General features: G+C 45.4%; 4 protein-coding genes across 4 annotated transcripts; all 4 read left to right on the top strand.

Moving 5' to 3' along the window:
• The first annotated feature begins 4,829 nt into the window (after window positions 1-4,829).
• On the top strand, window positions 4,830-5,741 carry LOC140128755 (olfactory receptor 11L1-like). Its single transcript, XM_072150456.1, has one exon. The coding sequence runs from the start codon at window positions 4,830-4,832 to the stop codon at window positions 5,739-5,741; it is 912 nt and encodes a 303-aa protein (XP_072006557.1).
• Window positions 5,742-6,133: 392 nt separating this feature from the next.
• LOC140128756 (olfactory receptor 11L1-like) lies at window positions 6,134-14,189 on the top strand. Its single transcript, XM_072150457.1, has 3 exons — window positions 6,134-6,210; window positions 6,258-6,348; window positions 13,245-14,189. The coding sequence occupies exons 1-3, from the start codon at window positions 6,134-6,136 to the stop codon at window positions 14,187-14,189; spliced, it is 1,113 nt and encodes a 370-aa protein (XP_072006558.1).
• Window positions 14,190-32,746: 18,557 nt separating this feature from the next.
• On the top strand, window positions 32,747-34,254 carry LOC140128757 (olfactory receptor 11L1-like). Its single transcript, XM_072150458.1, has 2 exons — window positions 32,747-32,753; window positions 33,350-34,254. Exons 1-2 carry the CDS (start codon window positions 32,747-32,749, stop codon window positions 34,252-34,254), a joined length of 912 nt encoding a protein of 303 aa, XP_072006559.1.
• A 14,641-nt stretch (window positions 34,255-48,895) lies between these two features.
• Window positions 48,896-50,403, top strand: LOC140128758 (olfactory receptor 11L1-like). The gene is made up of 2 exons (XM_072150459.1): window positions 48,896-48,902; window positions 49,499-50,403. The coding sequence occupies exons 1-2, from the start codon at window positions 48,896-48,898 to the stop codon at window positions 50,401-50,403; spliced, it is 912 nt and encodes a 303-aa protein (XP_072006560.1).
• Window positions 50,404-72,089: the final 21,686 nt, after the last annotated feature.

Consider the following 72,089-nt stretch of genomic DNA (forward strand, 5'->3'; position numbering starts at 1 on the left):
TCCTCTCTCTCTAACAACCCCTATAGGCTCTTTGATAATCTTCACTATTTAACACCAAGGGTGCAACCACCAGCCACAGACCTTGGGGCTAAAGATCTGGCCCCCTACTTTAAAGATAAAATTGATTGCAATTGCCAGGAAATAATTTTACGAATTCACTCACTCCAGTTTTCTCCTTCCTTCCTGTAGTTCACTCTTTTCCTTTGAGCCATTTGCATAGAAAGAAGTATCCAGGCTCCTCTCCTCTGCTCACCCCATTACCTGTATCCGTGACCTCCATCCCGTCACATCTCATACAGTCTTTCTCCCCAGCAGTCACTTCTCAGCTCACTTAATATTTAACCTCTCTCTCTTCTGGTGTTGTTCCTTCTTCTTTCAAACCTGCTTTCCTTACCTAATTACTAAAGAAACTCTTCATGCAACCACCTAGTGCTACTAGCTACCCAGCAGTCCAGATTTTCCATCTCTAAACTCTTGGAACGCCTGGTATACTCTCAACTAACTCTCTATATCTCAGCTTACTCCCTCCTGACTGATTGAGTCCAGATCCGAAATTCATATCCTATGTACTTTTAAAGTTTTTACTTATATTTTAAGTGTCCACCAGGGCAGAGCATCTACTTTGTTGAATAGGCCCAATTTTATATGTATATGGAATAAAAATGGGACTTAGCCTCAATAAGGAGCACGTCAAGTGGATTTTTTTCTTGCATAAGGTCCTAAGAAACAAACGCCTTCAGTTTCTGTAGCCCAGGGGGTAATGCAACCTGGGACTCTACATGGATGCACTGGATTAGAAAATCCGAGGATATCTATGTGTGCATTATATGGTTGTGATTATCCTAACCCCCAAAAAGGTGAGTGTGAATTGCGCTTTATACCCCCTAGTCCCATTTTCTATACTACACTATAGTTTTCAGCTTGTCTTGTCTTTTTTCTCTTTGTTGGCATATACTTCCACTAAAACTGCTCTTTCTAAAGTCTCCAATGATCTCCTCACTGCTAAACCCACAGGTGACTATTCTCTCCTTATTTTTCAGTATCTCTTGGCAGTATTTGATACTGTGGACCAGCAGCTCCTCGTCAGGAGGCTTTGCACTGTTGGACTGAAGGACAATGCACTTTCTTGGTTTTATTCCTATCTCCCTGACCGCACTTTCAGTGTCTCCTTTTTTCATCTTCCTATCTCTGTCGGGATACTCTGGGCTCAGTCCTAGGTCCTCTTCTCCTTTCCCTCTATACAGCCCCGATTGGACAAACCATCATCATATTTGGTTTCCAGAATCATCTTTATGCTGATGATACCCAGTTTTATACTTCTGCACATAACATTACCCCTGACTTACCCCAGAACGTTGGAGGTCTCTATTTCAATAGTTCATCTTCCACTAAGCTCATCCCCCTATTCCAACTCCGCAAACTGCATAGGATGGAAAACAATCTATCTGGATCTTTTGTAGTGCCATGGAAAATGTCTCCAGTTGGCTGTGACGTCTGCTACCAATGAGGCTTTACATGTTACATTTAAACCCCGGATCACCTTCTATGCTTCTACAGCAGTTTCTATTTTCATCCATGAGGAGGAACAATTGGTCCTGTATTATCTGCTGGCTTCAATCACTAGAGTAGAGTTCTGCGTGTGATCAGTGAGTTGTGGAAGTGGGAGCCATTGTGATATTTCACGGCCCTGTTTTTAATGAGGAATCTGTTTATTATAGGGTTAGCCACTCTTCAAGCAAAATAAGAAGGAATAAGAAGGGGAACCAAGGAAAGTTGTGACTAGAGATGAGCGAGTATACTCGTCCGAGCTTGATGCTCGTTCAAGTATTAAGGTACCCGAAACGGCTCGTTGCTCGGACGAGTATTTCCCCTGCTCGAGATCGAGCATTTAATTAAAATAACACAGTGAAGAACAATGAAGAATAGAATAAAAACAGTGAACACAGTGAACACAGGATCATTTAAGTGAAAAACACAGTAAAGAACACAGTGAAGAATAGATTACAGATGTTCGGCACATCTGCTTACTTGTCGGAAGATATGCGCGAAACGGTGCGAACAAAATAGTATGTGAAGAACAATATATATGTGTGAAGAACACGGTGAGCAGGACAGAAACACCGGGGAGCAGGACAGAGACATCGGGGAACATGACAGAGACACCGGGGAACAGGACAGAGACATCGGGGAGCAGCACAGAGACATCGGGGAGCAGAACAGAGACATCGGGGAGCAGCACAGAGACATCGGGGAGCAGGACACAGACATCGGGGAGCAGCACAGAGACATCGGGAAACAGAACATAGACATCGGGGAGCAGCACAGAGACATAAGGGAGGACAGAGACATCGGGAAACAGAACATAGACATCGGGGAGGAAGACAGAGAAATCAGGGAACAGGACAGAGACATCGGGGAGGGCAGAGACATCGGGGAGTAGCACAGAGAGATCGGGGAACAGGACAGAGACATCGGGAAGGGCAGAGAGATCGGGGAGACTTCAGTGGAAGAAGAGGAGCGGATCCCGGGACAGCGTATCACCCCGACAAGTAAGCAGATGTGCCGAACATCTGCAATCTATTCTTCACTGCGTTTTTCACTTAAATGATCCTGTGTTCACTGTTTTTATTCTATTCTTCACTGTTCTTCACATCTGCTAACTTGTCGGGAGATAATATACACGCGGAACAGTGAAGAATAGATTGCAGATGTTTGCATACATCTGATCACTTATCAGAAGACATTCTTTTTCAATTAAATAACACATTTTATTCCCGAACCATGGTCCCTTTGAAAAATGCTCGAGTCTCCCATTGACTTCAATGGGGCTCGTTATTCGAGACGAGCACTCGAGCATCGGGAAAAGTTCGTCTCGAATAACGAGCACCCGAGCATTTTAGTGCTCGCTCATCTCTAGTTGTGACCCATCTAATAAATGCCAAGAAGGCATAGCACAATTTACCCCTCTCTAGCACAGTATTTAGACTAAACATCTTGTAGTGGTCCAATAAACAGATGCTACAATTTTTTTTTTAATATTTGGCTCATTATTTAACATGGTTTTTGTATTGATGATTTGATTGGATTCTCAATCATGTCACAAATATTGTTCTTCCAATTGTTAACTATTTGCAGACTGGAGGAGCTGAGCCGCAACCTAAATGTATTTTTCGTTGGCAAAAGGGTCTCCCTTGACAATTAATTTCAGCAACTTTTATTTATAGAATTTATTGCAGAGGGAGGTCAATATATATTCACCAGGATCATTACATCCATCTGAAATCTATTTTTATTTCTTTTTACAATGAAACTAAACATGAATATTTCTACAATGTTGTATGTACTAAACAGAAAGTTATTCTAGTGTGGGGGGGGGGGCTGCTGACTGCACGGATAATGGGGCAGATTTACTTACCCGGCCCATTCGCGATCCAGCGGCGCCTTCTCTTCCGGCGATTCACTAAGGCAGTTCCTCCGACGTCCACCAGATGTCGCTGCTGCGCTGAAGAGCATCGGAACGCACTGGAGTATACCGAGCCGGGCTGAGTGAAAGTAAGCGCGTGACGAGCGACATTTTTTTTTTTTTAAATGCGAATCCGTCGGGTTTTCGTTCGGCCACGCCCCCCCATTTTCCGTCGCGTGCATGCCGGCGCCGATGCGCCACAATCCGATCGCGTGCGCCAAAGACCCGGGGCAATTCAGGGGAAATCGGCACAAATCGGAAATATTCGGGTAACACGTCGGGAAAACGCGAATCGGGCCCGTAGTAAATGACCCCCAATAAGTGATTTACTGTACAGAGCAAAGTACATAGTTAATATTATAGAAGGAAAAATAGTCACTTTTCATTTCACATTTTAAATAATGAATAAATACTAATTGTTGCTGAAATAAAATTTTTAATTGTCATGTTTACAAATGGAAATATTATATGGTTAAAATGCTTTCTACCAGAGAACAATAATGAACAAAGTCCCCAAAGGTTGATGTCAGGAGACTCGGCGAGGCATAAATAGTCTTCTCAGGTCTATGTACTGAGCCTTACTCTAACGACGCGCAATCTCTGTATTACACAACGCTTCATCTTATCTCTTGTCCATCATGGATGAAATTTACCGAAAATGTTAAGATCAGTTCTACATCATTTCTGATGTTTATATTGTTAAAACTTTAATTTGTATCAATTATTATTATTATTTTTATTTTTTTTTTAAACTATAGTCCAGTTTAAACATTCATTTTTTTAATGTCTCCTACAGACACTTCCTCCGTCGTCTCACTGAATCCATATAAATATTAATTTTCATTGATTTATTTGTGTTATCACAACTTAAAGTATCTTTCCTGAGATCTATTATCTACGCACAATTTTAACAATCCAGTTTAGTATTTTTTCCGTCACGATGATAACATCGTTAGATGTACACGTCAGTCCTGCATCAACTTTTCTTGTTACTCAATATCTCTGAATGAGAAATGTTGTTTCGTAGAAAAAAAGATGGGGTCGTCTTTCTAAGATCTTGATTTTATGGCTGCAGAGGACGCCACGTGATCGTAATGATTCTAAACCTCAGTAAGGACCATGGATTTAGATGAGATGATGAGATGTGTGTCATATCCCAGTCTCTCGCCGAGCAGCACTGCAGACGGTCACCATTTGCTTGCAGAAACTCAAACAGATTTAAATGAACTTCATTAAGTCCAAGAAGCCCAGACTTTTATAAACTCTAAACATTTGTAGTTGTTTATATTATCTTTATCATGAATTTTTACTTTTTATGATAATTAATCTTCAAAAAGACATGTTATATGATGTTTTAGGTCAAAATATGACAATTGTCACACATGTCCATCTTACGGGATTCCCTGGTCTTCGGGACCTCAAGTATCTTCTCTTCTTCTTTCTGCTCCTCATGTTCTGCCTGATAATAGTTGGAAACCTTTTGATTATTGTTCTGATCTATCTGAGCAGAAACCTCCATTCTCCCATGTACTTCTTCCTCACACAGTTGTCCCTCTCTGACATCATACTGGCCACGGACATTAATCCCAATACACTTAGCGTGGTGCTTCATGAAGGGGCCACCATGTCCTTCACCGCCTGCTTTGTACAGTTTTATTTTTTTGCCATTTCAGAATGTACTGAGTGCCTTCTCCTGACCGTGATGTCCTATGACCGCTACATGGCCATCTGCCAACCCCTTCACTATAATATTAAAATCAATGAAACATTTTGCCTAAAATCCATTCTTTCCGTCTGGCTTATCAGCTTCTTCATGAGCGGGATGTATGAACTAGGCGTCAGTAGACTTTGGTTCTGTGAAGCCAATGTTATAGATCATTTCTTTTGTGATTACACCCCTATCGTGGAGCTTTCCTGCTCAGATACCTTCTTATTTCAGGTACAGACATTTTTATTAAGTTTTTTTGTAATTGCTAGTCCATTTCTGATCATAGTGGCCTCTTATGTACATATCATATTCACAATCCTAAAGATCCAATCCCAGAGTGGGAGACAGAAAGCCTTCCTCACCTGCAGCTCCCACCTGACTGTGGTCTCCATATTTTATGGAACATTAATATCGGCTTATGTGGTTCCAACAGGAGGACAATTAATTATTTTGGGTAAAATCAACTCCCTCCTCTACACGGTGGTGACTCCATTACTGAACCCAGTGATTTATAGCCTGAGAAACAGAGACTTTATGGAGGCCTTCAAAAACCTGAAAGCTGCAATTTGATCCAAAATGTAAATAAACCAAATAAGAAAAATTTAACCACGAAAGTTGTCACAACTATTGATACTAACTGTGTCACACCAGGATAATGCAGCCATCAGTAAGCAATCTTGCTGTGTCTATGTCAAGAGAAAGAAAGGAATTCACGCCCTGAACTCAAACACGACCCAAAGTTCCTACCGAATAGTGGTAGGAGACGAAAGAAAGAAACACAGGGGTATATGTAACACCTCTGTACCCGGCTCTCAACTCTGTAAAACTCTCTTGTTCCGCGTTTCACAGGGAGCGGAAATTGGTCTGGAGCCTGACCGCACTCAGAACCGCAACAAAAGAATATTGATCCAGCAAGTCATGATCCAACGTTAAAAAAGTAACTTATTTATTTATCCACACGAATGGAGGACAATACACTGAGAACAAAACAGCCAAGTGTCACAGACCAAACGTGCTGGATCAATATTCTTTTGTTGCGGTAATAGTGGTAAGGAACTACTAGTTGACAATTCCTGCTCTGAATAGGTGCTCCGAACAGAATGATAATGAACAGAAAGAGGTAGAAAGACAGATAAATGTACAGATGAAAGATAATCGGTACCGGCAGGGAATCAGGGTTCGTTTTTCAGACTAGATTTATGCTTAAGTATAGGTTTGGGTTCAGTTTGGGGTTCACGGTTCCAGATCAGACAGGACACACGTCAAGATAAAAGTTATGGGTTCCGGATCAGGTTGTGGTTCAGAGTTGCAGATTAGGCAGAATACAGGGGGTCATTTACTAAGGGCCCGATTCATGTTTTCCCGACGTGTTTCCCGAATATTTCCAATTTGCGCCGATTTTCCCTGAATTGCCCCAGGATTTTGGCGCACGCGATCGGATTGTGGCGCATCGGCGCTGGCATGCACACGACGGAAATCGGGGGGCGTGGACAAACGAAAACCCGACAGATTCGGAAAAACCGCCGCATTTAAAAAATAAAATGTGTCGCGAAAATTGCACTTACCTTCACTAGGAATAGGCCGGTGAACTTGAGTGCATTTTGGCGGACTTCAGCGCAGCAGCGCCACCTGATGGACGGCGGAGGAACTACCTTAGTGAATCCCGGCCTGACCCGAATTCACCGCAGAGAACGCGCCGCTGGATCGCAAATGGATCGGGTAAGTAAATCTGTCCCACAGTGTTCTGCATCAGATCAGGGGTTCAGGGTTGAGGACCAGATAGGATTCAGGCTCAAGTACAAGTTCAGTGTTTGGAAATGGATTGGGGTTACTCGCTCACAAGGTGTTTCATAGAAATGGTTTGGCAAGACACAAACAGACAGTAGTCCTACAGATCACAGGAAATTTATAACCAGAACTGATTGAACTGTGGAATGGATATTTAAGGTATTCCTGGACGCCACCCTCACAGCTGATAAGCTTAGCTGCCTATCGATCAATCTCTACCTGCAAAAATCCCGGCTCATAGAGAAGAGGAAACCACTAAGATTGCAACAAAACACACACCCAGCTTAGCCAAGCAAATCAACTCTAAAAGACAGCTGTCAATCAAAGCTCCTTCAGATAAGTCCTGAGAGCGGTTTACACGCCCAGATCTCTGCAGCCAGGGCATATTCAGAGGGTTCTGTCAGTCTTGGTAGAAGAATTTTATATAACTGTGAACTTAAATACATTGCAACTGGAGTGAATACAGATATGGTATAAGCCATAAAGATGGGCAAACCAGTTCACCTGTATGGAGACTCTTAGAAATCCAGACAATTTTTAAGGTTTTTGTGCATGTCTGGTCTATAAGCTATGAGTGTGTTGTACTCTACTATTTCTTTGATCACATTTTGGAGATAGAAGTAGCGAGCAGAAGGCCAATATGCCGAATAGAAACCTAAAAAATACAAAACCTTGGCCCCTCAGTGAGGTTCTTAAACTTCTGATATAAATTTATGTTGGTTTTCTGAAAAGTTGGAGAAACAGTAGAGAAAGGGTTGTTCATTGAACCGTGGTCACAAATAGATTGAGGAGTAGGAATCCAGGGGACAAGAATTGCCTTAGTTTCTCTGCTGGGCTTCATTTTATGTAAAGTTGGGTATTTTGGTATGTGACCTGCCATTCCTGTATCCTACATTGTAGAATTTCCAGGTTGGCCACTTTCACTTTATAAACTACCGTATATACTCAAGTATAAGCCGACCCAAGTATAAGCCGAGGCCCCTAATTTTACCACAAAAACCTGGTAAAACCTATATTTTTTTACTCGAGTATAAGCCGAGTTTGGGTTTTCAGCACATTTTTTTGTGCTGAAAAACTAGGCTTATACTCGAGCATATATGGTACATTTTTTTCACATTTTTTTTCAAAGATAAAGTAAAAATTTGAATAATGTAGGAATCAAAACTGACACTTTTTCCTATTTTAATTTGTAGAGCTTCTGCATAAATATTGTCCAATGTAATAAATATTTCCATAAATCTCTTGAGCTGCGAAAAAAATGCTTGTTGAGATTCTGGAGTGAAATTGGTTAAATTCGAATCCTCTTTAGTAAGATCCATCAACAGCTTAGCCACAACAGAAACATTTGTAATAAACGTGTGGTAATACAGAAACCCATTAAACGCTAAAGATCTTTAAGACTGGTAGGATGTTCCCAGTTCTCTATATCCATCCAAAAAACATTCAAGGGTGATGAGAGATTTTCTGGCCTCTGAACAGATATATAGACCTTTTAACAAACAATACATTTTTATATAGACTTTAACCTCTTACTGACCAGGACCTTTTTGGTTTTTGCATTTTTTTGCATTTTTCACTCCCCAACTTCAAGTAGGTTTTTTATTTTTATTTTTTTAATTACATTTTTTTACTATTTTTCAGACTTTCTACAGTCCTTAGATATTCTGATTGATCTGACCATATACTGCCATTCTGCAGTATAGCATTTATTGCGATTTTGCACGTCATCAATTGCAATCTTAATTGCACACTGTAATAGATAGCCAAAAACACGGTAGCCTTGGATCTTTGTGTTACCAGAGGCTGTCATAGCAATGGATTGCCGCTCCCCAATGAAGTCACGGGGAGTGACGATCCGGTGTCTTTCCGGCTGTGGTAGTGGGTTTACACCCGATATTGGTGCTAGCACTATGCATCAAACACTTGTCAGGATCAGTGGATCCTCTGGACCACCGCGGGAGATGGAACTAGCCAACACCTGGGACCGGAGCCCAAGCGGCACCTGGTTTTCACCAGAGCCCGCCGCAAAGTGGGTTGGACTTGCTGTGGCAGGATACCACCAGGTCGTTCCCAGGTGTGACTAGCCCACGGTGGCAGCCGAGGTCGAGGTACCTTAGCGGATGACAATCTTGTAGTCGGGTCCAGGCACAGGGTCAAGGCAGGCGGCAGAGATGCAACGTCAAGTCCAAGTCTGGGGTCAGCAACGGGAGGTCCAGGCAGGGGGAAACGGCAACACAGGAGCGGGAACACACAGGAATACACAGGAACGCAGGAATACACAGGAACGCAGGAATACTCTCTTGGAAGCTTTCTCTTAGGCTATGAGGCACAAAGATCCGGCAAGGCTTACAGGAAGAGGCAGGCTTATGAAGAATTGGGCAATATGGCCAGCACCAATTAATGGCGCGCTGGCCCTTTAAATTTGGAGAAGGGGCCGCGCGCGCACAGCGGAGGGGAGCGAGCCAGGAGCCGGGACGGGTAAGAAGCACTGGCAGCGCGCTGGCGGGGGCTGGGCGGCACGGGTGAGCCCGCGACCCGCAATGTGGGTCGCGGGACCACCCGTGACAACACGTAGCGGCAATGGAGTGGGCTCAGCCCTCTGAAATCACCAGCAGCAAATACATGACATACTAGTATGTCACATGTCAGTAAGGGGTTAAAGGACCACTCCTGACATGTTCAATATCAGTAGCCAAGTCATATATTGTCCAAATAAACTATATATTGACCCAAGATATCACAAAAAAATGTTAACTATTATCTGGAGGACAGCATTGTGCACAACACATTCTAAAAGGCATCACTAGATATTCAAAGTGTCCCTCTGGGGCATAGAGTGCAGTCTTCTACTTGTCCCCTTCTCTGATCTGACTTAGATTGTGGGCCCCATTGGGATCACTTTTGGAGAACTACCGGTAGAAGGTGCAAACTACCTGATTACAAAAGTCATGAATTAAAGGAAGAGGTAAAGATTTTGTCCACAATGCTGTCAATACAAGGTCTTATTCCTATTTTTATTCCAACAAAACCTGCCCCTATAGGAGCACTTGCGGGATGGATGTGTCATTTCTGGAGACTGACCCATAGATTGAATATCCACCCCTTTGGTTATTTAGACCCCAGGAGGATATCAGTCCCAGTCTTAAAGTCTATACGGTGGTAAGCAATGGATTCCTCCTCCATGTGATATTCAGACATAAACAAAGCAGTACAATAGGAAGAACACTTAGGGGCATATTTATCATATGCCGTCACTATACATCAAGAGGCTTCCGCAGAGCCTGGCGTAGAAATAAACACAGCCAGTGACTCTTTACATGTGAAAAGTCGCTGGCGGCAGTGAGTGCACCAGCGCGGGAACAGTAACACCCCACGCCAGACGACTCCCATCTGGCTGCAACCCCCCTCGTGCCCCTTCAATCCCCACTGGCGTGAAGGTGATGGAGATGGCAAAATAGTCACAAGTGTTAGCAATAAGTTAGCATTTGCGATTATTTCAGGGCCAGATAAATATGCCCCTTAGTGCTCCATTTCAACTAATACCCCAGTACACAAGTCATAAATAGAATTCTGTAATGTTAAGCAAGAAAACCAAAAATTACAGCGGAGGACATAATTATTTAGGATAAAAAATACTACTAGTTCAATGTGGATAGAGCCAACTTGTATAGATATTTGTGGTGTCTTGAAATGAAGCCTACACTTCCCCATAAAGGGTATTCCCACAACAACAAGATTCTTAAATATACTTAGGATATTAACAAAAAATTCACATATATAATTCCAACCTATTTCTAGCAGTCCTGGTGTACAAAATTTTGGTTGTGTCTGGATCTGACCATAAATCTTATGACTATGTTTGGGTAATTCCCTTTAGCTTATCTTACATTTCAGGAGAAGGGGGAGGGGTAGGTGGCAGACAGACCTACAGACATAGACACGTCCTGGTCTGGTTAAAGCCGTGCTTCTAGCAATATAAAGAGTAGAGAGGAACAGCTGCTCTACAAACAAGATAAGTTCTGGATCTCAGGGGAGGGGGTGACATAGCAGTACTTAACCTGTTTTATTGATAAGACAAGGCAGCAGAGCTGTGCTACTTTGTCTTATATCCATCTCATGGCTCTAATTTCATTTATTCTATTTGTCAGATACTAGTAAATGTTCAGAAGCTACATGAAAGTATAGATAACCCTGGGCCCTGATAATATAAGTACATTGTCAGCACACAGCATCTCCAAGCACAAAAGGATCATGAAGTGACTGCTTAGAAAGTTCCTGCCCACACTGCCAATTCACACTGACTATCAGTCATAGGAGCTAAAACAGCAATAAAACCGTGTAAAATTGCAAATTATGGGGTCAAATATTATCTTTATTGTATAAACATCACTCGGTTATTGATATTTGAGAATTTTCTTACATGGGAAAATCCTATGAGGCTTGAGAAAGGCCTCATCTTGGAAGAGCCATTGCTGGACATGTGGGAGTAAAAGTTGCTTTTTCTTGTACTGCAATCTTGGAATCTTGGAGTGCTGCTAATTTTTGATTCCATATATATATATATATATATATATATATATATATATATATATATATATATGTACTGTATATATTTGTTGTCAAAGAGCCTCGGCCCCAGCTGATTGGAGTAGAGGTTTAAGGGTTAACTACACAGCCAGCAACATAAGCCAAAGTTCCCACTAGGAATGACAAGTAAAAACAAAAATAGAAATCTAAACATCCTAAGCCACGTTCTGCGGACAGAGGAAGATGCTGCCACGGATATTACGTTGCTTCAGTAAATAAGGAAGTTTGTACCAGTGAGAAAACTTTTGATGCTTTATATAATCTGTATTAAAAAATAATTGACCAAAATATTGTAATTTTCTCATTTGGTTTGGGCAACACAATGCCCTTTTCCACAGCCTGCGAATGCATAGCACAATGAAGTTTACTTTTTGTCCAGAAAATTAATTCAGCAAAGATATGAAGCTTGAGAAAAATGGATCAATTTTACAACTTCAGCATTACAGATCCTAAAAACGTCACATTACACTCCCCGGAGGCCAATACCAGGAGACTTGGCAAAGCATAAAGAGTCATCTCAGGTCTTTGTGCCGAGCCGCGTCCTGACAATGCACCATCTCCGTATTACACTACATTGCACCTGATCTCTAGTTATCAGCCCGATTGCTGAGACTTTTGGGTGGCTCAGTATAAGCAGTGACATTCCTGCTGGCGACTCTTCCGGATATGGTGAGTACTGAGGCCGATGGGTCGTAGGGTTCATGTATTATAGGAGAATAAAACAAGACGACTTTCTCCTGTAACAGGAATATCACTAGGATCACAGAGTGTAAAAGATCTTTCCATGTCCTCACTATTTTCTGTATCATTACAATTGTCGATTCCCTTAAAATATGTTTTTATACATATTTATTAATCATTGTATTTACTAACATCATCAATAGTGATTTATCTAATGTGTCAGAGAATTCCGGTTACTGACTTATAAATACATCTATTCCGCGCACCATGAACGGTAATAAGTGATTGAACCCTGCTTTCATTTCTCTAGACCTTTAGGTCGCTGCTCGTTAGAGATACTGGGGCAGATTTATCAAGAGTCTGAAAGTCAGAATATTTCTAGTTGCCCATGGCAACCAATCACAGCTCCCCATTAAAATATTCATGATCATTGGTAAAATGAAAGCCAAGCTGTGATTGGTTGCCATGGGCAACTGGAAATATTCTGACTTTCAGACTCTTGATAAATCTGCCCCACTATGTTTGTTAATAACAGATCTTCAGAGATTGTGCTAAACTTCTATCTCCTTCCTCCATCACTTTTGTATTTCAATTTTATAAATGAAAGAAAAAAGAGTTGTGATTGTTTTACATTTCACTTATGTTCATCTTACATAGTTACGTAGTTTATATGGTTGAAACAAAGACACATGTCCGTCAAGTTCAACCAATGTAGAAAATAAACTTCCCATTTACTAAACCAGACAGCGACACCGTGTTATGTACTAAACACCTTGACCTGTAATGTGTAATCTTCAGTACATCACACAGAGCACAGATATGACTGGATAAATTGTAGTATGTTGTATCCCTGGTGGCACTGCAGGAGATAACCACATGCTTGCAGACCCAGAGCCGTAAAGTGTATGTGCCGAACACTGTGGTTTTGGGTCCCCAAATCTGAACCCAGACTTACCAGAGATAAAGAAAGATAATCAGAAATTTGTTTTTAATTTAATTCTTTTGGTTTTTCTACAGTTTCAATTTATGCTCAACGTCTCCAATGTCCAACTTATGGGATTCCCTGGTCTTCGGGACCTCAAGTATCTGCTCTTCGTCTTTCTGCTCCTCATGTTCTGCCTGATCATGGTGGGAAACACTTTGATTATTGTTCTGATCTATCTGAGCAGAAACCTCCATTCTCCCATGTACTTCTTCCTCACACAGTTGTCCCTCTCTGACATCTTACTGGCCACGGACATCATTCCCAATACACTTAGCGTGGTTCTTCATGAAGGGGCCACCATGTCCTTCACCGGCTGCCTGGTGCAGTTCTATTTTTTTGGCATTGCAGAATGTACTGAGTGTCTTCTCCTAACAGTGATGTCCTATGACCGCTATATGGCCATCTGCCAACCCCTTCACTATAATATTACTATCAATGAGACATTTTGTATGAAATCTGTGGTCGCAGCCTGGATTGTCGGCTTCTTTATGAGTCTGATGGATGAGTTAGGCTTCTGTAGGCTTCAGTTCTGTGGACCCAATGCCATTGACCATTTCTTTTGTGATTACACACCTATTGTGGAGCTTTCATGCTCTGATACCTTCACACTTCAGATCCAGACATTTGTACTAGGGATTTGCGTAATTGCTTGTCCATTTCTGCTCACAATGGCCTCCTATGTATATATTATATTCACCATCCTGAAAATCCAATCACAAAGCGGCAGACGGAAAGCCTTCCTCACCTGCAGCTCCCACCTGACTGTGGTCTCCATATTTTTTGGAACATTGATATCAGTTTATGCGGTTCCAAAAAGAGGAAATTTGTTAATTTTGGGTAAGATCAATTCCCTTCTCTACACAGTGGTGACTCCATTACTAAATCCGGTGATTTATAGTCTGAGGAACAGAGACTTCATGGAGGCCTTCACCAATCTGAAAAACTCTGACATCTTTTTACAATTATTTATTAGTTAATATGTAAAAGGAATCTGGTGCTAGAACCAGTAGCACAATGATTAATGATTAATTGTTTTAGATGGTGATAGACAAGAGAGTTTAGGACCAAACCTGGAACTGAGGATGTCAGTAACTCTTTGTGTGATCCAGCAGATACACAGAGCAAGTTTGTGGGACCCAACTTCCCCCTGGATCACCAGTATAACAAACACTTCTTCTACTTACAGTCCATTGTATTAGTATTTACGGGGGTAGAACAAAGAAACTAGAACAGATTTTATACTTTCTAGATAATGACTCAGCCATCTCTTACCCTTGGCACTGATCGGGGGTGATAACTTTTCTGATGCTGCCAGCAATGCATGCTGTTAGCATGTGTGTGTCGGTTGGTAAACACCAGCATGATCTGCATTTACCCGAGAATCATCGCTCCTTTGTGCCACCCACATGGAAATGACGCTCAAGGTGTTGGAAGGAAACACCCCTGAACATTAGCAGTAATGCTCAGGGGTGTTACCAGTGGGGGTTAATGTGCCGATTTGGTATGAGTATGCTCTCCACCTACCCAGGTCATCCCTACCACTTAAAATTGATAGCATACATTAGGATATAGGACCTATAGACCCATCATCAATTAGCCTGTACTGATTAACAATACATGCTACACTTGCTGAATTTTGCAGTAGCCTATAAACATGCAGATCTGATACTGAGGTCAAGAACTATTGGACCCAGGATGCCAACATCGACAGAGAACTGAATAAAAATCTATAATCAATTGACCCCTCCACCCTTCCTCCCCCCCAAAAAAGTCTCACCCGGGTTTGGCACCCTAAGGGGATCAGAGCTGTGAATGTCGCTCATTGGGCCTGTAGGACTAAGGCGATTTAGCCCATGAATTCAACAATCATCTTCTTAAAACAACTTTGAGCCACCTCTGATTATTGATGAGAACATATCTAGCAGGAAGGGGGTCTCCTTTGCAGTGAGGATGTGCCCATGAGTGTATTTTATCTTAGGCTATATTTGGTCCTTTACTATTTGGAACACTACTTTATACCACTCTTGTCTGTCTTAATTCATTTCCACCACACCATCTTCTTTTTTTCACTAAGTAAACACCTTAGCGCTCCATGTCCAATATATATCAGATTCTGAGTGCAGGGTGACAGAACAGGGGGTGGTCCTGGAATCCCCCGATGAGATCACAGGATCAAACTGGTCCTGTGATGTAGCTCAGCATTATTGACCCGTCAATACAGACTGGCCAATGACTGCAATCTATGACGATGGGGGGAGATGTTACTAGCCCCCTGCCCTCCAACATTGCCATTTTGTTTTTTGTTGTGTTAAAGATAGGAGTGCTAGTGATTTGTCCCCATTACTGTTCCCAAAACACACTATTATTCCCCAACTGTCCATTTTTGGCTTCCATTCACAAGCGCACTTTTAAGTGTGATCTAATAGGAGTAGTAGTAGTTGTTTGGAGGAGTAATAGTTGTGTGAAAGAGGAGAAGTGTTGTGGGGGAATTGTCACGCAGAGGTGTAGTAGTCATCTGGAAGAGTAGTAGTCGTGCAGAGGAGTAGAAGTTGTGCGTAGGAGTCGTAGTTGTGCGGAGGAGTAGAAGTCATGTGGAGGAGTAGTATTTATGTAAAGTACTAGTAGTCGTGTGGAGGAGTAGTAGGCTTGTGGAGAAGTAGTCATGCAGAGGAGTAGTAGTCATCCGTAGGAGTAGTAGCCATGTGGAGGAGTAGTATTCATGTTGAGGAGTAGTAGTCTTGTGGAGGAGGAGTAGTCATGCGGCCGAGTAGTAGTCATGTGGAGGAGTAGCAGGTGTGTAGAGGAGGATTAGATGTGTGGAGGAGTAGTCATGCGGAAGAGTAGTTGTCATGTGGAGAGGTAGTTGTAGTCGTATGGAGTAGTAGTAGTCATGTGGAGGAGTAGTAGTCTTGTGGAGGAATTGTCATGTGGTGGAGTAGTAGTCGTGCAAAGTAGTAGTTCTGCGTAGAAGTCGTAGTTGTGCGGAGGAGTAGAAGTCATGTGGAGGAGTAGTATTTCTGTAGTGTACTAGTAGTCGTGTGGAAAGGTAGTAGTCTTGTGGAGAAGTAGTCATGCAGAGGAGTAGTAGTCATCCGTAGGATTAGTAGCCGTGTGGAGGAGTAGTATTCATGTTGAGGAGTAGTAGTCTTGTGGAGGAGGAGTAGTCATGCGGCCGAGTAGTAGTCATGTGGAGGAGCAGCAGGCGTGCAAAGGAGGATTAGATGTGTGGAGGAGTAGTCATGCGGAAGAGTAGTTGTCATGTGGAGAGGTAGTTGTAGTCGTATGGAGTAGTAGTAGTCATGTGGAGGAGTAGTAGTCTTGTGGAGGAGTTGTCATGATGTGGAATAGTAGTCGTGCAGAGTAGTAGCTGTGTGTAGAAGTTGTAGTTGTGTGGAGGAGTAGAAGTCATGTGGAGGAGTAGTATTTCTGTAGTGTACTAGTAGTCATGGGGAAAGGTAGTAGTCTTATGGAGAAGTAGTCATGCAGAGGAGTAGTAGTCATCCGTAGGAGTAGTAGCCCTCTGGAGGAGTTGTAGTCATGTGGAGGAGGATTAGTTGTGTGAAAGAGTAGTAGTTGTGTATAGCAGTAATAGTTGTGTAGAGGAATAGTATTCGTGTTGAGGAGTAGTAGTCTTGTGGTGGAGGAGTAGTCATGCAGCAGAGTAGTAGTCATGTGGAGGACTACCAGTCGTGTAGAGGAGGATTAGATGTGTGGAGGAGTAGTCGTGCGGAGGAGTAGTTGTCATGTGGAGGAGTAGTTGTAGTCGTATGGAGTAATAGTAGTCAGTCGCTCAGTTTTGGCTTGTGATTCTAAGTGGCTAGTGAACTTAAGTGAGTTTAAAAAAGCAGAGTTTTGTGTGTGTTAAGAGTGAATCTGTTGTTTGGGTGATTGTGGACTGAGTATACAGGTAATAGCAAGGCACTTTTCTTAGTGTCACAATTTAAATAGATTTTTTTTTTTTTCTCTTCTTTGCCTGGTCTGCTAATTGGGAGGAGGGATTAGTGTTCACACCTGATAAATTAAGGTCTAGCAACTCACTTTTGAGCTCGCTCAGTTTTGGCTTGTGATTCTAAGTGGCTAGTGAACTTAAGTGAGTTTAAAAAAGCAGAGTTTGAAAAAGAGAAGTCCACAGAACTGTAAGTAACCTACATTTTATATCTCTTGATTTATATACTCATCACAGTTTTGTAACTAGGATATGGCTAGCAAGATTGGTGGTATGCTCCAGTGCACACTCTGCCGCATGTATACACTGCTGGAGCAGGAGTTCCAGGGTGAATACCGCTGTGACAGATGTGCCCATATTTTTCTACTAGAAGCTCGTGTTAGAGATCTGGAGGAAGATATTGCACGGCTGCGAGCAATTGACAATCTTGAGAGGAGTATGCTGCTCACTGAGCAAGCAATAAGCGGGGTAGAAGTGGAGGGTGGAGAGGAAAGCCAGCAGGGCCAGGTGGGTAGCTGGGTTACTATAAATAGAGGGAGTAGGAAGGGGTCAAAGAAAAGGAAGGCCAACTCTGACTCTGAACATCCAAGCAAAATTGCAAAATTGTGCAATGATGTCAGGACGTCAGTGTCAGAAATGGCAGCCCTAGCGGATCCTGCTCTCCCTCACAGCCGGGGGAGCAGACCAGCTAGTAGTAGGGTGGATGGGAGTGCAGGCAAGCCAAGGCAGCTAGTGGTTGTAGGGGACTCTATAATCAGGAAGACGGATAGAATAATTTGTCGCCAAGACCGCCTCAACCGAATGGTTTGCTGTCTCCCTGGTGCCAGGGTTCGGCATGTGGTGGAAAGGGTGGATAAATTACTGGGAGGGGCTGGGGATGACCCAGCTGTCGTGGTCCATGTTGGTACCAATGACAGAATAGATGGTAGGTGGAGGAGCCTGAAGAATAATTTTAAAGAACTAGGTTCAAAGCTTAAGGAAAGGACCTCCAAGGTAGTATTCTCCGGAATCCTACCTGTGCCATGCGCTACACAGAGCAGACAGCGGGAGCTCAGGGAGTTAAATGCATGGCTCAGATCCTGGTGTAGAGCAGAGGGATTTGGGTTCCTAGAGCATTGGGCTGACTTTTCACTGGGGTACAAGCTGTTTTCTGCAGATAACTTGCACCTAAGTGGAAGGGGGGCTGCTGTGCTGGGGGAGAGGATCCTAGCAGGGGTGGCGGAGTATTTAAACTAGGATCGGGGGAGGAGGAAAAGAAAGACACTGAAGGGGTAGACAGGTCAGAGAGGGGGCAGGTTATGTTGGTGGGTGGTGAGGTGGGCGGTGTATGTGGGACCAAGGCGGTGGATAAGGAGATCCACAAGTTGCAGAACAGTGGTGAGGATATATGTGCCAGTAAAATTACTTTAAATCGGATAAATAACTGTGGAAAATTAAATTGTATGTTCACAAATGCCAGAAGTATCACAGGCAAAATGGGCGAGCTTGAGGCTCTGATATTAGAGGAACAGTTAGATGTTGTTGGTGTAGTAGAGACATGGCTTGATGCATCGCATGATTGGGGTGTTAATATTCAAGGTTTTACACTCTTTTGGAAAGACAGGGCAAATAGGAGGGGAGGTGGTGTATGTCTGTACGTCAGAAGAGACTTAAAAGCGATTGTGAATGAGTCAGTGGTCTCAGAGTGTGAGGAGGCTGAAACTTTGTGGGTGGAAATTCAAAGCCAAGAGAGCTTTGAAAAAATTGTTTTGGGTGTAATTTATAGACCCCCTAACATCTCTGAGGAAATAGAGGGACACCTATATAAACAGATGGAGCGGGCTGCACAGGAGGGGACCGTAGTGATAATGGGAGACTTTAACTTTCCAAATATAAATTGGGGTCAGGGCTCGTCTTCATCTATGAAGGGGAAACATTTTATGAACATTCTTCAGGATAATTTTATGGTGCAGCTGGTAGAAGATCCCACAAGAGGTGACGCATTGTTGGACCTTGTGATTTCTAACAATGAGGAGATTGTCCAAAATGTCAGTGTCAGGGAACCCCTTGGGAACAGCGATCATAATATAATTATTTTCCTCTTAAACGTTAAAAAGCAGAAACAGGTGGGAAAATCGAAAACTTTGAATTTTAAGAGGGCCAATTTCCAGAAATTCAGGGCTGCAATACAGGATATAGACTGGGATCAGATACTGTCACATGGTGATACTAATGTTAAATGGGAGAAATTCAAATCTATCCTGGGTTTTTATACTTCTAAATTTATTCCAATAGGTAACAAGTATAGACGGGCTAGATTACACCCCGCGTGGCTTACAGCTACAGTTAAAAGGGCAATTAATGAGAAAAAGAGGGCATTTAAAAAATATAAATCTGATGGGTCACCAGAGGCTTTCAATACTTACAAAAAACTTACCAAAATCTGTAAAAAAGAAATCAAATCAGCCAAAATACAAAATGAAAGACAGGTGGCTAAAGATAGCAAAACAAATCCCAAGAATTTTTTTAAGTATATCAATGCAAAAAAAATGGGTCAGAACAGGTTGGACCCCTTTATTCTGAAAATGGGGCATCGGTGACTGGAGACCAAGAGAAGGCGGAGTTACTTAATAGGTTTTTTAGCTCCGTTTATACAATAGAAGAGAGAACTTCTGACTTGGGTGGTGCCAGTGCGGTTCATGCACCCTGTAATATACTAGACTGGCTAAATGTAGACATTATCCAATCTAAGCTCAATAAAATCAATGTGTACAAAGCTCCTGGACCAGATGGGTTACACCCCAGAGTTCTTAAAGAACTCAGTTCTGTTATTGCTGTACCACTGTCTAAAATCTTCAGGGATTCCGTAATGTCTGGTGTGGTGCCAAGTGACTGGCGCAAGGCAAATGTGGTGCCAATATATAAAAAGGGCTCTAGAACTTCGCCAGGTAATTACAGACCTGTAAGCTTAACTTCCATTGTGGGGAAAGTATTGGAAGGGTTAGTAAAAGACTACATACTGGAGTATGTGACATCAAATAGAATAATAAGTGATAGCCAGCATGGGTTTACTAAGAATAGAAGTTGTCAAACTAACCTTATCTGCTTCTATGAAGAGGTGAGCAGATGCCTGGATGGAGGAGCAGCTGTGGATATTGTGTTCTTGGACTTTGCAAAGGCATTTGACACTGTTCCTCATAGACGCCTGATGGGTAAAATTAGGGCTATTGGTTTGGCAGAAATCATTTGCAAAACTGAAAACTGGCTGAAGGATCGTATCCAGAGAGTTGTGGTCAATGATTCCTACTCGGAATGGTCACCAGTTATGAGTGGTGTACCTCAGGGTTCTGTGCTTGGCCCACTACTATTTAATATATTTATTAATGATATAGAGGTAGGAATTAATAGCACTGTGTCTATTTTTGCAGATGACACCAAACTGTGTAGTGTAATACAGTCTATGGAGGATGTTCATAGGCTGCAGGGTGACTTGGACAAACTGAATGTTTGGTCATCCACTTGGCAAATGAGGTTTAATGTGGATAAATGTAAGGTTATGCACCTGGGGGCCAATAATCCAAAGGCAAAATATGTCCTTGGGGGAGTAAATCTGGGAGAGTCCCTTGTTGAAAAGGACCTAGGGGTACTAGTAGATCATAAATTGAATAACAGCATGCAATGTCAATCAGCTGCCTCTAAAGCTAGTAGGATCTTGTCGTGTATCAAAAGTGGTATGGACTCTCGTGATAGGGATGTAATATTACCCCTGTACAAGGCACTGGTTCGGCCTCACCTGGAATATGCTGTCCAGTTCTGGGCACCGGTCCATAAAAAGGATGCCCTGGAGCTGGAGAGGGTTCAACGTAGAGCCACAAAAATGATAAGGGGTATGGAGGGTCTTAGTTATGAGGAAAGATTAAAACAACTAGATTTATTTAGTCTGGAAAAGAGACGACTACGAGGGGACATGATTAATTTATTTAAATATATGAATGGTCCATACAAAAAATATGGTGGTAAGTTGTTTCAGATTAGATCAAATCAAAAGACGAGGGGGCACTGTCTCCGTCTGGAGAAAACAAGGTTTAATCACCGGAGGCGACAGGGCTTTTTTACTATGAGAACTGTCACTCTGTGGAATAGCCTGCCTCAGGCGCTGGTCACAGCAGGGACAGCGGAGAGCTTTAAGAAGGGTCTAGATGCCTTTTTACACCTAAATAACATTGCTGGTTATGTTATATAGAATTGTTTCCCCTAAATCCCTTCCTCATCCAATCCCTTCCCTTCCTTGGTTGAACTTGATGGACAAGTGTCTTTTTTTCAACCGTATAAACTATGAAACTATGTGGAGGAGTAGTAGTCTAGTGGAGGAGTTATCATGCGGTGGAGTAGCAGTTTTTTGGTGAAGAATTAGTAGTGTGGAGGAGGATTAGTCATGTGGAGGAGCATTAGTCGTGTGGAGCAGTAGTACTCATGTGGAGGAGTAGTAGTCTTTTTGAGTAGGAGTAGCCATGTGGAGGAGTAGTAGACGTGTAGAGGAGGATCAGTCGTGTGGAGAAATAGTAGTTTTGTGGAGGTGTAGTAGTCTTGTGGAGGAGCAGTAGTCTTATGGAGGACTAGTAGCAGTGTGGAGGAGTAGTATTTGTGTAGAGGAGTTGTCAGCATGTAGAGGTATAGTTGCAGTATGCACAAGTTTGTATACTATTCCTCTCATCGTCCATTTTTCCCTATTATAGGTTACGGAAAATCATGGCCCAGAAATTGTAAACAACATTGGAGGCATATCGCTTCCAATACCGGATCCCCTAGTGGGGACGAATGTCTATTTTATTTGTCCACCTCATCCTCCCAAAGTGACCCCTTGGGAACCAGCAAAAAGGCGCTTTCGTACTAGTGATGAAGTGCCTGGGACTTATGACCCCACATGGGTGACCTCCAGTAACTATGTGCCTCAGGTTCCTGATTTTACGTCCAGTCCTGGGATAGACAGAAACATGACGGGGCTCAGACCAGTGGACTTTTTAAAGTAATGTTTTAGTGAGGACCTAATTGGTATGATAGAATCCCAGACCAATCTTTATGCTGCACAACATTTTGCCCCAAACCCCACTTCTTTTTATGCGCAACCTCACAGGTGGACTCCTGTCAGTTCAGCAGAGATTGAGTAATATTGCGGCATAATACTTCTTTTGGTACTGGTAAAAAAGTCCAAAATCAGTGCATCAAGGTACATTTATAAGTTCAGGGTATATGAAGGGAAGGACTCTAGAATTGTGCCCCCAGAATGCCCCCCAGAATTGCTGGAAAGATAGCGTGGGATTTGGTGCACCCACTACTAGACCAGGGCTACCACCTCTACGTACACCATTTTACACCAGCACTACCCTGTTTAACAGCCTAACTTCCAGAAAAACTCTGGCATGTGGCATTGTTAGAAGTAATCAAAGAGGTCTCCCAAAGTCGCTGCTAGGGGAAAAGCTCAGAAGGCACGAGAGCCGGGCATTATGTAATGCCCCTGTACAGCAAAGCCAGGCACTATGCAGCGACTCTGTACAGGAGAGACAGGCACTATGCAGTGACTCTGTACAGGAGAGCCAGGTGCTATGCAGTGACTCTGTACGAGAGAGAGGCACTATGCAGTGACTCTGTACAGGAGAGACAGGCACTATGCAGGGACTCTGTACAGGAGAGCCAGGTGCTATGCAGTGACTCTGTAAGGGAGAGCCAGGTGCTATGCAGCGACTCTGTAAGGGTGAGCCAGGTGCTATGCAGCAACTCTGTACAGGAGAGACAGGCAATATGCAGCAACTGTGTACAGGAGAGCCAGGTGCTATGCAGCGACTCTGTACAGGAGAGACAGGCACTATGCAGTGACTCTGTAAGGGAGAGACAGGCACTATGCAGGGACTCTGTAAGGGAGAGCCAGGTGCTATGCAGTGACTCTGTAAGGGAGAGCCAGGTGCTATGCAGTGACTATGTACAGGAGAGCCAGGCACTATACAGGGACTCTGTACAGGAGAGCCGGGTACTATGCAGCGACTCTGTACAGGAGAGCCGGGCACTATGCAGTGACTCTGTACAGGAGAGACAGGCACTATGCAGGGACTCTGTACAGGAGAGCCAGGTACTATGCAGTGACTCTGTACAGGAGAGACAGGCACTATGCAGGGACTCTGTACAGGAGAGCCGGGTACTATGCAGTGACTCTGTACAGGAGAGACAGGCACTATGCAGTGACTCTGTACAGGAGAGCCAGGTACTATGCAGTGACTCTGTACAGGAGAGCCAGGTACTATGCAGTGACTCTGTAAGGGAGAGCCAGGTGCTATGCAGCGACTCTGTAAGGGAGAGCCAGGCGCTATGCAGCAACTCTGTAAGGGTGAGCCAGGTGCTATGCAGCAACTCTGTACAGGAGAGACAGGCAATATGCAGGGACTCTGTACAGGAGAGCCGGGCACTATGCAGCGACTCTGTACAGGAGAGACAGGCACTATGCAGCAACTCTGTACAGGAGAGACAGGCAATATGCAGCAACTCTGTACAGGAGAGACAGGCAATATGCAGCAACTCTGTACAGGAGAGCCAGGTGCTATGCAGCGACTCTGTACAGGAGAGACAGGCACTATGCAGTGACTCTGTAAGGGAGAGACAGGCACTATGCAGTGACTCTGTAAGGGAGAGACAGGCACTATGCAGTGACTCTGTACAGGAGAGACAGGCACTATGCAGGGACTCTGTACAGGAGAGCCAGGTACTATGCAGTGACTCTGTACAGGAGAGCCAGGTACTATGCAGTGACTCTGTAAGGGAGAGCCAGGTGCTATGCAGCGACTCTGTAAGGGAGAGCCAAGCGCTATGCAGCAACTCTGTACAGGAGAGACAGGCAATATGCAGGGACTCTGTACAGGAGATCCGGGCACTATGCAGCAACTCTGTACAGGAGAGACAGGCAATATGCAGCAACTCTGTACAGGAGAGCCAGGTGCTATGCAGTGACTATGTACAGGAGAGCCAGGCACTATGCAGCGACTCTGTACAGGAGAGACAGGCACTATGCAGTGACTCTGTACAGGAGAGCCAGGTGCTATGCAGTGACTATGTACAGGAGAGCCAGGCACTATACAGGGACTCTGTACAGGAGAGCCAGGTACTATGCAGTGACTCTGTACAGGAGAGCCAGGTACTATGCAGTGACTCTGTAAGGGAGAGCCAGGTGCTATGCAGTGACTATGTACAGGAGAGCCAGGCACTATGCAGGGACTCTGTAAGGGAGAGCCAGGTGCTATGCAGTGACTCTGTAAGGGAGAGCCAGGTGCTATGCAGTGACTATGTACAGGAGAGCCAGGCACTATGCAGTGACTCTGTACAGGAGAGCCAGGTACTATGCAGTGACTCTGTAAGGGAGAGCCAGGTGCTATGCAGTGACTATGTACAGGAGAGCCAGGCACTATACAGGGACTCTGTACAGGAGAGCCAGGTACTATGCAGTGACTCTGTACAGGAGAGCCAGGTACTATGCAGTGACTCTGTACAGGAGAGCCAGGTACTATGCAGTGACTCTGTAAGGGAGACCCAGGTGCTATGCAGTGACTATGTACAGGAGAGCCAGGCACTATGCAGTGACTCTGTACAGGAGAGCCAGGTACTATGCAGTGACTCTGTAAGGGAGAGCCAGGTGCTATGCAGTGACTCTGTAAGGGAGAGCCAGGTGCTATGCAGCGACTCTGTAAGGGAGAGCCAGGTGCTATGCAGCGACTCTGTAAGGGAGAACCAGGCGCTATGCAGCAACTCTGTACAGGAGAGCCAGTTGCTATGTAGCGACTCTGTAAGGGAGAACCAGGCGCTATGCAGCAACTCTGTAAGGGAGAGCCAGGTGCTATGCAGCAACTCTGTAAGGAACTAACATGGCATATTTTAAAAATACATTTTTTCTCTTCGCTCCAAAAGCTCAATTGTGTTTCTTCGATTTTAAACCCCACTGTGTGCCCAACCTGTAGATTATTGCCACTTATGGGGTGTTGCTGGACATGTCTAATAGGTACAGTATTGCCTATAGTAACCAATCAGAGCTCATATTAACCCCTTTGTGCACCAGGACATTCTATAGCATATATAATAATATACTATATATAATATAATACTAACAATCAGACCCTGCAGGGTTAAAGTACCCTGGAGGGTCTGAAATAATGGTAAAACTAATTTTATTTTTTTTTTTAAATATTGAAGAAATTTTAAAATAGTAAAAGTTAAAATCACCCCCTAGATCACATATACCAATAAAGTGTAAAAATCATAAACATGGTAACAGAAAATATAGCCCACGTGTCCAAACTACCGTTTTCCCCCAATTTTTCCATCCATGAATAATTGAATAAAAAATAATTAAAGTCATATAGGTCTCAAATTGTTATTAGTTAATATGTTGTTCTTGTAACATAAGTTAATTTTATTCAACGTGTTCTTAATAGAGATGAGCGAACATACTTGTCCGAGCTTGATGCTTGTTCGGGCATTAGTGTACTCGAAACTGCTCGTTGCTGGGACGAATATTTCGCCAACTCGAGAAAATGAAATCTCCCGCCGTTTTGATTTTTGGCGGCCAGAAACAGAGCCAATGACAAGCCAGGAGACTCTGCACTCCACCAAGCATGACGTGGTACCCTTACACGTCGATAGCAGTGGTTGGCTGGCCTGATCAGGTGACCCTGGAATAGACTAGCCCCTGCCCGCGCTGCTCGGATCATTCTGTGTCTGGATGCCGCCAGGGAGAGAGATGCTGCTGGTCAGGGAAAGCGTTAGGGTGTTCTATTAGCTTACTGTTAGGCAGGAGTGATTCTACAAGAACCCAACAGCCCTTGTTAGGGCTACAATATATATTTTTTTTCTTTGCTTGTGGCTGGGCTTGCTGGCACTAGTAGTGCAGCTAGTACCATATTGTGAGGAATTTGCAGGGAGACTCGCTACCGTTGTGTTTAGCTCTTAGTGACACACATATCCATCTCAAACACCTAAGTGGGACAATTTATTAGGGGTTTGATTGAATAAGGCACAGTCTGCTTTTTCTTTTCTTTTTTTTTTTTTCAAAACTAAAAGTCATCAGGCACAGCACAAAATCCAGTTGTGTGCTGTCAGTGTAGGTTAGAAACTAGCCATAGCAATAGGATAGCATCGTTTTGTTAAATAAACAAAAACAAGAAAAACCACAAAAAAAACAGAAAAAAATATTAACAGTTTACACTTTAAATCTAAAAATGTTGAACCGGAGGGCAAGGGGTGGAGGACGAGGGCGTGGGCGTCCAACTACTGCAGGGGTCAGAGGCCGTGGTCCTGGGCGGGGTGAGACACCACCTGCTGATGAGGGAGCAGGGGAACGCCGCAGAGCTACACTCCCTAGGTTCATGTCTCAAGTTACTGGGATTCATGGTGGAGCACTGTTGAGGCCAGAACAGTGCGAACAGGTGATGTCGTGGATTGCGGACAATGCTTCTAGCCATTTGTCTACCATTCAGTCTTCCACGCAGTCCACCCATGTCACCGAAATCAGCACTCCTCCAGCTCCTCCACCTCAGCCTCCTTCCCTCCAGTCTGCCCCCTCCCAGGAAAATTTGGCATTTGAACCGGCATACTCTGAGGAACTGTTTTCTGGACCCTTCCCAGAGTCACAAACCACTTGTCCGGTTGCTGCTGAGCTCTTTTCCGATGCTCAGGTTTTCCACTGGTCGCAGTCTGTGGGTGATGATGACATTGTTGACGTAGTGAAAGAAGTGTGTAAAGAGGTGTCGGATGATGAGGAGACACGGTTGTCAGACAGTGGTGAAGTTGTTGTCAGGGCAGGAAGTCCGAGGGGGGAGCAGACTGAGGGATCGGAGGATGATGAGGTGACAGACCCAAGCTGGGTTGATAGGCCGGGTGAACACAGTGCTTCTGAGACGGAGGTGAGTCCTCGACGAGAACAGGTTGGAAAAGGCAGTGGTGGAGCCAGACGGAGAGGCAGGGCCAGAGCTGGTGCATCAGCGCCAAATGTTTCACGTAGTGAAGCTCCCTTGGCGAGGGCTAGATTTTCGGAATTCTGGAGGTTCTTTAAAGAAACAACGGATGACCGACGGACTATGGTGTGCAACCTGTGCCACACCAGGATCAGCAGGGGTTCCACCACAACTAGCTTAACCACCACCAGTATGCGCAGGCATATGAATGTTAAACACCCCACTCAATGGCACCAAGCCCGTTCACCTCCGGCCGGGCACACCACTGCTCCTTCCCCTGTGTCATTTGCTGCCTCTGCTAGTCAGCCCCCTGCCCAGGACCCCGGCCCAAACATCTCCCGTGTGAAAACCACACCTTCGCCTCCATGATCCTCCACAGCATCCACCAATGTTTCCTTGCGCAGCGTTCAGCTGTCTATACTGGAGCTGGAGCTGGAGCGCAAGAAATACAGTGCAACCCACCCACACACCCAAGCCCTCAACGTCCACATGCGGCGCATCTGTGTGCATTTCAGGAAGTCCAGCATAGATGCTGCCACTCTCAGGGCAGCGCAGCGCCGCCTCCAACTGCCCGCTCACCAACTGTTGTGCGACATGCCCACGAGGTTGAATTCAACATTAACCATGTTATCAAGAGTTTACCAGCAGCGCCGAGCGATTGTAGACTGCCAGATGTCAACTTCCACAAGAACTGATAGTCAGGTCAGTTGGCTTCCTCAAGTCTACAATGAGGAGTGGATGTGGATGTCTGATATCTGTCAGGTGCTGAGTAACTTTGAGGAGTCAACACAGATGGTCAGTGGCAATGCCACCATCATCAGCCTCACCATTCAGCTGCTTGGCCTGTTGAAAAACTCTCTGGTCAGCATGAAGTCAGATACTTTGCGCTCGACACAAGAGACGGGGGAAGAAGATTCCCTTGTTGACAGCCAAAGCACCCTCGGGTCTGTTTCTCAGCGTATATCGGAGGAGGTGGAGGAGGATGAGGAGGAAGAGGAGGAGAATGTTGGCGAGACAGAAGAGGGGAGCATTGTTGAGTCCTTCACTGTTCAGCGTGTATGGGCAGAGGAAGAGGAGTTGGAGGAGGGGGAAATGGACAGTCAGGCCAGTAAGGGGAGTGAATTCTTGCGCGTTGGGACTCTGGTGCATATGGCAGATTTCATGCTAGGCTGCCTATCCCGTGACCCTCGCGTTCAAAGAATTTATTCCAGCACCGATTACTGGGTATTTACTCTCCTGGACCCACGGTACAAGCAAAATCTTTCCACTCTCATCCCTGGAGAGGAAAGGAGTGTGAGAATGCATGAATACCAGCAGGCCCTGGTGCACAAGCTGAAACAGTATTTCCCTTCTGACAGCGCTAGCTGCAGAGGGCGTACTTCTGCAGGACAAGTAGCGAGGGAGAGTAGGCGAGCAGGCAGCTTGTCCAGCACTGGCAGGGGTACACTTTACAAGGCCTTTGCCAGTTTTATGTCACCCCAGCAAGACACTGTCACCTGTCCCCAGTCTCGGCAGAGTAGGGCTGATCTTTACAGAAAGATGGTGAGGGAGTACGTAGCTGACCATACCATCGTCCTAAATGATCACACAGCTCCCTACAACTACTGGGTTTCAAAGCTGGACCTATGGCACGAACTGGCGCTGTACGCCTTGGAGGTTCTTGCCTGCCCTGCCGCTAGCGTGTTGTCCGAGCGGGTTTTCAGTGCAGCTGGTGGCATCATCACCGATAAGCGTACACGCCTGTCGACTGACAGCGCTGACAGGCTGACGCTTATCAAGATGAATAAAGCCTGGATTTCTCAGGATTTCCATTCTCCACCAGGTGAAAGAAGCTCAACCTGAATAATGTATGCACATTTTCCTCCTTCTCCTCCTCTTTGTACACTTAAGCAGAGGAAACTGCCTATTTTTTGCCAGGGCCAACAAGCTATAGCTATAGTACTCTATGTATTTAATTTTTCTGGAGGGCCACCTACCCGGTCCTCTGTTTTAAACAATTTTTGGGAGTGCCACATACAGGCACTCAATCTATGTAATTTTTCTGGAGGACCAGCTACCCGCTCCTCTGGTTTGAAAACTTTTTTGGACTGCCACATACAGGCACTATCCAAATTTAATTGTCTCCATAGCAGCCTCCAAATGTCGTCTTTATAGCTGCCTCCACACGTTGTCTCCATTGCTACCTCCACACATCATCACTATAGCTGCCTCCCAAAGTCGTCTATATAGCTGCCTCCATACATCGTCCCCTTATCTAACGAGCTGTGTCAGGCAGAATTTTGGGTTGTTTTCATGGCTTCCACATCAAACTTGTTAACTTTGTCGCCACCCTGCTGTGTTATCCACAAAATATGCTGGCAAGCTTTCATTATTTACCGATATTACTTAAGCGTTTCTTGCGCATCTCTTTACATTCCCCTCACCCGCCATAACCCAAACTTATAAGAACACTACTACACTTGATCTTATACAAAAGGTTCTTAGAAGTTCTGTTTGGGGAGGAGCCGAGAGACAGGGGCTTGGACAGGCGAAAGCTCGCCTGGCAGCGGACCGCCAGCTCCATCCCAAGATTCAACTAACATAGTTTTAACTGCAGCACCCTTAATTTACTACTACCTTACTGCCTCCATACATGGTCCCCTTATCAAACGAGCTGTGTCAGGCAGAATTTTAGGGTGTTTCACCAGATACATAATGGAACTCGGCCCATCTGTCGCCGCCATGCTGGAGACCTGAAGTTGCAATCATAGCAGCGCAATATGGATGCCCAATACTGTCGGTCTTAATCATGGAACCATTTCCGAAAAAACAATTAAAATAGAACCGCTATGCTATTCCATTATTCCTAGGTGAAATATTCAAATGACCCCGCCTGCTTTGAAAATGATCATTTTTTCAAAGTAAATGCTTCTTACGCTATTTACCGATATTATTTAAGCGTTTCTTGCGCATCTCTTTACATTCCCCTCACCCGCCATATAACCCAAACTTCTAAGAACACTACTACACTTGATCTTATACAAAAGGTTCTAAGAAGTACTGTTTGGGGAGGAGCCGAGAGACAGGGGCTTGGACAGGCGCAAGCTCGCCTGGCAGCGGACCGCCAGCTCCATCCCAAGATTAGGCAGCCTCAGAGGCATCCATGCATGCTGCCCCTGCTGTTTCCTGCCCATTTTGCATCCAAGATCCTCCACAGCGTCCACCAATGTCTCCATGCGCAACTTTCAACTCTCTATACCCCAGACGCTGGAGCGCGAGAGGATATACAGCACATCATCCCCTTATCAAATGAGCTGTGTCAGGCAGAATTTTCAGGTGTTTCACCAGATACATAATGGAACTCGGCCCATCTGTCGCCGCCATGCTGGAGACCTGAAGTTGCAATCATAGCAGCGCAATATGGATGCCCCATACTGTCACTCTTAATCATGGAAGTCGTCTACATGGCTGCCTCCACATGTCGCCCCCTTATCAATCGAGCTGTGTCAGGCTAATTTTTCGGGTGTTTCACCAGATACGTTATGGAACTTGGTCACTATGTCGCCACCATGCTGTGTTATCGACTAAGTATACCGTCAACCTTTTGTTCACATAGGAAATCATTTCAGCGCTTCTTGCTCACCTTTGGTTCCTCTCTGCCACCCATTGGTTTGAAGCCTGAGTCCATTTAGGGTATATCCCCATGCAACTCTCTAGCCTGCTGCCGCTGCCTCTGCCTCTGCATGCCATCCCCTATAGTGTCAGGGTCAATTATTGGATGTTTTAGATGCTATCTAGCCTCATTCGGTCACTCTGTCATGGCCATGCTGTTGCCAATAATTTTGGCATAATGGTGCGATTAAGCAGCCTCAGAGGCATCCATGCATGCTGCCCCTGCTGTTCCCTGTCCATTTCCGTGGTGTTTCCATCATTTTCTGAGGTTCCCAGGTGTTTGGCCAAGCTTCCCTGTGCAGACCCTTGGTCTCCTTTAAAAATGCTCGAGTCTCCCATTGACTTCAATGGGGCTCGTTATTCGAGATGAGCACTCGAGCATCGGGAAAAGTTTGTCTCGAATAACGAGCACCCGAGCATTTTAGTGCTCGCTCATCTCTAACAATCTGTATTAAAAAGTAATTGACCAAAACATTTGTAATTTTCTCATTTGGTTTGGGCAACACATTGCCCTTTGCCATAGGCTGCGAATGCATAGCACATGGAAACCTATATACTGACCAGTAGCCGGTCACGGAGGACAGGGGAGACATGTGACCACTGTGACCCAGGTGATAAAAAGACATAGATGAAACAATTAGAGATGAGCGAGCACTAAAATGCTCGGGTGTTCGTTATTCCAGACAAACTTTTCCAGATGCTCGAGTGCTCGTACCGAATAACGAGCCCCATTGAAGTCAATGGGAGACCCGAGCATTTTTTTGCTAAAACAGAACAGTAAAAGAACATTGCTTAATTACATATTCCAGATGTTTCCTGATGTTTTGCTTGTTAGAACACATTGAAATAACACTATTCTTCACTTTCCAGGTGTGCGCGCGTGTCTCCGAACCTATCGGAAGACAAGCACGAACACCTGCAATGTGAAGAATAGAATAAAAACATTATAAACAGTGAATACAGGAGCTTTTAAGTGCAGAACACATTGAAAGTACAATATTCTTCACATTCCAGATGTTCGTGCACATCTCCGAACCTAGCGGGAGACACGCGCGCACACCTGCAAAGTGAGGAATAGTGTTATTTCATTGTGTTCTTACAAGCAAAACATCAGGAAACATCTGGAATATTTTATTAAACAATAAAAACACTGTTCTTCACTAAATTTAATGCTCGATCGCGAGCAGGGGAAATATTCGTCCGAGTAACGAGCCGGTCCGAGTATGCTAATACTCCACCGAGCAGTATACTCGCTCATCTCTAGAAAAAATACATTAGGATTGAAATGTCTGTATCAGTGACTGATGAGGAAACTTTTTTTAGGCAATACTTGAAGGTGTTCTCATTGAGATTGAATTCAAAACATACAGAAAATGAAGTTTACTTTTTGTCAAGAAAATTAATTCAGCAAAGATATGAAACTTGAGAAAATGTATCAACTTTTACAACTTCAGCATTACAGATCCTAAAAATGTCACATCACACTCCCCGGAGGCCAATACCAGGAGACTTGGCAAAGCATAAAGAGTCATCTCAGGTCTTTGTGCCGAGCCGCGTCGCGTCCTGACAATGCACCATCTCCGTATTACACTACATTGCACCTGATCTCTAATTATCAGCCCGATTGCTGAGACTTTTGGGTGGCTCAGTATAAGCAGTGACATTCCTGCTGGCGACTCTTCCGGATATGGTGAGTACTGAGGCCGATGGGTCGTAGGGTTCATGTATTATAGGAGAATAAAACAAGACGACTTTCTCCTGTAACAGGAATATCACTAGGATCACAGAGTGTAAAAGATCTTTCCATGTCCTCACTATTTTCTGTATCATTATAATTGTTGATCCCCTTAAAATATGTTTTTATACATATTTATTAATCATTGTATTTACTAACATCATCAATAGTGATTTATCTAATGTGTCAGAGAATTCCGGTTACTGACTTATAAATACATCTATTCCGCGCACCATGAACGGTAATAAGTGATTGAACCCTGCTTTCATTTCTCTAGACCTTTAGGTCGCTGCTCGTTAGAGATACTATGTTTGTTAATAACAGATCTTCAGAGATCTTCCTCCATCACTTTGGTTTTGCAATTTTATAAATGAAAGAAAAAAGAGTTGTGATTGTTTTACATTTCACTTATGTTCATCTTACATAGTTACATAGTCTATATGGTTAAAACAAAGACACATGTCCGTCAAGTTCAACCAATGTAGAAAATAAACTTCCCATTTACTAAACCAGAGAGTGACACCATGTTCTACATAAAACACTGGGATCTGTAATTTCTAATCTTCAGTACATCACACAGTGCACAGATGTGACTGGAGACATTGTAGTATGTTGTATCCCTGGTGGCACTGCAGGAGATAACCACATGCTTGCACGTAGACCAACAGCAGATCCAGAGCTCATGTACCAAACACTGTGGTTTTGGGTCCCCAAAATTGAACCCAGATTTACCAGAGATTAAAAACTAATTTCCTATGATTATCTTTCTTTATTTAATTCTTTTGGTTTTTCTACAGTTTCAATTTATGCTCAACATCTCCAATGTCCATCTTACAGGATTCCCAGGTCTTCGGGACCTCAAGTATCTGCTCTTCGTCTTTCTGTTCCTCATGTTTTGCCTGATAATAGTTGGAAACCTTTTGATTATTGTTCTGATCTATCTGAGCAGAAACCTCCATTCTCCCATGTACTTCTTCCTCACACAGTTGTCCCTATCTGACATCTTACTGGCCACGGACATCATTCCCAATACACTTAGCGTGGTTCTTCATGAAGGGGCCACCATGTCCTTCACCGGCTGCCTGGTGCAGTTTAATTTTTTTGCCATTGCCGAATGTACTGAGTGTCTTCTCCTGACTGTGATGTCCTATGACCGCTATATGGCCATCTGCCACCCCCTCCACTATAATATTACCATCAATGAGTCATTTTGTATGAAATCTGTGGTCGCAGCCTGGATTGTCAGCTTCTTTATGAGTTTGATGGAGGAGTTAGGCTTCTGCAGGCTTCAGTTCTGTGGACCCAATGCCATTGACCATTTCTTTTGTGACTACACACCTATTGTGGAGCTTTCATGCTCAGATACCTTCACACTTCAGATCCAGACATTTGTACTAGGGATTTGCGTAATTGCTTGTCCATTTCTGCTCACAATGGCCTCCTATGTATATATTATATTCACCATCCTGAAAATCCAATCACAAAGCGGGAGACAGAAAGCCTTCCTCACCTGCAGCTCACACCTGACTGTGGTCTCCATATTTTTTGGAACATTGATATCAGTTTATGTGGTTCCAAAAAGAGGACATTTGTTAATTGTGGGTAAGATCAATTCCCTTCTCTACACGGTGGTGACTCCATTACTGAACCCGGTGATTTATAGTCTGAGGAACAGAGACTTCATGGAGGCCTTCACCAATCTGAAAAACTCTGACATCTTTTTACCATTATTTATTAGTTAATATGTAAAAGGAATCTGGTGCTAGAACCAGTAGCACAATGATTAATGATTAATTATTTTAGATGATGATAGACAAGAGAGTTTCGGACCAAATATGAAGCTAAGGTTGTTGGTTCAGTAACTCTTTGTGTGATCCAGCAGATACACAGAGCAAGTTTGTGGGACCCAACTTCCCCCTGGATCACCAGTCTAACAAACACTTCTTCTACTTACAGTCCATTGTATTAGTATTTACAGGGGTAGAACAAAGAAACTAGAACAGATTTTATACTTTCTAGATAATGACTCAGCCGCCTCCCACCGTTGGCACTGATCGGGGTTGATAACTTTTCTGATGCTGCCAGCAATGCATGCTGTTAGCATGTGTGTGCCGCTATGTAAACACCAGCATAATCTGCATTTACCCGAGGATCATCGCATGGGAATGACGCTCAAGGTGTTTGAAGGAAACACCCCTGAACATTACCAGTAATGCTCAGGGGTGTTACCAGTGAGGGGGGGGGGTCAATGTGCAGATTTGGTATGAGTATGCTCTCCACCTACCCAAGTCATCCCTACCCCTGAAAATTGACAGCACACATTAGGATATAGGACCTATAGACCGATCATCAATTAGCCTGTACTGATTCACAATAAATACTACACTTGCTGAATTTTGCAGTAGCCTATAAACATGCAGATTTTATATTGAGGTCAAGAACTATTGGACCCAGGATGCCAACATCGACAGAGAACTGAATAAAAATCTATAATCAAGTGAACCCCCCCCCCTTCTTCCCAAAAAAAAAGTCTCACCCGGGTTTGGCACCCTAAGGGGATCAGAGCTGTAAATGTCGCTCATTGGGCCTGTAGGACTAAGGCGATTTAGCCCATGAATTCAACAATCATCTTCTTAAAACAACTTTGAGGCACCTCCGATTATTGATGAGAACATATCTAGCAGGAAGGGGGTCTCCTTTGCAGTGAGGATGTGCCCATGAGTGTATTTTATCTTTACTGTTTGGAACACTACTTTATACCACTCTTGTCTGTCTTAATTCATTTCCACCACACCATCTTCTTTTTTTCACTAAGTAAACACCTTAGCGCTCCATGTCCAATATATATCAGATTCTGAGCGCAGGGTGACAGAACAGGGGTGGTCCTGGAATCCCCCGATGAGATCACAGGATCTAATTGGTCCTGTGATGTAGATCAGCATTATTGACCAGTCAATACAGACTGGCCAATGACAGCAATCTATGACGATGGGGGGAGATGTTACTAGCCCCCTGCCCTCCAACATTGCCATTTTGTTTTTTGTTGTGTTAAAGATAGGAGTGCTAGTGATTTGTCCCCATTACTGTTCCCAAAACACACTATTATTCCCCAACTGTCCATTTTTGGCTTCCATTCACAAGCGCACTTTTAAGTGTGATCTAATAGGAGTAGTAGTAGTTGTTTGGAGGAGTAATAGTTGTGTGAAAGAGGAGAAGTGTTGTGGGGGAATTGTCACACAGAGGTGTAGTAGTCATCTGGAAGAGTAGTAGTCGTGCAGAGGAGTAGAAGTTGTGCGTAGGAGTCGTAGTTGTGCGGAGGAGTAGAAGTCATGTGGAGGAGTAGTATTTATGTAAAGTACTAGTAGTCGTGTGGAGGAGTAGTAGGCTTGTGGAGAAGTAGTCATGCAGAGGAGTAGTAGTCATCCGTAGGATTAGTAGCCGCGTGGAGGAGTAGTATTCATGTTGAGGAGTAGTAGTCTTGTGGAGGAGTAGTCATGCGGCCGAGTAGTAGTCATGTGGAGGAGTAGCAGGTGTGTAGAGGAGGATTAGATGTGTGGAGGAGTAGTCATGCGGAAGAGTAGTTGTCATGTGGAGAGGTAGTTGTAGTCGTATGGAGTAGTAGTAGTCATGTGGAGGAGTAGTATTCATGTTGAGGAGTAGTAGTCTTGTGGAGGAGTAGTCATGCGGCCGAGTAGTAGTCATGTGGAGGAGTAGCAGGCGTGTAGAGGAGGATTAGATGTGTGGAGGAGTAGTCATGCGGAAGAGTAGTTGTCATGTGGAGAGGTAGTTGTAGTCGTGTGGAAAGGTAGTAGTCTTGTGGAGAAGTAGTCATGCAGAGGAGTAGTAGTCATCCGTAGGATTAGTAGCCATGTGGAGGAGTAGTATTCATGTTGAGGAGTAGTAGTCTTGTGGAGGAGGAGTAGTCATGCGGCCGAGTAGTAGTCATGTGGAGGAGTAGCAGGCGTGCAAAGGAGGATTAGATGTGTGGAGGAGTAGTCATGCGGAAGAGTAGTTGTCATGTGGAGAGGTAGTTGTAGTCGTATGGAGTAGTAGTAGTCATGTGGAGGAGTAGTAGTCTTGTGGAGGAATTGTCATGTGGTGGAGTAGTAGTCGTGCAGAGTAGTAGCTCTGCGTAGAAGTCGTAGTTGTGTGGAGGAGTAGAAGTCCTGTGGAGGAGTAGTATTTCTGTAGTGTACTAGTAGTCATGGGGAAAGGTAGTAGTCTTGTGGAGAAGTAGTCATGCAGAGGAGTAGTAGTCATCCGTAGGATTAGTAGCCATGTGGAGGAGTAGTATTCATGTTGAGGAGTAGTAGTCTTGTGGAGGAGGAGTAGTCATGCGGCCGAGTAGTAGTCATGTGGAGGAGTAGCAGGCGTGCAAAGGAGGATTAGATATGTGGAGGAGTAGTCATGCGGAAGAGTAGTTGTCATGTGGAGAAGTAGTTGTAGTCGTATGGAGTAGTAGTAGTCATGTGGAGGAGTAGTAGTCTTGTGGAGGAGTTGTCATGATGTGGAATAGTAGTCGTGCAGAGTAGTAGCTGTGTGTAGAAGTTGTAGTTGTGTGGAGGAGTAGAAGTCATGTGGAGGAGTAGTATTTCTGTAGTGTACTAGTAGTCATGGGGAAAGGTAGTAGTCTTATGGAGAAGTAGTCATGCAGAGGAGTAGTAGTCATCCGTAGGAGTAGTAGCCCTCTGGAGGAGTTGTAGTCATGTGGAGGAGGATTAGTTGTGTGAAAGAGTAGTAGTTGTGTATAGCAGTAATAGTTGTGTAGAGGAATAGTATTCGTGTTGAGGAGTAGTAGTCTTGTGGTGGAAGAGTAGTCATGCAGCAGAGTAGTAGTCATGTGGAGGACTACCAGTCGTGTAGAGGAGGATTAGATTTGTGGAGGAGTAGTCGTGCAGAGGAGTAGTTGTCATGTGGAGGAGTAGTTGTAGTCGTATGGAGTAATAGTAGTCATGTGGAGGAGTAGTAGTCTGGTGGAGGAGTTGTCATGCGGTGGAGTAGCAGTTTTTTGGTGAAGTAGTAGTAGTGTGGAGGAGGATTAGTCGTGTGGAGGAGCATTAGTCGTGTGGAGGAGTAGTACTCATGTGGAGGAGTAGTAGTCTTTTTGAGTAGGAGTAGCCATGTGGAGGAGTAGTAGACGTGTAGAGGAGGATCAGTCGTGTGGAGAAATAGTAGTTTTGTGGAGGTGTAGTAGTCTTGTGGAGGAGCAGTAGTCTTATGGAGGACTAGTAGCAGTGTGGAGGAGTAGTATTTGTGTAGAGGAGTTGTCAGCATGTAGAGGTATAGTTGCAGTATGCACAAGTTTGTATACTATTCCTCTCATCGTCCATTTTTCCCTATTATAGGTTAGGGAAAATCATGGCCCAGAAATTGTAAACAACATTGGAGGCATATCGCTTCCAATACCGGATCCCCTAGTGGGGACGAATGTCTATTTTATTTGTCCACCTCATCCTCCCAAAGTGACCCCTTGGGAACCAGCAAAAAGGCGCTTTCGTACTAGTGATGAAGTGCCTGGGACTTATGACCCCACATGGGTGACCTCCAGTAACTATGTGCCTCAGGTTCCTGATTTTACGTCCAGTCCTGGGATAGACAGAAACATGACGGGGCTCAGACCAGTGGACTTTTTAAAGTAATGTTTTAGTGAGGACCTAATTGGTATGATAGAATCCCAGACCAATCTTTATGCTGCACAACATTTTGCCCCAAACCCCACTTCTTTTTATGCGCAACCTCACAGGTGGACTCCTGTCAGTTCAGCAGAGATTGAGTAATATTGTGGCATAATACTTCTTTTGGTACTGGTAAAAAAGTCCAAAATCAGTGCATCAAGGTACATTTATAAGTTCAGGGTATATGAAGGGAAGGACTCTAGAATTGTGCCCCCAGAATGCCCCCCAGAATTGCTGGAAAGATAGCGTGGGATTTGGTGCACCCACTACTAGACCAGGGCTACCACCTCTACGTACACCATTTTACACCAGCACTACCCTGTTTAACAGCCTAACTTCCAGAAAAACTCTGGCATGTGGCATTGTTAGAAGTAATCAAAGAGGTCTCCCAAAGTCGCTGCTAGGGGAAAAGCTCAGAAGGCACGAGAGCCGGGCATTATGTAATGCCCCTGTACAGCAAAGCCAGGCACTATGCAGCGACTCTGTACAGGAGAGACAGGCACTATGCAGTGACTCTGTACAGGAGAGCCAGGTGCTATGCAGTGACTCTGTACGAGAGAGAGGCACTATGCAGTGACTCTGTACAGGAGAGACAGGCACTATGCAGGGACTCTGTACAGGAGAGCCAGGTGCTATGCAGTGACTCTGTAAGGGAGAGCCAGGTACTATGCAGCGACTCTGTAAGGGTGAGCCAGGTGCTATGCAGCAACTCTGTACAGGAGAGACAGGCAATATGCAGCAACTGTGTACAGGAGAGCCAGGTGCTATGCAGTGACTCTGTAAGGGAGAGCCAGGTGCTATGCAGTGACTCTGTAAGGGAGAGCCAGGTGCTATGCAGCGACTCTGTAAGGGTGAGCCAGGTGCTATGCAGCAACTCTGTACAGGAGAGACAGGCAATATGCAGCAACTGTGTACAGGAGAGCCAGGTGCTATGCAGCGACTCTGTACAGGAGAGACAGGCACTATGCAGTGACTCTGTAAGGGAGAGACAGGCACTATGCAGGGACTCTGTAAGGGAGAGCCAGGTGCTATGCAGTGACTCTGTAAGGGAGAGCCAGGTGCTATGCAGTGACTATGTACAGGAGAGCCAGGCACTATGCAGTGACTCTGTACAGGAGAGACAGGCACTATGCAGGGACTCTGTACAGGAGAGCCAGGTACTATGCAGTGACTCTGTACAGGAGAGCCAGGTACTATGCAGTGACTCTGTAAGGGAGAGCCAGGTGCTATGCAGCGACTCTGTAAGGGAGAGCCAGGCGCTATGCAGCGACTCTGTAAGGGAGAGCCAGGCGCTATGCAGCAACTCTGTAAGGGTGAGCCAGGTTCTATGCAGCAACTCTGTACAGGAGAGACAGGCAATATGCAGGGACTCTGTACAGGAGAGCCGGGCACTATGCAGCGACTCTGTACAGGAGAGACAGGCACTATGCAGCAACTCTGTACAGGAGAGACAGGCAATATGCAGCAACTCTGTACAGGAGAGCCAGGTGCTATGCAGCGACTCTGTAAGGGAGAGACAGGCACTATGCAGTGACTCTGTACAGGAGAGACAGGCACTATTCAGGGACTCTGTACAGGAGAGCCAGGTACTATGCAGTGACTCTGTACAGGAGAGCCAGGTACTATGCAGTGACTCTGTAAGGGAGAGCCAGGTGCTATGCAGCGACTCTGTAAGGGAGAGCCAGGCGCTATGCAGCAACTCTGTACAGGAGAGACAGGCAATATGCAGGGACTCTGTACAGGAGAGCCAGGCACTATGCAGCAACTCTGTACAGGAGAGACAGGCAATATGCAGCAACTCTGTACAGGAGAGCCAGGTGCTATGCAGTGACTATGTACAGGAGAGCCAGGCACTATGCAGCGACTCTGTACAGGAGAGACAGACACTATGCAGTGACTCTGTACAGGAGAGCCAGGTGCTATGCAGTGACTATGTACAGGAGAGCTGGGCACTATGCAGCGACTCTGTACATAAGAGCCGGGCACTATACAGGGACTCTGTACAGGAGAGCCAGGTACTATGCAGTGACTCTGTACAGGAGAGCCAGGTACTATGCAGTGACTCTGTAAGGGAGAGCCAGGCACTATGCAGTGACTCTGTACAGGAGAGCCAGGTACTATGCAGGGACTCTGTAAGGGAGAGCCAGGTGCTATGCAGTGACTATGTACAGGAGAGCCAGGCACTATGCAGTGACTCTGTACAGGAGAGCCAGGTACTATGCAGTGACTCTGTAAGGGAGAGCCAGGTGCTATGCAGTGACTATGTACAGGAGAGCCAGGCACTATACAGGGACTCTGTACAGGAGAGCCAGGTACTATGCAGTGACTCTGTACAGGAGAGCCAGGTACTATGCAGTGACTCTGTAAGGGAGAGCCAGGTGCTATGCAGTGACTATGTACAGGAGAGCCAGGCACTATGCAGTGACTCTGTACAGGAGAGCCAGGTACTATGCATTGACTCTGTAAGGGAGAGCCAGGTGCTATGCAGTGACTCTGTAAGGGAGAGCCAGGTACTATGCAGTGACTCTGTAAGGGAGAGCCAGGTGCTATGCAGTGACTCTGTAAGGGAGAGCCAGGTACTATGCAGGGACTCTGTAAGGGAGAGCCAGGTGCTATGCAGTGACTCTGTAAGGGAGAGCCAGGTGCTATGCAGCGACTCTGTAAGGGAGAGTCAGGCGCTATGCAGCAACTCTGTAAGGTAGAGCCAGGTGCTATGCAGTGACTCTGTAAGGGAGAGTCAGGTGCTATGCAGCGACTCTGTAAGGGAGAGCAAGGTGCTATGCAGCGACTCTGTAAGGGAGAGCCAGGTGCTATGCAGTGACTCTGTAAGGGAGAGCCAGGTGCTATGCAGCGACTCTGTAAGGGAGAGCCAGGCGCTATGCAGCAACTCTGTACAGGAGAGCCAGTTGCTATGTAGCGACTCTGTAAGGGAGAACCAGGCGCTATGCAGCAACTCTGTAAGGGAGAGCCAGGTGCTATGCAGCAACTCTGTAAGGAACTAACATGGCATATTTTAAAAATACATTTTTTCTCTTCGCTCCAAAAGCTCAATTGTGTTTCTTCGATTTTAAACCCCACTGTGTGCCCAACCTGTAGATTATTGCCACTTATGGGGTGTTGCTGGACATGTCTAATAGGTACAGTATTGCCTATAGTAACCAATCAGAGCTCATATTAACCCCTTTGTGCACCAGGACATTCTATAGCATATATAATAATATACTATATATAATATAATACTAACAATCAGACCCTGCAGGGTTAAAGTACCCTGGACGGTCTGAAATAATGGTAAAACTAATTTTATTTTTTTTTTTAAATATTGAAGAAATTTTAAAATAGTAAAAGTTAAAATCACCCCCTAGATCACATATACCAATAAAGTGTAAAAATCATAAACATGGTAACAGAAAATATAGCCCACGTGTCCAAACTACCGTTTTCCCCCAATTTTTCCATCCATGAATAATTGAATAAAAAATAATTAAAGTCATATAGGTCTCAAATTGTTATTAGTTAATATGTTGTTCTTGTAACATAAGTTAATTTTATTCAACGTGTTCTTAATAGAGATGAGCGAACATACTTGTCCGAGCTTGATGCTTGTTCGGGCATTAGTGTACTCGAAACTGCTCGTTGCTGGGACGAATATTTCGCCAACTCGAGAAAATGAAATCTCCCGCCGTTTTGATTTTTGGCGGCCAGAAACAGAGCCAATGACAAGCCAGGAGACTCTGCACTCCACCAAGCATGACGTGGTACCCTTACACGTCGATAGCAGTGGTTGGCTGGCCTGATCAGGTGACCCTGGAATAGACTAGCCCCTGCCCGCGCTGCTCGGATCATTCTGTGTCTGGATGCCGCTAGGGAGAGAGCTGCTGCTGGTCAGGGAAAGCGTTAGGGTGTTCTATTAGCTTACTGTTAGGCAGGAGTGATTCTACAAGAACCCAACAGCCCTTGTTAGGGCTACAATATATATTTTTTTTCTTTGCTTGTGGCTGGGCTTGCTGGCACTAGTAGTGCAGCTAGTACCATATTGTGAGGAATTTGCAGGGAGACTTGCTACCGTTGTGTTTAGCTCTTAGTGACACACATATCCATCTCAAACACCTAAGTGGGACAATTTATTAGGGGTTTGATTGAATAAGGCACAGTCTGCTTTTTCTTTTCTTTTTTTTTTTTTCAAAACTAAAAGTCATCAGGCACAGCACAAAATCCAGTTGTGTGCTGTCAGTGTAGGTTAGAAACTAGCCATAGCAATAGGATAGCATCGTTTTGTTAAATAAACAAAAACAAGAAAAACCACAAAAAAACCAGAAAAAAATATTAACAGTTTACACTTTAAATCTAAAAATGTTGAACCGGAGGGCTAGGGGTGGAGGACGAGGGCGTGGGCGTCCAACTACTGCAGGGGTCAGAGGCCGTGGTCCTGGGCGGGGTGAGACACCACCTGCTGATGAGGGAGCAGGGGAACGCCGCAGAGCTACACTCCCTAGGTTCATGTCTCAAGTTACTGGGATTCATGGTGGAGCACTGTTGAGGCCAGAACAGTGCGAACAGGTGATGTCGTGGATTGCGGACAATGCTTCTAGCCATTTGTCTACCATTCAGTCTTCCACGCAGTCCACCCATGTCACCGAAATCAGCACTCCTCCAGCTCCTCCACCTCAGCCTCCTTCCCTCCAGTCTGCCCCCTCCCAGGAAAATTTGGCATTTGAACCGGCATACTCTGAGGAACTGTTTTCTGGACCCTTCCCAGAGTCACAAACCACTTGTCCGGTTGCTGCTGAGCTCTTTTCCGATGCTCAGGTTTTCCACTGGTCGCAGTCTGTGGGTGATGATGACATTGTTGACGTAGTGAAAGAAGTGTGTAAAGAGGTGTCGGATGATGAGGAGACACGGTTGTCAGACAGTGGTGAAGTTGTTGTCAGGGCAGGAAGTCCGAGGGGGGAGCAGACTGAGGGATCGGAGGATGATGAGGTGACAGACCCAAGCTGGGTTGATAGGCCGGGTGAACACAGTGCTTCTGAGACGGAGGTGAGTCCTCGACGAGAACAGGTTGGAAAAGGCAGTGGTGGAGCCAGACGGAGAGGCAGGGCCAGAGCTGGTGCATCAGCGCCAAATGTTTCACGTAGTGAAGCTCCCTTGGCGAGGGCTAGATTTTCGGAATTCTGGAGGTTCTTTAAAGAAACACCGGATGACCGACGGACTATGGTGTGCAACCTGTGCCACACCAGGATCAGCAGGGGTTCCACCACAACTAGCTTAACCACCACCAGTATGCGCAGGCATATGAATGTTAAACACCCCACTCAATGGCACCAAGCCCGTTCACCTCCGGCCGGGCACACCACTGCTCCTTCCCCTGTGTCATTTGCTGCCTCTGCTAGTCAGCCCCCTGCCCAGGACCCCGGCCCAAACATCTCCCGTGTGAAAACCACACCTTCGCCTCCATGATCCTCCACAGCATCCACCAATGTTTCCTTGCGCAGCGTTCAGCTGTCTATACTGGAGCTGGAGCTGGAGCGCAAGAAATACAGTGCAACCCACCCACACACCCAAGCCCTCAACGTCCACATGCGGCGCATCTGTGTGCATTTCAGGAAGTCCAGCATAGATGCTGCCACTCTCAGGGCAGCGCAGCGCCGCCTCCAACTGCCCGCTCACCAACTGTTGTGCGACATGCCCACGAGGTTGAATTCAACATTAACCATGTTATCAAGAGTTTACCAGCAGCGCCGAGCGATTGTAGACTGCCAGATGTCAACTTCCACAAGAACTGATAGTCAGGTCAGTTGGCTTCCTCAAGTCTACAATGAGGAGTGGATGTGGATGTCTGATATCTGTCAGGTGCTGAGTAACTTTGAGGAGTCAACACAGATGGTCAGTGGCAATGCCACCATCATCAGCCTCACCATTCAGCTGCTTGGCCTGTTGAAAAACTCTCTGGTCAGCATGAAGTCAGATACTTTGCGCTCGACACAAGAGACGGGGGAAGAAGATTCCCTTGTTGACAGCCAAAGCACCCTCGGGTCTGTTTCTCAGCGTATATCGGAGGAGGTGGAGGAGGATGAGGAGGAAGAGGAGGAGAATGTTGGCGAGACAGAAGAGGGGAGCATTGCTCAGTCCTTCACTGTTCAGCGTGTATGGGCAGAGGAAGAGGAGTTGGAGGAGGGGGAAATGGACAGTCAGGCCAGTAAGGGGAGTGAATTCTTGCGCGTTGGGACTCTGGTGCATATGGCAGATTTCATGCTAGGCTGCCTATCCCGTGACCCTCGCGTTCAAAGAATTTATTCCAGCACCGATTACTGGGTATTTACTCTCCTGGACCCACGGTACAAGCAAAATCTTTCCACTCTCATCCCTGGAGAGGAAAGGAGTGTGAGAATGCATGAATACCAGCAGGCCCTGGTGCACAAGCTGAAACAGTATTTCCCTTCTGACAGCGCTAGCTGCAGAGGGCGTACTTCTGCAGGACAAGTAGCGAGGGAGAGTAGGCGAGCAGGCAGCTTGTCCAGCACTGGCAGGGGTACACTTTACAAGGCCTTTGCCAGTTTTATGTCACCCCAGCAAGACACTGTCACCTGTCCCCAGTCTCGGCAGAGTAGGGCTGATCTTTACAGAAATATGGTGAGGGAGTACGTAGCTGACCATACCATCGTCCTAAATGATCACACAGCTCCCTACAACTACTGGGTTTCAAAGCTGGACCTATGGCACGAACTGGCGCTGTACGCCTTGGAGGTTCTTGCCTGCCCTGCCGCTAGCGTGTTGTCCGAGCGGGTTTTCAGTGCAGCTGGTGGCATCATCACCGATAAGCGTACACGCCTGTCGACTGACAGCGCTGACAGGCTGACGCTTATCAAGATGAATAAAGCCTGGATTTCTCAGGATTTCCATTCTCCACCAGGTGAAAGAAGCTCAACCTGAATAATGTATGCACATTTTCCTCCTTCTCCTCCTCTTTGTACACTTAAGCAGAGGAAACTGCCTATTTTTTGCCAGGGCCAACAAGCTATAGCTATAGTACTCTATGTATTTAATTTTTCTGGAGGGCCACCTACCCGGTCCTCTGTTTTAAACAATTTTTGGGAGTGCCACATACAGGCACTCAATCTATGTAATTTTTCTGGAGGACCAGCTACCCGCTCCTCTGGTTTGAAAACTTTTTTGGACTGCCACATACAGGCACTATCCAAATTTAATTGTCTCCATAGCAGCCTCCAAATGTCGTCTTTATAGCTGCCTCCACACGTTGTCTCCATTGCTACCTCCACACATCATCACTATAGCTGCCTCCCAAAGTCGTCTATATAGCTGCCTCCATACATCGTCCCCTTATCTAACGAGCTGTGTCAGGCAGAATTTTGGGTTGTTTTCATGGCTTCCACATCAAACTTGTTAACTTTGTCGCCACCCTGCTGTGTTATCCACAAAATATGCTGGCAAGCTTTCATTATTTACCGATATTACTTAAGCGTTTCTTGCGCATCTCTTTACATTCCCCTCACCCGCCATAACCCAAACTTATAAGAACACTACTACACTTGATCTTATACAAAAGGTTCTTAGAAGTTCTGTTTGGGGAGGAGCCGAGAGACAGGGGCTTGGACAGGCGAAAGCTCGCCTGGCAGCGGACCGCCAGCTCCATCCCAAGATTCAACTAACATAGTTTTAACTGCAGCACCCTTAATTTACTACTACCTTACTGCCTCCATACATGGTCCCCTTATCAAACGAGCTGTGTCAGGCAGAATTTTAGGGTGTTTCACCAGATACATAATGGAACTCGGCCCATCTGTCGCCGCCATGCTGGAGACCTGAAGTTGCAATCATAGCAGCGCAATATGGATGCCCCATACTGTCGCTCTTAATCATGGAACCATTTCCGAAAAAACAATTAAAATAGAACCGCTATGCTATTCCATTATTCCTAGGTGAAATATTCAAATGACCCCGCCTGCTTTGAAAATGATCATTTTTTCAAAGTAAATGCTTCTTACGCTATTTACCGATATTATTTAAGCGTTTCTTGCGCATCTCTTTACATTCCCCTCACCCGCCATATAACCCAAACTTCTAAGAACACTACTACACTTGATCTTATACAAAAGGTTCTAAGAAGTGCTGTTTGGGGAGGAGCCGAGAGACAGGGGCTTGGACAGGCGCAAGCTCGCCTGGCAGCGGACCGCCAGCTCCATCCCAAGATTAGGCAGCCTCAGAGGCATCCATGCATGCTGCCCCTGCTGTTTCCTGCCCATTTTGCATCCAAGATCCTCCACAGCGTCCACCAATGTCTCCATGCGCAACTTTCAACTCTCTATACCCCAGACGCTGGAGCGCGAGAGGATATACAGCACATCATCCCCTTATCAAATGAGCTGTGTCAGGCAGAATTTTCAGGTGTTTCACCAGATACATAATGGAACTCGGCCCATCTGTCGCCGCCATGCTGGAGACCTGAAGTTGCAATCATAGCAGCGCAATATGGATGCCCCATACTGTCACTCTTAATCATGGAAGTCGTCTACATGGCTGCCTCCACATGTCGCCCCCTTATCAATCGAGCTGTGTCAGGCTAATTTTTCGGGTGTTTCACCAGATACGTTATGGAACTTGGTCACTATGTCGCCACCATGCTGTGTTATCGACTAAGTATACCGTCAACCTTTTGTTCACATAGGAAATCATTTCAGCGCTTCTTGCTCACCTTTGGTTCCTCTCTGCCACCCATTGGTTTGAAGCCTGAGTCCATTTAGGGTATATCCCCATGCAACTCTCTAGCCTGCTGCCGCTGCCTCTGCCTCTGCATGCCATCCCCTATAGTGTCAGGGTCAATTATTGGATGTTTTAGATGCTATCTAGCCTCATTCGGTCACTCTGTCATGGCCATGCTGTTGCCAATAATTTTGGCATAATGGTGCGATTAAGCAGCCTCAGAGGCATCCATGCATGCTGCCCCTGCTGTTCCCTGTCCATTTCCGTGGTGTTTCCATCATTTTCTGAGGTTCCCAGGTGTTTGGCCAAGCTTCCCTGTGCAGACCCTTGGTCTCCTTTAAAAATGCTCGAGTCTCCCATTGACTTCAATGGGGCTCGTTATTCGAGATGAGCACTCGAGCATCGGGAAAAGTTTGTCTCGAATAACGAGCACCTGAGCATTTTAGTGCTCGCTCATCTCTAACAATCTGTATTAAAAAGTAATTGACCAAAACATTTGTAATTTTCTCATTTGGTTTGGGCAACACATTGCCCTTTGCCATAGGCTGCGAATGCATAGCACATGGAAACCTATATACTGACCAGTAGCCGGTCACGGAGGACAGGGGAGACATGTGACCACTGTGACCCAGGTGATAAAAAGACATAGATGAAACAATTAGAGATGAGCGAGCACTAAAATGCTCGGGTGTTCGTTATTCCAGACAAACTTTTCCAGATGCTCGAGTGCTCGTACCGAATAACGAGCCCCATTGAAGTCAATGGGAGACCCGAGCATTTTTTTGCTAAAACAGAACAGTAAAAGAACATTGCTTAATTACATATTCCAGATGTTTCCTGATGTTTTGCTTGTTAGAACACATTGAAATAACACTATTCTTCACTTTCCAGGTGTGCGCGCGTGTCTCCGAACCTATCGGAAGACAAGCACGAACACCTGCAATGTGAAGAATAGAATAAAAACATTATAAACAGTGAATACAGGAGCATTTAAGTGCAGAACACATTGAAAGTACAATATTCTTCACATTCCAGATGTTCGTGCACATCTCCGAACCTAGCGGGAGACACGCGCGCACACCTGGAAAGTGAAGAATAGTGTTATTTCATTGTGTTCTTACAAGCAAAACATCAGGAAACATCTGGAATATTTTATTAAACAATAAAAACACTGTTCTTCACTAAATTTAATGCTCGATCGCGAGCAGGGGAAATATTCGTCCGAGTAACGAGCCGGTCCGAGTATGCTAATACTCCACCGAGCAGTATACTCGCTCATCTCTAGAAAAAATACATTAGGATTGAAATGTCTGTATCAGTGACTGATGAGGAAACTTTTTTTAGGCAATACTTGAAGGTGTTCTCATTGAGATTGAATTCAAAACATACAGAAAATGAAGTTTACTTTTTGTCAAGAAAATTAATTCAGCAAAGATATGAAACTTGAGAAAATGTATCAACTTTTACAACTTCAGCATTACAGATCCTAAAAATGTCACATCACACTCCCCGGAGGCCAATACCAGGAGACTTGGCAAAGCATAAAGAGTCATCTCAGGTCTTTGTGCCGAGCCGCGTCGCGTCCTGACAATGCACCATCTCCGTATTACACTACATTGCACCTGATCTCTAATTATCAGCCCGATTGCTGAGACTTTTGGGTGGCTCAGTATAAGCAGTGACATTCCTGCTGGTGACTCTTCCGGATATGGTGAGTACTGAGGCCGATGGGTCGTAGGGTTCATGTATTATAGGAGAATAAAACAAGACGACTTTCTCCTGTAACAGGAATATCACTAGGATCACAGAGTGTAAAAGATCTTTCCATGTCCTCACTATTTTCTGTATCATTATAATTGTTGATCCCCTTAAAATATGTTTTTATACATATTTATTAATCATTGTATTTACTAACATCATCAATAGTGATTTATCTAATGTGTCAGAGAATTCCGGTTACTGACTTATAAATACATCTATTCCGCGCACCATGAACGGTAATAAGTGATTGAACCCTGCTTTCATTTCTCTAGACCTTTAGGTCGCTGCTCGTTAGAGATACTATGTTTGTTAATAACAGATCTTCAGAGATCTTCCTCCATCACTTTGGTTTTGCAATTTTATAAATGAAAGAAAAAAGAGTTGTGATTGTTTTACATTTCACTTATGTTCATCTTACATAGTTACATAGTCTATATGGTTAAAACAAAGACACATGTCCGTCAAGTTCAACCAATGTAGAAAATAAACTTCCCATTTACTAAACCAGAGAGTGACACCATGTTCTACATAAAACACTGGGATCTGTAATTTCTAATCTTCAGTACATCACACAGTGCACAGATGTGACTGGAGACATTGTAGTATGTTGTATCCCTGGTGGCACTGCAGGAGATAACCACATGCTTGCACGTAGACCAACAGCAGATCCAGAGCTCATGTACCAAACACTGTGGTTTTGGGTCCCCAAAATTGAACCCAGATTTACCAGAGATTAAAAACTAATTTCCTATGATTATCTTTCTTTATTTAATTCTTTTGGTTTTTCTACAGTTTCAATTTATGCTCAACATCTCCAATGTCCATCTTACAGGATTCCCAGGTCTTCGGGACCTCAAGTATCTGCTCTTCGTCTTTCTGTTCCTCATGTTTTGCCTGATAATAGTTAGAAACCTTTTGATTATTGTTCTGATCTATCTGAGCAGAAACCTCCATTCTCCCATGTACTTCTTCCTCACACAGTTGTCCCTCTCTGACATCTTACTGGCCACGGACATAATTCCCAATACACTTATTGTGGTGTTGCATGACGGGGCCACCATGTCCTTCACCGGCTGCCTGGTGCAGTTTAATTTTTTTGCCATTGCCGAATGTACTGAGTGTCTTCTCCTGACAGTGATGTCCTATGACCGCTATATGGCCATCTGCCACCCCCTCCACTATAATATTACCATCAATGAGTCATTTTGTATGAAATCTGTGGTCGCAGCCTGGATTGTCAGCTTCTTTATGAGTTTGATGGATGAGTTAGGTTTCTGTAGGCTTCAGTTCTGTGGACTCAATGCCATTGACCATTTCTTTTGTGACTACACACCTATTGTGGAGCTTTCATGCTCTGATACCTTCACACTTCAGATCCAGACATTTGTACTAGGGATTTGCGTAATTGCTTGTCCATTTCTGCTCACAATGGCCTCCTATGTATATATTATATTCACTATCCTGAAAATCCAATCACAAAGCGGCAGACGGAAAGCCTTCCTCACCTGCAGCTCCCACCTGACTGTGGTCTCCATATTTTTTGGAACATTGATATCAGTTTATGTGGTTCCAAAAAGAGGAAATTTGTTAATTGTGGGTAAGATCAATTCCCTTCTCTACACGGTGGTGACTCCATTACTAAATCCGGTGATTTATAGTCTGAGGAACAGAGACTTCATGGAGGCCTTCACCAATCTGAAAAACTCTGACATCTTTTTACAATTATTTATTAGTTAATATGTAAAAGGAATCTGGTGCTAGAACCAGTAGCACAATGATTAATGATTAATTATTTTAGATGATGATAGACAAGAGAGTTCCGGACCAAATATGAAGCTAAGGTTGTTGGTTCAGTAACTCTTTGTGTGATCCAGCAGATACACAGAGCAAGTTTGTGGGACCCAACTTCCCCCTGGATCACCAGTCTAACAAACACTTCTTCTACTTACAGTCCATTGTATTAGTATTTACAGGGGTAGAACAAAGAAACTAGAACAGATTTTATATGTTCTAGATAATGACTCAGCCATCTCTTACCCTTGGCACTGATCATGGGTGATAAAAAGAGATGAGCGAACACACTCATCCGAGCTTGATGCTTGTTCGGGCATTAGCGTACTCGAAACTGCTCGTTGCTCGGACGAATACTTCGCCCGCTCGAGAAAATGGCAGCTCCCGCCGTTTTGCTTTTTGGCGGCCAGAAACAGAGCCAATCACAAGCCAGGAGACTCTGCACTCCACCCAGCATGACGTGGTACCCTTACACGTCGATAGCAGTGGTTGGCTGGCCAGATCAGGTGACCCTGGGATAGACTAGCCGCTGCCCGCGCTGCTCGGATCATTCTCTGTCTAAATGCCGCTAGGGAGAGAGCTGCTGCTGGTCAGGGAAAGCGTTAGGGTGTTCTATTAGAATAGTGTTAGGCAGGAGTGATTCTCCAAGAACCCAACAGCCCTTCTTATGGCTACAATAGCGTTATATATTTTCCTTTTTTTTTGGTTTTCTTGTGGCTGGGCTTGCTGGCACTAGTAGAGCAGCTAGTACCATATTGTGAGTAATTTGCAGGGAGACTTGCGAACCGTTGTATTTAGCTCTTAGTGACACACATATCCACCTCAAACACCGAAGTGGGACAATTTATTAGGGGTTTGATTTGAATTAGGCAGAGTCTGCTGATTAATTTTTTTTTTTACGTTTATTTTTTTTTTATAACTCAACGCCATCTGGCATAGCAGTGTGCTTTCAGTGTAGGCTAGAAAATAGCCATAGGACAATTTATTAGGGGTTTGATTTTTTTTTTTTTCAAAGGTATATGACTTTATTGTACAAAATATGCAAAACATTAAAAATTACACGCAAAACTTCTACATGCAAATGCCAAAATTCAAAAATTTAGATTCCACATTTGATATCATTGACGGGATATTAAAATAAAAAAAATTACACACAAACTTCTTCATGTAAGTGCCAAAATTCAAAAATTCACATTCCACATATGATATCTTTGACATTATTTGCGGGTGTACACAAGCAATTTCATATCCCCTACCCCCCCCCCCCTGCCCTCCTCCCTCGTTGATCCGCTGGAGAAGAGCTCCGTTCTTCCTTGATATATTCTTCTCAAAGTTTTTGATACGAAGTGTAAGACTATGCCAAGCTTCAATCGAGGGAGACTTTTCCGAACCCCATTTTTGTGCTAAACAGACACAGGCCAAATTCATTAGTCTAAGAATCAATCTGCCATATTTTCTTTCTATATCTGGGTTCTCAATTAATCCAAATATGGCAGTTTGAAAGGACCTAGTTAAATTAATTTCCATCCTACATGAAATATACCCAAAAATTCCTTCCCAAAATTCCCCAATTATCTGACATCCCCAAACCAAGTGATAAAAATCAGCGTCCAAAGCCCTACATTTCCAGTATCTGGAATTTGATTTTACCCCCATTTTAGGCAAGCTTAGTGGCGTGTAATAATAAATCTGATGCACAATCTTAAAGTGAATAATCCTATGATTAGCATTGATTGACCCTTTTTTTGTGTTTTTGTGAATTTTTTCCCAATCTGCTCTTTCAATATTACCTATCACTCTTTCCCATTTATTTTTAGCCTTACATTTTTCTATCTGTGATACCCCAGCTACCACGTGTCTATATATTTTCGAGACCAACTTCCTATTGGTCCCTCCCTTCATAATCAGCTCAAGTCCTGCATGTGTTTCAAATCTTACCGTTAACCTACGTGCGTCCTCTTTTAATGCATGTGAAAGTTGCAAATAATGAATCCAATCTTTATCTCTTAGACCATATGTATCCCGTAGTCTGCTAAATGATTTTACCCTATCGTCCTATCCGGAATTTTGTCTGCTTCTATTAATTTCCTATTGAACCAGATGGGGGTCTCTTCAATAAAGCCAACAATATTTAAAAGTTCCTTATATATCTTCCAGGATTTTGTTATTGCTCCACAAGGTGCCCATCTATTAAAAGGTTCCTCCATCCCCAGAAACTCAAAAACAGATTTCACCTTGCCCTGTGAACTTAATACCATCTTATTTAACCAGCATGTCTCTTTCCATTTTGCAAGGCGAGCAATCTGTGAAGCAATAAAATATCCTTTGAAGAAGGGGATCCCCAACCCTCCTTCTCCAACTGGACTGTACAGGAATTTCATTTTCATTCTCACCTTCTTTCTACCCCATATCAACTCATTCAAAATAGATTCCATTAGCTTAAAATAAGAGTCCTCGATCCATATAGTCCTCGATCCTCCTGCGAAAATGATGCCTTGCTCCACCATTTAATTTTTGCCCTCAAGGACCCGATCAAAGGATGCAGGTTCTCTGGATATTTCAACCACTAAGTAACGGAATTTTTCCCTGCACTGTATTTCACAGCTCTCCTTTGCCCACTCTTTAGTTTCTAGATCCAGGGGCATAATAATGGATTTACTCCAATTTATCTCCAGTCCCGATAGGCCCCCATATTCTTCTACTACCTGAATGGCTTTGGGTACCGAGGTTGGGGACTTACTCAGGTACAAGACTAGATCATCCGCATATAAACATATTTTGTCTTAAGGTTCCCCACATCCCCCCTGCCCGTACGCCCTCCTCGCTCCTGATTTTAATAGCCAGCGGTTCTATATAGATGGCAAACAGAAGGGGGGATAAGGGACATCCCTGTCTAGTTCCCCGAGATAGTAAGAAAGCTTCCGATTCTCTTCCCGCTGCTCTCACTCTGGCTACGGGAGCATTATACAAGCATTTTATGTATCTAATAAAGGCCGGACCCACTACGAAACCTTCAAGGGTCTCCCATAGGAAGCTCCACTCCACCCTATCAAAGGTTTTAACAGCATCCAGTGACAGGATGGAGCAGAGCTCCCCCTCCCCCATTTCAATAACAGAGTACATCCTGTGGATGCAGTCCCCCGTGCTCCTGCCAGGAACGAATCCATTCTGATCTTGATGTATGATATCTTTAATTACCTTTTGTATCAATACAATACCTGCCTCTGCCATCAACCCCGATACTGTCCCTCTTTGGAATATTTCCCTACACACCTTCTCCAATTTCGGGAGCAAAATGCCATGATATTTCTTATATAGAGCGAATGGGATTCCGTCTGAACCCGGGGAGAATCTTTGCCAAACGTGAAAAGTGCCACCTTTAATTCATCCTCGGATATTGGGGCATCCAATCTTTCCCTATCCTCCTGGGAAATCCTTGGGCCCTGTATCTTACTCAAGTATTCCTTAATCCTCCCAGTCGGGGCTTTAGATTGGTATAATTCTTCATAAAATTTACTCAAAATTTGTACTATTTCGGGTGAGTTCCTTGTTATTTTCCCATCCTTTCCCCTGACCGCTGATATTGTGTTATTTTTCCCATTATACTGGATCATCCTAGCTAAATCCTAGCCTTCTACCGGATTTCCCCTGCTCTACAAACTGATTCTGGTCCCTAAAAAGGACTTATGTTGCGCTTTTTGTGTTAAAAAATTATTAAGGGCTTCCCTACTGTTGGAAGCTTTTTCTCTAAGACTCTCCGTTGGTGATATCAGAAGTTCCTGCTCCGCTACCCGCATTTCCCTTTTTCAATTTCCGTTCTTCTAGCCCAAATTGAATCTTTGCCTGTTTAATATATTTAGAGTATATGCCCTTTAAATGCAGTTTGTAAGCAACCCATACTGTTAGTAAGTCAGCTGTACCTAGGTTCTTAGCCCAGAACCATTCCGACTGCCCAACCATATCCAACTTAGGCTCTAATAACGTAATCCAGCATGGGTTGAGTTTGAAGCATCTGGGGCTCATTTCCGGGTTTTTTAGTATAATCATGACTAAAGCGTGGTCAGAGACCACTATTTCCCCATATACCATTTTCCTGATAAGCCTTAGGAATTCTCTATTCACTAGGCACAAATCAATTCTGGATAATGTATGATATGTCTTACTCATACATGAGAATACTCTCTTATTCCCGTAAAGTGAGCGCCAGACATCCACCCATCCCAGGCTTTCACATAAGTAACTGAGTTTGCCCCTCTTACTTAATGCCGGTTGTAGCCCCCGGGATGAATTAAAACGGTCTTTATACTCATCCATTACCAGATTAAAATTGCCCATAACCATAAGTGGGGCATCATCTAGGTTTTCCAAGAACTTTACCAGTAAATGGATTACCTCCAGGGATGCTGGCGGTGGGAGGTATACAAATGCCAAGGTAGTTTTGCTTCCTTTTAGGATACCGTGAAGAAAAATAAACCTACCTTCTTTATCTATTCGTTGCTTTTCTATCCTGAAATCAATATTCCTATGTATAAGAACTGATACCCCTCTTGAGAAGATATTACCAAAGGAGTGAAATTCCTCCCCTACCCAATTCTTCCTGAATCTGATAACATGTTCTTCTGTAAGGTGGGTCTCAATCAATGAGACAATTGCTGGCTGATGTTTACTAATAATATCAAATATCTGGCATCTTTGAAGCTTTTCACTACACTCTCTAATATTCCATGTTATTATTTTAACCTTGGGCTCCATTTAACATGGGAAAAGTGAAAACAGAGAGGAAGAGAAAAAAAAAAAAACACCCCTCCAGTGGACCCCCCCACCCCCTGCTCCAACTGACCCGATTGCATACCTCCTCCTGCTACTCCGTGTCTCAAGTTTTCCTCCCAACGCCATCCACCCCCCCTCCCACCGATACGACCCCCCCCACCCTCGACATAAACCGTCATTCATCTTCATTTCATTCCCGGTATCCTTTCTAGTACTACAGGCCTAATGCATAATGTCTACCCATCCATTATTTCAGGCCCTCCTGGTCCAGCCATTTTCCCACTTCTTCTGGTGTGGAAAAAAACAGTGCTTTATCTTTATAAATAACCCGTAATTTAAAGGGGAATAACAGTGCATATTTCAGTTGTGCTTCAGCCAACCTTTTTTTCACCCCTTTAAATCTGGCCCTTTGCAGCTGGGTTTCCCTGGAAAAGTCTGGGAAATAGAAACCTTGACTCCATTTAGGACAGTTTTGGGTTTCTTTCGACTTTCATGCAAGATTCTGTCCCTATCTTGTGAATTAATCAGTTTCACCAACACTGCTCTAGGGGGTAGACCAGGTGGAGGTTTATGCAGGGGTATACGGTGTGCTCTTTCCACCCCAAAAACGGATGAGAGAAATTCGCTTCCAAAGGTCTCTATTAGCCCTTTTTGTATGATCTGGGGCAACTCTCCAGAATACCAACCATGCAAATATTGCTTCTTCTAGATCTGTCCTCCAAATCTGTTAATTTTTCCTGCAAACTCTTATTTTTCTGCTTACTCAACTCCATCTCCTTTTTTATGTCTCTCATCTGGTGGGCCAGGTTGTTACACTCCTTTTCCATCTCTTTGGATTTTTCCTTTAACTTACTCATTTCATCTCTTATAACCATTACCTCTGACTGCAAGGAGCCAAGTTGTTGACTTAGCTCTCCTATTGCCCCCTTCGATTCTTCCACTGCCACCTTTGTTTCCTTAACCGCTACCAGGATCTCTTGTAGGGTCTCTTTCAGTTCCCCTGGTAATTCCTCCACCTGCAGAGCCATAAACCTAGAGCCCCCTTCTGCTCCTCCCTCCGATTCTCTAGGATTTTGTCTAGTTTTTGCTGGGGATCCTTTCCATAATTTATCGATCCCCCCCCCCCGATTTCCGCTGAGTAGCTTTAGGGCCCATTATCCTTCCCTCCCCCCTTCCAAGGTCTCACTCGCTGGCTCTTATTAACTGTGGACTTTTCCCCACTTCAATGCTTCTTCTCTGCACAATTTATGACTTCAGTGTCTAATCATGTGCCAAAAAATGTACAGTGCAAACTTAATACAATAACAAACAATACAATAACAAACAATACAATAACAAAAGTAACTATACAGTGTAATAACATAAATTTATCAGAGAAGCAATATTTGTTGGTTACATGCGTGGCAAGCACCTCCTGAGGTTTGGTAAATGCACATAAATACAGTATAACGCTACAAGTCCTGAGCGATAAATGGTACCCAAGGCTGGGACCTTCTCACTCCGCCATGACAGCAGATTACCGGGCTTAAATCCTCCTAATCGTAACTCCAACAAAAGCCAGAGGCATACTCAAAACCTTCGTGGGCTCAATGCAGTTTTAGTGGGTTAGTATCTAAGAGCATCGGACAGGCGATCCCTTACGCACCCCGCTAATATTGGGAGGATGTTCCATAGATTGATACCGTTTGATCGTGCCTTGGGACACCGCCAATTCCCTAGATCATTGCAGTGCTAGGTTGTGCCCTCAGTACCTAGTCAGGCACCGAAAATATACAGTATCAACCTAATACAAAGGCAAAATAACAACCTCTCCTCTGGTCGGGACTCTCGCTGTAATCGTCACGATGCGCTGATTATCTGAGGGAGTACGCCCAGTCACATACTTCCTGTCCTTGCAGTGCTTGCTGGTGTGGACGAGGTATAAGGACGCCGAGTCACCGGTATGCTGGAGCCGTTATCTGGAGGAGCCCGCCACGGCACAAACTGTGCTGACAAGGGTAGACATCAGAGATGCCGAGTGTCAGGCGCCAGGTCGAGAGTAGGTCGGAGCCACAGGGAGGGAAAGAGGAGCGGCCTCGACGTCACTCTCCTACATCATGCCGTTACGCTTCCTTTAGGGGTTTGATTTGAGCTAGGCACAGTCTGCTGATTTAATTTTTTTTACGTTTATTTTTTTTTTATAACGCAAAGTCATCAGGCACAGCACAAAATACAGTTGTGTGCTGTCAGTGTAGGTTGGAAACTAGCCATAACAATAGGATAGCATCGTTTTGTTTAAAAAAAAAAAAACACAAATAAAAAAAAAACAACAAAAAAAAAAAATTTACAGTTTACACTTAAATTTTGAAAATGTTGAACCCGAGGGCTAGGTCTAGAGGACGAGGGCGTGGACGTGGGCATCCAACTACTGCAGGGGTCAGAGGCCGTGGTCCTGGGCGGGGTGAGACACCACCTGCTGATGAAGGAGCAGGGGAACGCCGCAGAGCTACACTCCCTAGATTCATGTCTCAAGTTACTGGGACTCGTGGTAGAGCACTGTTGAGGCCAGAACAGTGCGAACAGGTGATGTCGTGGATTGCGGACAATGCTTCTAGCCATTTGTCCACCAGTCAGTCTTCCATGCAGTCCACCCATATCACCGAAATCAGCACTCCTCCAGCTCCTCCACCTCAGCCTCCTTCCCCCCAGTCTGCCCCCTCCCAGGAAAATTTGGCATTTGAACCAGCATACTCTGAGGAACTGTTTTTTTGCTGCTGAGCTCTTTTCCGATGCCCAGGTTTTCCACCGGTCGCAGTCTGTGGGTGATGATGACATTATTGACGTAGTGGAAGAAGTGTGTAAAGAGGTGTCGGACGATGAGGAGACACGGTTGTCAGACAGTGGTGAAGTTGTTGTCAGGGCAGGAAGTCCGAAGAGGGAGCAGACTGAGGGATCGGAGGATGATGAGGTGACAGACCCAAGCTGGGTTGATAGGCCAGGTGAACACAGTGCTTCTGAGACGGAGGCGAGTCCTCGTCGAAAACAGGTTGGAGGAGGCAGTATTGGGGCCAGACAGAGAGGCAGGGCCAGAGCTGGTGCATCAGCGCCAAATGTTTCACGTAGTGAAGCTCCCGAGGCGAGGGCTGGATTTTCAGAAGTCTGGAGGTTCTTTAAAGAAACACCGGATGACCGACAGACTGTGGTGTGCAACCTGTGCCAAACCAGGATCAGCAGGGGTTCCACCACTACAAGCTTAACTACCACCAGTATGCGCAGGCATATGAATGCTAAACACCCCACTCAATGGCACCAAGCCCGTTCACCTCCGGCCGGGCACACCACTGCTCCTTCCCCTGTGTCATCTGCTAGTCAGCCCTCTGCCCAGGACCCTGGCCCAAACACCTCCCATGCGAAAACCCCATCTTCACCTCAACGATCCTCCACAGCATCCACCAGCGTTCAGCTCTCCATACCCCAGACACTGGAGCGCAAAAGGAAGTATAGTGCAACCGACCCACACACCCAAGCCCTCAACGTCCACATCTCCAAACTGCTTAGCCTGGAGATGCACCCTATAGGCTGGTAGAGACCGAGGCCTTTCGCCAGCTCATGGCGGCGGCCGCCCCTCGGTATTCGGTCCCCAGCCGCCACTACTTTTACCGATGTGCCGTCCCAGCCCTGCACCAGCACGTGTCAGACAACATCATCAGTGCCCTGACCAACGCCGTTTCTGATAAGGTCCACCTAACCACGGACACGTAGACGAGTGCTGCCGGGCGGTGCCACTATATATCGCTGACGGCACATTGGGTTAAATTGGTGGAGGCTGGGACCGAGTCTGACCCTGGGGCTGGTCATATACTGCTGACACCGAGGATTGCGGGGCCTACCTCGGTCCAGGTCTCTCAGGCCTACTAGGCCTCCTCCTCCCACCCCTCCTCCACCTCCTCCTCCGAATTACGATCCGTGGGCATGGCGCCATCAGTCGGTAGCTCTAGGCACAGCAGCAGTGCCGTCGCTAAGCGACAGCAGGCGGTGCTCAAACTGCTGAGCCTAGGCAATAAAAGGCACACCGCCCATGAGCTATTACAGGGCATCACGGCGCAGACTAATCTGTGGCTGGCACCGCTGAACCTGAAGCCAGGCATGGTTGTGTGTGACAACGTCCGTAAGCTGGTGGCGGCTCTGCAACTCGGCAGACTGACACATGTGCCATGCCTGGCCCATGTGTTAAATCTCATAGTTCAGCGGTTCCTCAAGACATACCCCAATCTGTCTGATTTGCTCACGAAGGTGCGGCGCATCTGTGCGCATTTCAGGAAGTCCAGCACAGATGCTGCCACTCTCACGGCAGCGCAGCGCCGCCTCCAACTGCCCGCTCACCGACTGTTGTGCGACGTGCCCACGAGGTGGAATTCAACATTAACCATGTTATCCAGAGTTTACCAGCAGCGCAGAGCGATTGTAGACTGCCAGATGTCAACTTCCACCAGAACAGGTAGTCAGGTCAGTCAGCTTCCTCAAGTCTACAATGAGGACTGGACGTTGATGTCTGATATCTGTCAGGTGCTGAGTAACTTTGAGCAGTCAACACAGATGGTCAGTGGCGATGCCGCCATCATCAGCCTCACCATCCCGCTGCTTGGCCTGTTGAAAAACTATCTGGTCAGCATGAAGTCGGAAGCTTTGCGCTCGTCACAAGAGACGGGGAAGAAGATTCCCTTGTTGATAGCCAAAGCACCCTCAGGTCTGTTTCTCAGCGCATATCAGAGGAGGTGGAGGAGGAGGAGGAGGAAGAGGAGGAGAATGTTGGCGAGACAGAAGAGGGGACCATTGTTCAGTCCTTCACTGTTCAGCGTGTATGGGCAGAAGAACAGGAGTTGGAGGAGTTGGAGGAAGAGGAAATGGAGAGTCAGGCCAGTGAGGGGAGTGAATTCTTGCGCGTTGGTACTCTGGCGCATATGGCATATTTCATGCTAGGCTGCCTATCCCGTGACCCTCGCGTTCAAAGAATTTATTCCAGCCCCGATTACTGGGTATTCACTCTCCTTGACCCACGGTACAAGCAAAATCTTTCCACTCTCATCCCTGGAGAGGAAAGGAGTGTGAGAATGCATGAATACCAGCAGGCCCTGGTGCACAAGCTGAAACAGTATTTCCCTTCTGACAGCGCTAGCGGCAGAGGGCGTACTTCTGCGGGACAAGTAGTGAGGGAGAGTAGGCGAGCAGGCAGCTTGTCCAGCACTGGCAGGGGTATGCTTTACAAGGCCTTTACCAGTTTTATGTCACCCCAGCAAGACACTGTCACCTGTCCCCAGTCTCGGCAGAGTAGGGCTGATCTCTACAGAAAGATGGTGAGGGAATACGTAGCTGACCTTACCATCGTTCTAAATGATCACACAGCTCCCTACAACTACTGGGTTTCAAAGCTGGACATGTGGCACGAACTGGCGCTGTACGCCTTGGAGGTTCTTGCCTGCCCTTCCGCTAGCGTGTTGTCCAAGCGGGTTTTCAGTGCAGCTGGTGGCATCATCACCGATAAGCGTACACGCCTGTCGACTGACAGGCTGACGCTTATCAAGATGAATAAATCCTGGATTTCTCAGGATTTCCATTCTCCACTAGGTGAAAGAAGCTCAACCTGAATAATGTATGCACTCCTCCTCCTCATTTTCCTCCTTCTCCTCCTCTTTGTATACTAAAGCAGAGGAAACTGGCTATTTTTTTGCCAGGGCCAACTGGCTCTAGCTATAGTACTCTATGTATTTAATTTTTCTGGAGGGTCACCTACCTGGTCCTCTGTTTTAAAAATTTTTGGGAGTGCCACATACAGGCACTCAATCTATTTAATTTTTCTGGAGGACCACCTACCTGCTCCTCTTGTTTGAAAACTTTTTTGGACTGCCACATACAGGCACTCAATCTTTTTAATTTTTCTGTAGGGCCACCTACCTGCTCCTCTGGTTTGAAAACTTTTTTGGACTGCCACATACAGGCACTCAATCTTTTTAATTTTTCTGTAGGGCCACCTACCTGCTCCTCTGGTTGAAAACTTTTTTGGACTGCCACATACAGTCACTATCCAAATTTAATTGTCTCCATCGCAGCCTCCAAAAGTCGTCCATATAGCTGCCTCCATACATCGTCCCCTTATCTAACAAGCTGTGTCAGGCAGAATTTTGGGTCTTTTCCATGGCTTCCACATCAAACTTGTTAACTTTGTCGCCATCCCTGCTGTTTTATCCACAAAATATACTGCCAAACTTTTATCATTTACCAACATTATTTCAGCGCTTCTTGTGCATCTGTTTACATTTTCCTCACCCGCCATAACCAAGCAAATTATTTATAAGAACAGTACTACACTTCAACTTATCCAAAAGTTCTTAGAAGTGCTGTTTGTAGCCCCCGTCTGCTTTGAAAAGTATAATTTTTTTAAAGTAAACGCTTCTGGCCCCCACACCCATTTTGGGTGGGGAGGAACCCGAGAGGCAGGGGTTTGGACAGACGAAAGCTCGCCTGGCAGTTGACCACCAGCTCCATCCCAAGATTAGGCAGCCTCAGAGGCATACATGCATGCTGCCCCTGCTGTTTCCTGTCCATTCTGCCTCCATGATCCTCCACAGCGTCCACCAATGTCTCCATGCGCAACTTTCAACTCTCTATACCCCAGACGCTGGAGCGCGAGAGAAAAAACAGCACATCATCCCCTTATCAAACGAGCTGTGTCAGGCAGAATTTTCGGGTGTTTCACCAGATACATAATGGAACTCGGCCCATCTGTCGCCGCCATGCTGGAGACGTGAAGTTGCAAACATAGCAGCGCAATATGGATGCCCCATTCTGTCGCTCTTAATCATGGAAGTCGTCTCCATGGCTGCCTCCATACTTCGTCCCCTTATCAAACGAGCTGTGTCAGGCAGAATTTTCAGGTGTTTCACCAGATACATAATGTAACTCGGCCCATCTGTCGCCGACATGCTTGAGACCTGAAGTTGCAATCATAGCAGCGCAATATGGATGCCCCATACTGTCGCTCTTAATCATGGAACCATTTCCGAAAAAACAATTAAAAATAGAACCGCTATGCTATTCCATTATTCCTAGATGAAATATTCAAACGACCCCTTCTGCTTTGAAAATTATAATTTTTTCAAAGTAAACGCTTCTGGCCCCCCGGCCCATTTTGGGTGGGGAGGAGCCGAGAGACAGGGGCTTGGACAGGCGAAAGCTCGCCTGGCAGCGGACCGCCAGCTCCATCCCAAGATTAGGCAGCCTCAGAGGCATCCATGCATGCTGCTCCTGCTGTTTTCTGTCCATTTTGCCTCCACGATCCTCCACAGCATCCACCAATGTCTCCATGCGCAACTTTCAACTCTCCATACCCCAGACGCTGGAACACGAGAGGATATGCAGCACATCATCCCCTTATCAAACGAGCTGTGTAAGGCAGAATTTTCAGGTGTTTCACCAGATACATTATGGAACTCGGCGCATCTGTCGCCGCCATGCTGGAGACCTGAAGTTTCAATCATAGAAGCAATATGGATGCCCCATACTGTCACTCTTAATCATGGAAGTCGTCTCCATGGCTGCCTCCACATGCCGTCTCCTTATCAAACGAGCTGTGTCAGGCTAATTTTTCGGGTGTTTCACCAGATACGTTATGGAACTTGGTCACTATGTCGCCACCATGCTGTGTTATTGACTAAATATACCGTCAACCTTTTGTTCACATAGGGAATCATTTCAGCGCTTCTTGCTCACCTCCTTTTGTTCCTCTCTGCCACCCATTTTTTTGAAGCCTGAGTCCATTTAGGGTATGTCGCCATGACACTCTCTAGCCTGCTGCTGCTGCCGCTGCCTCTGCATGCCGTCCCCTATAGTGTCAGGGTCAATTATTGGATGTTTTACTTGCTATCTAGCCTCATTCGGTCACTCTGTCATGGCCATGCTGTTGCCCATAATTTTGGCATAATGGTGCGATTAAACAGCCTCAGAGGCATCCATGCATGCTGCCCCTTCTGTTTCCTGTCCATTTCCGTGGTGTTTCCATCATTTTCTGAAGTTTCCAGGTGTTTGGCCAAGCTTCCCTGTGCAGAGCCTTGGTCCCCTTGAAAAATGCTCAGGTCTCCCATTGACTTCAATGGGGCTCGTTATTCGAGACGAGCACTCGAGCATCGGGAAAAGTTTGTCTCGAATAACGAGCACCCGAGCATTTTAGTGCTCGCTCATCTCTAAAGATTACCCTTTTAATCTTTATTTATTTTATGATTTATTTTTATCTTTTGATAATTTTATTGGTTTATTTTTTCTTTATCTATATTATTATTATCTCTTATTATTGGTCTTTGTTATTAATTATTAACTCTTTTCTTCTTAGAAAGCAAAGGAAAAGGACATATTTAGGACAGAAGAAACAAAATCAAACAGTCAAGCTTCTCATCCATCCATCGGATACCCATCAAAAGTGGGACATGCTCAAAGGTAAGTAACAAAAAGACGTTCCAATTTGAGCAGGAATTTTATTTTATTCTAAATGTTCTCTTTTTGCTGTTTTCTTTTGTTCCGAGCACTGTTTTTATCAGGCGTACATCCAGGTTTCCCATCTCTCATTGAGACATGCCGGTGAGTATCCTTAAAAAGCTTATCTCATTTGTTTTACTTTCCTGTCATACTTTCTTGAGTAATATTGAGGACTATATTTTGTGTCCACTGTTATAAGAAGCATCCAAAGTTAAAGGACTCATTTAGCCAAATGGATCTATCGAGATCCTCTCCTCTGAGGTTTCATTTCTTTTCACAAGTGGCCCAACCTCTTTTTTGTGGAACATATTCACCTGTCTGACCACTGGTGTTGGTTTGAAAGTTGTTTTATCCCTCTTACATTTCTCTTCATCTTTACTGTAATTCTTTATTTTGTTTAGATGTTTTCTTATTCTTGCCCTTTAATCCTCTTTTTGTCTTTTCCTTTCTCTCTCTAAATTGCTCTCTCTCCCTGCATGTCTTTCTGCCTGTCTCTCATTCACTCTACCTGCCTGTCTCTCACAATCAATGACTTTCTCTCTGTTACTCATTCAGTCTCCCTACCTGTATCTCTATCACTTACTCTCCCTACCTGTTTCTCTGTTACTCTCCCTTACTTTCTCTCACTCTCTCTGCCTATCTCTCTTTCTCCCTCCCCCTTACTGTCTCTCTGTCATTCACTCACTCTCGCTGCTTTTCGCTCACTCTCCTGCCTGTCTTTCTGTCACTCACAATCCTGCCTATCACTCACTCACTCTCAGTGCCTATCTTTGTCTTTCACTCAATCTCCCTGCCTGTCTCTCTAACACTTAGTGTCCCTGCCTGACTCTCTGTCACTCACTCACTCTCCCTGCCTTTCTCTCACTCTCCTGCCTGTCTTTCTGTCACTCACACTTCCTGCCTATCACTCACTCTCCCTGCCTGTCTCTCACTATCGATGACTGTCTCTTTGTTACTCATTGACTTTCCCTGCCTGTATCTCTGTCACTTACTCTCCTTGCCTGTCTCTCTGCTACTTTCCCTTACTTTCTCTCACTCATTCTTCCTGCCTCTCAATCTCCTGCCTGTCTTTCTGTCCCCACACTGTAGCTTAAATGAGCTCCTACACTTCTGGAAAGTGTCTACAAGATTTTGGAGGGGGTCTGTGTAAGTTTTTTTTACCATTCATCAGAAGATCAAATCTCAAGAGGAACATCTTTTCTCTGGACATCTTTTATTATAACTCTATATTCCACAAATTTCCTTTGGCCAGTTTTAATTAAGGCTCCCTGAGGCCCATGGATGATGTAGCCTGAGTGCCCCAGGGTAATCTTCATAATTTGTGGCATGTATAGTTATAATTAAAAAAAATTAAAACTTCTTATTAGTACACATCTATACTGGACATCTAAACTGATGGTAGATGTCCTATAATGTGGGATAAGAGATTCCAATTTACCTTCAAGATTAACCCAAACCTACAAACCATTGATTTTTACACCGGGGAAGAGTTGCCTGGAATTGTACAGGGTCTCCTCCAAACTGTTCCCAAAAAGTTGGAATCATATATTTGTCAAAAATGTTTTGTGATGCTGAAATAGAAAGATTTTCCTTTGTTAGAACCAGGAATCTCAGAACCCTAAAACCACCCCCATAGCATTGTTCTTCCTCCTGTCCCTCATTTTACAGCTGGCACTATGTAATTAAGTTTTCTAAATTCCATGAATTTTTGTGTCTTCCTTGTGCAGGGGCATTGCTGCCATTTTGTACAACCTTTTTTCACTTTTAATTCAAACTCCTATTGCAAAATGACAAAAAAATTGTGGTTCAAATATTTTGGGGCTATTTTCCATTACAAGGTTCCCCATTGGGAATAATTTTTTTTAGATTTTGATAGATCTTTTGATACTGATCTTTCTTTTGTTTGTAATTTAAGGTTTTTATTATTGGTTTATTTTGGCATCCCGATTTTTTTAAATCTTTTTTTGACCCCCAAGGTTACTTTTTTTTTTTTTTGGTATAAATATTTTTATTGTTTTCCAAAATACAGGTTACATAATATGCATAACATTTAAATGCTTTGCAGGGTACAGATAAGCATAACAATAGCAGGCAAATTAGGTAACATATACATGTTTCGAGGAGTGCTGCTCAAAATTATACTGCCATATGGTATAAAGTTTGGTGGACCTAGCTTAATGTCAGTCCAGAATGGAGGACCGAAGAGAGATAACCTGTGAACTAACTAGTAACAGGTAATAGAAAGAAATACAGCCATAGACCTTCGAAGTGAAGTATTGCTAGGAAGAGATTTTTAGCTTAGCATCGTCGATTTGTGCTGGTAGTGGTCTGATTATATCCCTTCAGATGTCAGAGGGAGGGGGGATGTAATCTGGGGGGAAGATGTTTCTTCTTCTGGGGGGGGGGATGCTCTTTGTGTGTAGTCGGTTGAGTCTACCCATCGGCTATGGAGTGCTTGTATAGTTTTGAGGGTGGGAGTAAATTGGTAACAATTTATGTGACCACCTCTCTACCTTTTCCTCTGGCTGCTACCCAGGGTGCACAAAGTTTCACACACTTATCTTGCCTCCTTTCTGCCCAGCTTGCCAGTTCTACCAACCTGTGAAAATGGTCTATTTTCTCCAGCCATTGACCTACTGTGGGAACATCCTTCTTAAGCCAGTTCAAGAGGATTAACAACTTAGCCGCCTGTATGAGAATAGTAGCCAGTTGTGTCTTCCTTGGTTTCCAGGTGTCATTGGGAAGCCATAAGAGGACAGATTCAGGGGTTAGTTTTATGGATGTGGAAGTCATTCTATTGATGTGCCTGTCTACCAACTTCCAAAATGGCCTAATTAGAGGGCAATACCAGAAGATGTGAGAGAGGGACCTCTGGTTGTCCACACCTCCAGCATTCGTCTGTGGGGCACAATCCAATTAGTTTTAAATAACTTGGTGTCCTGTACCACCTTGTGATGATTTTAAATTAATATTCTTTGACTTTCACACACCTTGAGAATCCATGTGAATGTTTGTGTATCCTGGCAATGTCCTGAGAGGTGCACGAGATATCTAACTCCTTCTCCCGTTGGGCAATGTACGCCGGTTTTACAGAGTTGTAAGGGTCCCCTAAAAGTTTGTGATAGCACGTTGATATAAGGCCTCTAGTCGGGAGTTGTTTGAGATTGAGGTCTTCTAGCCAGGAGCAGGTGGATTCAGATATGTGCCTCGCCTTCAGCTGGTGACAAATCATGGTTATCTCCATGCTGTGTAAGAAGTGTGTGCTGTGAAAAAGGTCTGCCACACTACAAGAGATATCTTTTGATTGTCTTGCCAGGTCTAATAACTGCTGTGCAGTTTGGCCTTGTAGAAGCGACCATACCCCTGAAATGTTTTGGCTATGAGGGTTGAGGTAGAATGGTAACATTTTGTTTGGCATGGCGGGGGAGGGAATATTGTAAAAAGTTGGATCTGTGGTGAATTTTCTAGCTACTTGGAATTTGCCCTTAGTGATGCTACTGACTATGGGCAGGGTCATCCCAGATGTAAGCCCCATGCCCATGCCAACTGCTGATCTGTGATTAGTGCTTTCTCAATCATTAGTTCAGGGTGTGTGGTGTTTGTGTCATGTAGAAGGACCCATCTCCTTAGGTATACCGCTTGGTAGTATGTTAGCGGGTCGGGAAGACCTATCCCTCCGTTGGATCTTTTCAAAATTAGTTTACTGTAGGCTAGTCTCGGGTGGCTCCCCTTCCATAAAAATTTACGGAAGATTGTTCTGATGGAATGAAAGAAGGTGTGGGGTAGAAAGATTGGGACCATTTGTAGGGTGTATAGGAGTTTTGTAGAGATGAGCGAACATACTCGTCCGAGCTTGATGCTCGGTCGAGCATTAGCGTACTCGAAACTGCTCGTTGCTCGGACAAGTATTTCGCCAGCTCGAGAAAATGGCATCTCCCGCCGTTTTGCTTTTTGGCGGCCAGAAACAGAGCCAATCACAAGCCAGGAGACTCTGCACTCCACCCAGCATGACGTGGTACCCTTACACGTCGATAGCAGTTGTTGGCTGGCCTGATCAGGTGACCCTGGAATAGACTAGCCCCCTGCAAAACACAAAAAAAAAAATTTAAAGTTTACACTTTAATTTGGAAAATGTTTAACCCGAGGGCTAGGGGTAGAGGACGAGGGCATGGACGTGGGCGTCCAACTACTGCAGGGGTCAGAGGTCGTGGTCCTGGGCGGGGTGAGACACCACCTGCTGATGAGGGAGCAGGGGGAACGCCGTCGAGCTACACTCCCTAGGTTCATCATGTCTCAAGTTACTGGGACTCGTGGTAGAGGCCACGTTGAGGCCAGAACAGTGCGAAGAGGTGATGTCGTGGATTGCGGACAATGCTTCTAGCCATTTGTCTACCAGTCAGTCTTCCACGCAGTCCACCCATGCCACCGAAATCAGCACTCCTCCAGCTCCTCCACCTCAGCCTCCTCCCCCCAGTCTGCCCCCTCCCAGCAAAATTTGGCATTTGAACCGGCATACTCTGAGGAACTGTTTTCTGGACCCTTCCCACAGTCACAAACCACTTGTCTGGTTGCTGCTGAGCAATTTTCCGATGCCCAGGTTTTCCACCGGTCGCAGTCTGTGGGTGATGATGACATTATTCACGTAGTGGAAGAAGTGTGTAAAGAGGTGTCGGACGATGAGGAGACACGGTTGTCAGACAGTGGTGAAGTTGTTGTCAGGGCAGGAAGTCCGAGGGGGGAGCAGACTGAGGGATCGGAGGATGATGAGGTGACAGACCCAAGCTGGGTTGATAGGCCGGGTGAACACAGTGCTTCTGAGACGGAGGTGAGTCCTATAACAGAACAGGTAGGAAGAGGCAGTGGTGGGGCCAGACGGAGAGGCAGGGCCAGAGCTGGTGCATCAGCGCCAAATGTTGCCCGTAGTCAAGCTCCCGTGGCGAGGGCTAGATTTTCAGAAGTCTGGAGGTTCTTTAAAGAAACACCGGATGACCGACGGACTGTGGTGTGCAACCTTTGCCAAACCAGGATCAGCAGGGGTTCCACCACTACTAGCTTAACTACCACCAGTATGCGAAGGCATATGAATGCTAAACACCCCACTCAATGGCACCAAGCCCGTTCACCTCTGGCCGGGCACACCACTGCTCCTTCCCCTGTGTCATCTGCTAGTCAGCCCCCTGCCCAGGACCACGGCCCAAACACCTCCCGTGCGAAAACCCCATCTTCGCCTCCACGATCCTCCACAGCATCCACCAGCGTTCAGCTCTCCATACCCCAGACGCTGGAGTGCAAAAGGAAGTATAGTGCAACCCACCCACACGCCCAAGCCCTCAACGTCCACATCTCCAAGTTGCTTAGCCTGACCGAGGCCTTTCGAAACCTCATGGCGGCGGCCGCCCCTCGGTATTCGGTCCCCAGCCGCCACTACTTTTCCCGATGTGCCGTCCCAGCCCTGCACAAGCACGTGTCAGAGAACATCATCCGTGCCCTGACCAACGCCGTTTCTGACAAGGTCCGGGCAGGGCCACTATATATCGCTGACGGCACATTGGGTTAACTTGGTGGAGGCTGGGACCGAGTCTGACCCTGGGGCTGGTCATATACTGCCGACGCCGAGGATTGCGGGGCCTACCTCGGTCCAGGTCTCAAAGGCCTACTATGCCTCCTCCTCCTCCCACCCCTCCTCCACCTCCCCCTCCTCCGAATTACCATCCGTGGGCATGGCGCCATCATTCGGTAGCTCTAGGAACAGAAGCAGTGCCGTCGCTAAGCGACAGCAGGCGGTGCTCAAACTGCTGAGCCTAGGCGATAAAAGGCACACCGCCCAAGAGCTATTACAGGGCATCACGCCGCAGACCGATCTGTGGCTGGCACCGCTGAACTTGAAGCCAGGCATGGTTGTGTGTGACAACGGCCGTAACCTGGTGGCGGCTCTGCAACTCGGCAGACTGACACATGTGCCATGCGTGGCCCATGTGTTAAATCTCATAGTTCAGCGTTTCCTCAAGACATACCCCAATCTGTCTGATTTGCTCACGAAGGTGCGCCGCATCTGTGCGCATTTCAGGAAGTCCAGCACAGATGCTGCCACTCTCAGTGCAGCGCAGCGCCGCCTCCAACTGCCCGCTCACCGACTGTTGTGCGACGTGCCCACGAGGTGGAATTCAACATTAACCATGTTATCCAGAGTTTACCAGCAGCGCAGAGCGATTGTAGACTGCCAGATGTCAACTTCCACCAGAACTGGTAGTCAGGTCAGTCAGCTTCCTCAAGTCTACAATGAGGAGTGGACGTGGATGTCTGATATCTGTCAGGTGCTGAGTAACTTTGAGGAGTCAACACAGATGGTCAGTGGCGATGCCGCCATCATCAGCCTCACCATCCCGCTGCTTGGCCTGTTGAAAAACTCTCTGGTCAGCATGAAGTCGGAAGCTTTGCGCTCGTCACAAGAGACGGGAGAAGAAGATTCCCTTGTTGATAGCCAAAGCACCCTTCGGTCTGTTTCTCAGCGCATATCGGAGGAGGATGAGGAGGAAGAGGAGGAGAATGTTGGCGAGACAGAAGAGGGGACCATTGTTCAGTCCTTCACTGTTCAGCGTGTATGGGCAGAAGAAGAGCAGTTGGAGGAGTTGGAGGAGGAGGAAATGGGCAGTCAGGCCAGTGAGGGGAGTGAATTCTTGCGCGTTGGCAGATTTCATGCTAGGCTGCCTATCCCGTGACCCTCGCGTTCAAAGAATTTATTCCAGCACCGATTACTGGGTATTCACTCTCCTGGACCCACGGTACAAGCAAAATCTTTCCACTCTCATCCCTGGAGAGGAAAGGAGTGTGAGAATGCATGAATACCAGCAGGCCCTGGTGCACAAGCTGAAACAGTATTTCCCTTCTGACAGCGCTAGCGGCAGAGGGCGTACTTCTGCGGGATAAGAAGCGAGGGAGAGTAGGCGAGCAGGCAGCTTTTCCAGCACTGGCAGGGGTACGCTTTACAAGGCTTTTGCCAGTTTTATGTCACCCCAGCAAGACACTGTCACCTGTCCCCAGTCTCGGCAGAGTAGGGCTGATCTTTACAGAAAGATGGTGAGGGAGTACGTAGCTGACCATACTATCATCCTAAATGATCACACAGCTCCCTATAACTACTGGGTTTCAAAGCTGGACCTGTGGCACGAACTGGCGCTGTACGCCTTGGAGGTTCTTGCCTGCCCTGCCGCTAGCGTGTTGTCCGAGCGGGTTTTCAGTGCAGCTGGTGGCATCATCACCGATAAGCGTACACACCTGTCGACTGACAGCGCTGACAGGCTGACGCTTATCAAGATGAATAAAGCCTGGATTTCTCATAATTTCCATTCTCCACCAGGTGAAAGAAGCTCAACCTGAATAATGTATGCACTCCTCCTCCTCATTGTCCTCCTTCTCCTCCTCTTTGTACACTAAAGCAGAGGCAACTGGCTATCTTTTGCCAGGGCAAACTGGCTCTAGCTATAGTACTCTATGTATTTAATTTTTCTGGAGGGCCACCTACCCGGTCCTCTGTTTTAAGCAATTTTTGGGAGTGCCACATACAGGCACTAAATCTATTTAATTTTTCTGGAGGACCACCTGCTCCTCTGGTTTGAAAACTTTTTTGGACTGCCACATACAGGCACTATCCAAATTAAATTGTCTCCATAGCAGCCTCCACATGTCGTCTTTTTAGCTGCCTCCACACGTTGTCTGCATTGCTACCTCCAAACGTCATCGCCATAGCTGCCTCCAAAAGTCGTCCATATAGCTGCCTCTATACATGGTCCCCTTATCAAACGAGCTGTGTTAGGCAGAATTTTGGCTTGTTTTCAAGGTTTCCACATCAAACTTGTTAACTTTGTCGCCATCCTGCTGTGTAATCCACAAAATATACTGGCAGACTTTTATCATTTACCAATATTATTTCAGCGCTTCTTGCGCATCTCTTTACATTCCCCTCACCCGCCATATCCCAAACTTATAAGAACGCTACTACACTTGATCTTATACAAAAGGTTCTTAGAAGTGCTGTTTGGGGAGTAGCCTAGAGACAGGGGCTTGGATTGGCAAAAGCTCGCCTGGCAGCAGAGCGCCAGCTCCATCCCAACTAACATAGTTTTAACTGCAGCACCTTTAATCTACTACTAGTTCACTGCCTCCATACATCGCCCCCTTATCAAACGAGCTGTGTCAGGCAGAATTTTCAGGTGTTTCACCAGATACATAGTGGAACGCGGCCCATCTGTCGCCGCCATGCTGGAGACCTGAAGTTGCAATCATAGCAGCGCAATATGGATGCCCCATACTGTCGCTCTTAATCATGGAACCATTTCCGTAAAAACAATTAAAAATAG

This window comes from Engystomops pustulosus, chromosome 4 (genome assembly GCF_040894005.1).
Source record: "Engystomops pustulosus chromosome 4, aEngPut4.maternal, whole genome shotgun sequence".
Lineage (NCBI taxonomy): Eukaryota > Metazoa > Chordata > Amphibia > Anura > Leptodactylidae > Engystomops > Engystomops pustulosus.

Excerpts from the sequence above, each read along its gene's own strand:
- LOC140128756 (XM_072150457.1), top strand. The coding sequence starts at position 6,134 with ATGGAGGACAATACACTGAGAACAAAACAGCCAAGTGTCACAGACCAA. Across the intron at positions 6,211-6,257 it reads ATCAATATTCTTTTGTTGCG|GTGCTCCGAACAGAATGATA; the intron begins GTAATAGTGGTA and ends TGCTCTGAATAG. Across the intron at positions 6,349-13,244 it reads GGTACCGGCAGGGAATCAGG|TTTCAATTTATGCTCAACGT; the intron begins GTTCGTTTTTCA and ends GTTTTTCTACAG.
- LOC140128755 (XM_072150456.1), top strand. The coding sequence starts at position 4,830 with ATGACAATTGTCACACATGTCCATCTTACGGGATTCCCTGGTCTTCGG.